The following is a 60,948-nucleotide window of genomic DNA, read 5'->3' on the forward strand; positions in this document are numbered from 1 at the left end:
CCCTCCAGGAGACAAGGGGTGGTGTGTATACAATTTCCAGATAAGAACAAAATCGTGGAAATTGTACTCAAACAGGAGCTGCACTGTTAGTTAGATGTGATATCTGAAAAATATGACAGCCATCACAATCTGCTCAAGTAGCACTCACGGTAAAGGTGCAGTTTTATCAACATTGGTTAACTTGTTGTGTATTAGAAAACCAGCAAGGAGATAAATTGATGGATTAAAAGATAAACTATCCGTAGGCAGACAAACAGATGAGCAGATAGCATTACAATCAAACGTACTTTACTCAGGCAGAAAGTTAATAACCAGCCCCAAGAAGTAACATGTCTGCTAGAAAAGCCTTCAACACAGAGTTTTCTGACCTTGCTTTTAATTTAATTCTTCTAGTGTCATGCTATTTATATTTAGGTATAACTCTCTAAAGTCTCTATGACATAGTTCCCATCTGTTAAATGAACCCTATGGTATCTTCTTATAATTTTTTAGAGTAGTACATAGTCATACAATGTATCTGTGAAGTTGTGAAGCATCTCAGTGCATTACCAAGGGACCCTGCTTGGGGGGGGGGGGCGCTCTTTGCTGGAAAGGGTAACAGGGCTATCTTTCTGGGAACAACTTAAATGTAGGCTGAGGGAGGGCCCATCCTCTAGATCATTTCTGGGTTTTATTTCCTATGGATCCTAATTTCCCTTTCCCATTGAGAAGAATCCTGACTGAGACCCATGCGATGGAGATGAAAAACAAGACTGCTCTCAAACTTCTGCCCTCAGAAATCCCATAGCATTTGGAGGAGATAGCCTGGGTCCCTGTGACAGCACAGGTTAAGATCTCCCTTGAAATGAACCCACCGACTGTTTTTGCATTGTATGAACCCCCTCCTCATGTTACCTTATTCTACACACAGCACAAAAAATAACAGATTTGGGGTTTTTGCCAGAAAGCAGGGAACTGAATTGATTCCTTCATTTCTTCTTCTTCTGTGCTTCATAAACTGGGAAGCCATACATGCACATATTTATCTAGCCTTTCTGGGGGGCAAGAAGAAACCAATTTTGGGTCGTTTTCTACAAGGGAGACAAACTTGAATTCAGATAACCTTTGGGATCGGTCACCTGCCTGCTCTCATGAAATGGACTTCTTAGAAGGCTTGCTGGCGTTCTCTCTTGGCTATCATTCTTCTACTAACAGCTAGCGTATGATTCAGAGCTGCCCCACACACACTGTGCCCTTGGGGTCTTTATCTTTCCCCTTCATTTGTTTCCTCACACCCCTCCACCCAATATTTCTTCTTCACACAGAGGTCATCCTACTTATAATTTCAAATGACTTTACTATAGTTACTATAGATAGATATTAGAGTGTAAACTAGACAGGTAAGTAATAATAGGCAAAAATCTCACTTCTCCTCTGAGCTTGGCATGGTTTGGCACCATAACCAGATTCCTAACAGGTTTTTCTAGATTTTATTCTCCATTCAACTTGCATGTTCTTGTAGTATGGCTGTTCTTATACTTATATTTCTTTTTGGTCCTGGGATAAAACTACTCACACCACAATTTGGACATTTTATTCCCCCCTGGAAACTTTGGGAGAGGATCTTTACAAACTAGATTCCTATGATCTTACATTAGGGGCAAGCCAACACAACAATCTATACATTAACTTTCCTACCACTCAAAAATATCCCTGAATTTATCTTTCTCTTTCTTGGAATGACCCACCCAGGACAAACACTAGAGAGATTTGTTCTTCTGCTTCCTTAATTTTATCATTTCTCCTTTCCTTCTCTAGCACTTAAAACATTTCTGAATTTCTCCGAACCCCACTTTGTGTATTTGCTTTTCTTGTCTCTGAATTTTCTTTTTCTTTTTGAAATGTTCCACATGGAGGTTCTATGTTTCTCTCCCCCAGAAGATTCTGACCCTTCAGTTACATTCACTACCAGTTCAGTGTACTAGTTAACATTTGGAACTTTACGTAATTCAAGTTAGGAACAAACCTAAATTCAAATCCCCACTGTAAGACTTACTGCCTATGTAATCTGAAGTCATTTCCCACTCACTCTGCACTCCAGTGGTTAGACCCCTGTGCTATGACACCAGTTGGATGACCTTGGGCCAGTGACGTAAAAATGCAAGTCTCACTGTCCTCAGTTGAGGATAGTACCTACCTTATAGCTGATACAAGGAATAAATACGATGATCAGTATGAAAGTGTTTAGCCCTGGCTGGTGTAGCTCAGTGGATTGAGCACAGGCCTGCGAACCAGAGGGATTGCGGTTCGATTCCCAGTCAGGGAACATGCCTGGGTTGCAGGCCGGTTCCCTGCAGGCCAACTCCCCGCAGGGGATACACAAAAGGCAACCATACATTGATGTTTCTCTCCCTCTCCCCTTCCCCTCTAAAGGTAAATAAATAAATTTTTTAAAAATATGAAAGTGTTTAGCACAATGGCTAAATAAACTAAGTACTCTATAAATATTAGTGGTTACCATCATTACTAATTCAAATTATGAAACTCATTTTGTATATACCAAGCTTTCCAACTTCACTTTGTTTTCAGTGCAAATGCTATGATTTCTTAAACCTAGACTTCATTAGTCCTTATTAGCCAGAGGCCATCTCTCATGGTCCACAAAAGTTTGGAGTAGAAATCTCGAGGAGCTGGAAGCACTGCGAGACGTTTTACGCAGTCAAAGCCATCTGAACATGTCTGAATCTGAGTTAAGGTGAGTCTTCACTTGTCCCACCTTTTCTCTATGCTACAGCTTGCTAACAGAGTAGCTGTCACCTGAGCACATCAAAACCTAAACATTAAGGTTATTATGATAAGTATGAGAGTTACAGCCACAGACCATCACTGAGCCAGAGATCTTCTATGAAACAACATGACGAAGACCGTGAGGAGGGGTCAACATACACACCAAGGGCTTCAGAATCCCAGGGTGGGGACATCAGTGCTTCGGTTGAGGCGGTGCTCAGGTGTCACTTCACTGACCTCCAGCTTGCTTCAGCAGAAGTGGCTGGCAACCCCCAGTGTCCCCTCCCTCCTCCATTGCTCCAAAGTTCATTCTTCCAGACAATGAGAACTCGCCCAAGAGATTATCTTCCTGGAGAGAAGTTGTTCCAGTTGCTACAAACTCTTGCTAGAAATTCCAAGACAGTTTACCAGGTACATTCTTATGATGATGTAAAGTATGTCAGAAGCATTCCAAGTATCAGTTATCATGCAAAAATGAGCTTAGCTTTTAGGTTTGTTTGTAGTGGTGCTGTTGGTGATGGTGGGACCCAACTCACGCCCCCCCAAAAAAGTAAAAGGAATACACACAGTAATACAAATTATTATTCCTTACAACAACTAAAATGTAAGTTCTGTAGAAAGTGGGAACTGGCACATCTCTGTTAAACTAAATTTTTTGTTCATTGAAAACCAAGATTATGCTGGCAAATAAAAAGTTCATTTTAAAATCAAAACAGTAATTGAAGTTACTACCTATAATGATGGCAGGTCTGGTAAAGATTTTCAAACGCTCACAGATTGTCAAAAAATACAAAAACAATATTATATCCCTGAACTTGAAGTGTTTGACTCAGTTTAGGGTCTCTCACTGGTTTCACTTTCTGAAATTCCTATCAAAGGTAAAAAAAAAATTCTGTATAGCTACTTTTAATGAAAGCCCAAATTGGTCAAAATACATAAAAAAAGTAAAGCAGCTTGCGTCCTATTTATTCCCACTATTGTAAATGAAGTTAAACCACAGAACTGCAGAGACTTTTGGGGTCTTTTTTTTCATTGAGGAGCCCAAGGTATTTTCCCTCTCTAATCCCAACGACCATGTTGACACATTTTTCCCTCTCTAATTCCACGTGTACTAAAACAAAGTGGTTACAAACAAAACCCTGAAATGTAATTTTCACTGCAATGAAATAATCTTGAAATTATTCTGCTTTTTCTACGGTTTTACCTGTTGTCCCACAGCGCAGGTTCCTGAGGGCCTCCCCCTTGGAATGACTCATTGTAGATGATAGCCTGAGTTGACCGAGGAATCCTTGATTTGGGGATTCGGATTCATGAAGCAATCTATATGCCAATCTGCTGCAGTAGTTGCTATTTATTTACAGTTTGGTAAAGAAGGTAGGTGAAGATGTTGCAGGCACACTTGCACACATGTTCCAAGTGCTTTGAAAAAGGCATGGGCAAGGGAGAGTATTATCAAAGTAAAATCAGGCAAGCATTTCAGATTTCAAGAGACAACTGAAAAAAGTATCTGTAAGATCCCCTGGGTTTGAGAGCAGTCTGTGTAGGTCTTCACGTCTCTGAGTGCCTGCTCATGGTGGGCCTTCCATCCTCGAATCTAAAAAAACATTGAGGTATTTTGAAGAGCCCAGGTGTGCCAAAGGTCAGAGGGACTGACATACAGACCCTGCCATAGGAAAGTGGGGTAAAGGTTCTGATAGAAACCCATTGCAAAGGGGGAGCCGATGGAGGTAAGGACGTTTCTGAATAATTAAAAAGTTAAGAATAAGCAAACTCAGTTACCACGGGGGGGGGGGGGAGGAGGTGGGGTGGGAAATTAAAAAGCAGTTGATGTGGTAATTAAGAATTTGGTGAGAGCCTAGGCAGGTCACCTCCTTTCTGAGATCAGAGCCCCATCAGAAATTCTTTCAAGTGTCCTTCTGCGTCGCCAAAGATGACAACAGCAAATCAATAAGTGCTTGAAATGAAAGGGGATGTTGGCGAGCCCCCAGGCTACAGATTTCCCGCCGCCGGCCTTTTCTGAACTCCTAGCGTGCCTTTGCACCGCCTCTCTTAAGAAGAGCTACCTTTTATTCCTATTCTCAGGACGAAGGTAAGTGCTCAGTTAGCATATCTATTAAATGTCGGCTCCAGTTCCAGCTCTCCGTTTGCGCGCAGAGCGCGCGGCCGCCGCTCCCCCAGCCACCCCGCGAGGCAGCGGGAGAGGGGAAGGCTGGCCAGACCGCCACGGCCGCACACCTCCGGGCTGGCCCAGCTGCTCCAGGATTTAGCGCTTCTGGGTTGGAGCTGGAAGGTCTCTGCCAGAGCAAAGGGCCTGAGCGACCGCGGCCAACGGAGCGCTCCTTCCACTTGGTTTATTTACAAACAAACACAAAATCCTTGACAGAGAAGGGCCAAGTGCTCCAAATTGGAAGCTGAGAATCACCAAAACTCCGTTCGCAGTTCCAGACATTGGTCTGTTACCCTTCCAATACTCATCCCTCCCTGAAGTGTCTTGATTGAACAATCTTTCCAGAGCCCAACATACCCAGGACTTTTTAATTAGGTAATTCATTAGTAAGTCAATACAGACATTTATATATTCTTTTAGCTCGTGTGGGTAAGTATTAATTTCAAAATGATTATAAGATACCGGAATAGGCAGCGCATAATAATTTTAATTTATATGCAAATCAATTGGTTCATCTTAAATGCCTTTAAAAAAACAATTATTGTATTGTAGCATCGGAAATTCGGATCAAACTGCCTGAAGAGACAATTCGGAAACAAGACCCAGACTGGCAAGAAAATTTAGAACAGCCAACAAATCAATAATGTTTGAGGCAGTTAAACATCTCCAGCCATTGGTATTTACATACTCGCTTGTTGTCAGATAAGGAGCTGGGGAAATTGCCTGCCAGGGCTGAGATCATAATCCAGAGTGAAGAAAGTAAATGGTAGCACGCAGCCCGTCGCGCGGGCTGTAAAACAACACTGTACCTTTTTCCCAAACCCTGACGCTGGGGTGAGAGAGGGCTGGCCAAGGTCACCCCGCACTTGTCCTCGGCCTTGCCCCGCTTTGATCAGAACATTTTATGTCCTCCCCGAGCTTCACAATTTGGTTCTTGTTCTAACAGTTCTGTCACTTGCTTCAAACTACCAGAGGGAAGGCTATAATTCAGAATCTCACTGAAAATTCTCTGATCCGTTCAGCCAGCACCGCTCTCCCTGGGCTGATTTGGGGGGCCGGTGTCCAGTTCCCTGTGTCTCGCACGCCTGAAGTCAGATAGCCGAAAAGACAGCAAGAAGGGCTAGGGGAAAGGGCTGTTATCTTTAGACTCGGTTCAAATTTTTGGAAAAGTGAAAAAGATGTACACATCTAAGGAAATTTTTAGGAGATATTCTAGAACACTTAGTTTCACCCAGGATTACCAGGAGAACCGACCGGAGTTATGTATGTCGAATTGCAACATCCTTGAAATCCACAGATACGGGAGGTCGGGGTCTCCCCACTCCGGCTCCCAATCCAGGCGGCCTGGCCCTCGAGGAGCTGGTGATACCTTTGATGCTGCAATCTTGTTTACAACTGCAGGGCAGAGAGTGTTTGCTCTGCCTGGACTCTCCCTCCACCCCTTTCCAATTTGGAGTAATCGGAATCTAAATACAAACGCCGCAGCCCGTCGCCAGGGCCCACTATTCCATTTCTGCTCTGACGGCGAAAAACCTGAAATCCACGTCTTACATCTGCTCGGCGGTTTGTAGCCCCCCAGCACCCTGCCTCTCCGCTGCATGCCTAATGTATTCCCCGGTGGTTCTGGGCATTAATTAGTTGTTTAATAGGAGTATGACTAAAAATGTAAAAGAAGGATTAGGAGCGTGAAACGTATGTCCAGCTCCTTCCACACACTCGAGGAGGGAATGAGAATCATTCTGTATCTTCTATTTCTCCAGGAGCCATTTGCATTTCCCACCAGCTGCTCACTTCAGCTGCACCAGCGCTGGGCGAGGCGAGGACCCAAAAGCTCGGAGCGGTGTCTGCGACCGCCGGACTGGGGTTAACCAGCCCCTGGCGGGCAAGACTCCAGACAGAAGGGGGGCGAGGGGACGTGAGCTTCCCGAAGCCCCTACATCCCAGTTCGGGTTTGCAGACATCTGAATCCAGAAGAGGGGCGGGGGGGCTGCACGCACAGATCTGCGCGGCTCCCCAGCGCAGCCCGGTGCTCTTTTCCCTTGTCTCTCAGGGCCTCTGAATCTTCCTGGGTCTGATGTTCTCACTCTTTCCCCACTTTTCCGTGACATCTCCACCAGATGAAGACGAGGCCAGCAGGTGAAGACGAGGCCGTACCCTTCGAGTGTTTCCTAATATATATAAAATGAAAAGGAAAGGGGAGGAAAGACATTAACCTATTACTCAGGAGGGGTGGGAGAAATCCTTGATGGAGATGAGAGAGTCTCTCCCGGACAACATTTGCTGGTACGTTATGACTTCAGAGTTCAGTTGCAAGACTCGTTCATTAAATTTGATTCTCTTGCCTCAGGAAGATTTCAGAAATCGTGAATAAAAAATTACCAGAGGCGGAGGGAAATAAAAATAAAACAGCACGTGGGCATTTCCCCCTCACGTCTCTTTCTTCAAATGAAACTGTCTTTAATTTTCACCCGGTAAAGAGAGAAAGTTCGAGTTTTCACGGATGTTATGTGAAGGTTAGTAATGGCTTTAAAATGTAAAGACCTCTGCTCAGCTCTCTTCATGGCTGAAGAGGCTAACCCTTTCCATAAAATGAGTCCATCTGTCGACTGTTAGCTATTTCAAAGTGAAGGGATTTAACATTCAAAACAAATTGAGCGAGTTTGTTTGCCTGTTTTTACTGCTAACTCAAATGAATTCAAAACACGGAGTAATTCAAGAAAACACGTAACCTGTTCCAGACAGCCCCCAAATGCAGGAACCCCCCCACACACCTGTGTAGCGACCTGTGTTATTTTAAACTACGTGTTTTAATGTACATATTTCACACGCCTTCTCCCAACAAGTCATTTTTATTTTCTTAAAATTGGTACGTTAATTTGGGAAAAGCAATACCACTTTTAGAGAGAACTTTATTCTCTATCGAGGGCCAAAAGGGAGGGCTTTTTAACGGCGGGCCTGGCTGAGTTTTGTTCCTATGTAGGAACTGATATTGGTGGGAAAAGCCACGTGAGAGCTATGGCTGTTTCCCGACACTTTCCAAAAACGTGCGTTAACAGGGTGCCCTTGAGACTGGAAGAACTTTGTCCAGTACGCCTAGAACGAGCCTTCGCACCTGGTTCTCCAGGCGAATCACATTTATAGTCCTTCCATCCAAGGGCAGGACAGAGCATAAGTATCCAGCTCGCTACCGAAACACATACCCTTGCTCTAGTCTGGAAATCGAAAAACCAGGGTTCAGAGGTAAGGCACACTTTTGGGGTGAAAATGACCTCTCTAACGCCCCATGTCCCTCGACTTTTAAGAGAAAATGTGGATCTAAGGGGAGCGTCTCTTCCCATTCCCACCAGCGTCCCATGCAATTTAATACCGTGCTCGACAGGAACCTTAACCTCGTCATTTTAAAAAATGAGATGTCCGTGACCTGGGGTGAACTCTTGAGTGTAGGTACAGCAGAGGAAATTCTAGACTCTATGAGGGCCTGAGCCTTGCCCAGCGCAATCTCTTCGAGTACGCTGGTCAGTGTGCGTCAGTGCCCAATTGCGCGCGGACCCTGGGCGCCGCGTACCTGCCCCCTTTGCCCTGACCTCGGGCGCCTGTGCCTAGCACTCAGCGCTGTGCCTGGCAGTCCGGCCTTCCCCGGGTGACTAGTCTCACTCGCTCGCCTTCAACTGTGCCCGTTCATCCACCTTTCCATGCTTCTCCTCAGCCATCCTCTCTCACCCCCAACCCGTCGGCCTTCACCCCAGCCTCCAGTCCGGGCCTCACACCCACCCCACCCCCGCCCGCACGCACCCCCCCACCCCCCGCAGCCCCTGGTTGCAGGGTTTCCCTCGACCCTGCAGGCCTGAAAGCACATTCAAACTCACACCCTACGGCCTCCTCTCAAACAATCCCTTGCACACTGTCCTTTGTTCCATTTCTTGGGTGACTTTCCCTGCCACTTCCTCCCCATCCGTTCGGGTTTACTCCCCAGGAGCACCTTTCGGTCTCCCCGACGCCCTGGCCCTCCCTGTCTGAGTTCTTCGAGCTCCCGGTTTGGCGCAGATTCCTTTTCCTCCTCCCCCGCCCCCCACCCCATCCTCCCTCCGTGTCCTCCTTTCCACAGTGGGAGTGCGCGCGCCTGCTGCTCGTCTGCTCCTATCTAAGCGCCCTGCCCGACTCCCTCTCCTCCCTTCCTTCTCCGGAGCTCCTCCTCGGGCTCCCGACTCCTCGGCTCGCCGGCCCGCGTCCACCTCCCTCCCCTGTCTGGCTTCTTCGAGTCCCTGCTGGCTCCCCCCGCTCTCGCCAGCGCTGTGCTGGTTCCTGTCCGGCCTCCCGCAGCCGAGCTCGGCCGCCCGCCCGCCGGCCCGCCCGCCACTGTGCAGTGGAGTTTGGTGGAATCTCTGCTGACGTCACGTCACTCCCCACACGGAGTCAGAGCGGAGGGAACAGAGAGGGATGAGAGCGAGGGAGGAGAGAGAGAGTGAGAGACTGAGCGAGAAAGCTGGAGCGCAGCAAAAAGAAACTGCCAGTGACGACTAGATTCCGGAGGCGCCCCCGCAGACTCCCGCAGAACTTGGCACCCTCGGGAGCCCCGCAATCCCCTAGGCGCGGCTTTCGGGAGCTGGCGGTGCAGCCCGCGCCTGGCTCGCTGCAAATCTCCCCGGAAAGCTGTGGGACGCGGAGGCAGCAGCTCTCTCCCGGCAGCGGGTAAGTGGAGGCCCTCTGTCCCTCGAGGATGTGAGATAATGTGAGTTTAGAAATTTGTTCCACTTTGTAGAATCTTCACTGTGGGTGATTTGTAACTCTCGGGGATGCCTCCCTCCCCCGGCCCCCGAGGTAAGGCAGTTGGCAAACGGAACTTGCAAAGCACTGCTCCTTTTGCCCCGAGCCTCTGACTATCTGTGGGGCACTGGAGTCGAGCGGGAGGCGAGACCTTGGCTGGCAGGGAAAAAGAGGTATTTTCCCTGAAATCTCGGTGCCAACGAGACAGGGACATATCCTCTGGCTTCGGATTAGCATTCTCAAGATAAAGGGCCGGGACCAAAGTTTCAGCTACTGGAAGAATAGCCTCCTTTCCATTGTTACCAATTGGAAAAAAGATTCCATCTTAAGTGGCAGTTAGTGACCTCCCAGGCCCAAACGAATTACCTGAGAGCCAGGACTGGATGCCAAACTCACGCAATTACTTCGGATTATAAATCCTTTAAATTGATCACCAGTCAACTCCACTCTTGCACTCTGGAGATACATTTTTAATGGGTGTATGGAAGTGGACTGTTTTCCATATGTCAAATAAGAAAGAAAATGATTCTAAATCTGAAAAATATGATCCTCTTTTTATTCCGATTTAATGGCTTTAACTTTCCTCAGCTATTTAGAAATCAAACCATCATGGGGTGGTCCGGTTTTTACTCTTTTTTGTGTATTGTGTTTACTAAAGTAAACTAAATAGGAAAATCTTTTACTATTATAAATCGAAATAACAGAAATTCATACATTCTAAAATATTTTTATGAAAAAGTAGCCTCATTTAGATAGATTTCCTTGACTTCTTCTTAGGCCATTAATTAGAATTAAAGATGGGTTCAATATCATTTTGGAGGAAATTCATCTAAAACTCAAAGACCAGTTATGCCCAGGAAACAAAGCAATTAAGCCAAATAGACTGAGGATTTTTGTTAATGTAACATAAAATAATCATCCAGTGTTTCAATAATCAAACTTTCCCTAAAAATTAAATAGCTACTTTATTTAGGGAATGTTTCACTCAGTCTCAGCAAACCGCACTTGCGTTGTTCAGGTGCATTGTTTCCCAAGTAGGGCAGTTTGTCTCCGAGTGTCCCCAACGCATAGATATTAATTGGTCCACAGAAAGCTTAGCCTGGTAAAACAGAGAACTGCGTTATGCGGTGTTTTTGGTTCCTTAAAATAATTACCTACTGCGAATTAATTTACTGGCTAATCTCACCAATTTAGTTCACTTAAAACATATGTTCTTGTGCTGTTGATGTTTAAATTTTCCACTGAAGATTTTATTATAGGATATATCAACGTGAAAGAGAAGGGGCGAGAATGTGAAAGAATTTGGAATTATTAGCACTATGTTTTTCCTGCCATTTTTTCTTAGGACCATCATTAGAGATTATTTTTAAGCAAATGGTTTTATTTCTCAGAGTTTGCCTGCCTGCCTTGGCCATTGTGGCTCAGTGTAGCCATGTCGTGTTTTCAGCATGCTCTCAATCGAAAACTCAAGTTGGACAGAGCAGAATTGCCCGGCATACACATTCCAACCAGGACACGAGCTCTTGGGGTGAAACTTTCTATCAGGAAAAATTCCACATTTTAATTTGTGATTATAGCCGTCGAAGCCAGTCCCTAAATCCCGCGGCCAAATTTGTCTTTAAGACTTGTCTTGACAGGGCAAGTTGAAGGATCAACAGGCGGGAATGGGAACATTATTTTTTTTTAATGTTTGATTATCTTCCCTAGTTCTTTAGACTCTATTTATTTAGTAGGCCCCATCATTATATGAAGTTAAAATAAATAAATAAATAAATAAATAAATAAATACGGCAGGTTTCAGGGCTCATTTTGACTTCCAGATGAGTCCCTAGGTCCCAAGGACACGTAGGGAGAAAGCTAAAGAACACGTCTTGACCTTCTTTTCAATCTTTAGAGCAAAGTTCTTGAAGATTTGTTTTGTATCACTTTGGGCTTCAGAACTGAAGCTTGGGAGTGAGGGAGAATGTGTAGTAATTGGCTGACTTTAAATCTAGTGACCCGATCTTCTTCTTTTGTATATTTCATTCTTTTAAAAAGTAAAAACTGTTTGTAGTTACCATATGCAAGCTTCGGCCACTGGCTAATAATGCAGCCAGTTCAGACGTTTAAAAAAAAAGATGATCGAAATGATGATGACATGCAAATTTCCCCTGGAATTATCATAAGTAAACATTTGAAGTCTGGACTAATAAAATCCCATCTGTGTTACTTCATATCGAGTTAGTAGAAAGCTGTGATAATGAATTTTGTAATATCTCACGAACAGACATCTCAATCAGGGACTAATCCTGTGATTTTACAGCAGAATCTCTAAATCTGGAGCCGCCAAACTGCTACTTCTGGGCCCCTGGGCCCGAGAAGATCCGCACGGCCCCGCCTGCGTCCTCGCTGGCCAGTGGGAAAACCATTTGGCAGCCCTCGCCCTTAGATCCGGGCCGCTGCTCCAGGCAGCCCCTGCGCTAGTCAGCTACTTTGGCCAGTGGCCCTGGGTCCGGCTCCTTCGAGGAGAGGCGGAGGAGCCGGGAAAAGCAACTCAGGGCAGAGGCGGATCCGCAGCTACATGCCGGCCTTGGCCCCTCGGCCAACCTGGCAGCTACCTCGCCCGCTCTGGGCCCGGGACCCGAGCGCAGTGGGCCCTCCCGCACCCCGCGTGCCCTGGTTAGCTGGGAGCGAGGCGGGCGCCCAGATCCAGAGGTCCTGGGGAGCACCGGCCTCCTTTCGTTTCTTCTGTCTGGAAAGCAGCCACATCACTTCTACGCAAACGTAGAGTGTCCCTCACCACCCACTTTCTCCCTGCGTGCCTGTGGTAGAGAAGAGGGGCGCGTCAAACGTTTGGCTCGCTGCATTATGGCTGGGCATTTGAAAAGGATTAGGTTTGCCTGGGAGGACAAGGGGGAGACCTGGGGAAGCTAGTCTCTCGGAGTTGAGTCTCTATCCTTAGTGAGCAATCAACCCTCTGGGACGTTCGCCCGGCTCTCCTCGGGCTACACCGTTTCTCTCCTCTGCGATCTTAAATCATACTTTAGGGTAAATAAATGGTCGGGTGAGTATCTCCAGGGAGAAATGTGGCTAAATATGGAAAAGTGGTTCCTGATGGATGAGAGGCCCAAAGCTGACTTGTTCCTGGGGACCCCTAGGCAGAGAACCTCAGAGTCCCGTTCGTTCCAGAGTTACAGAAAATCGAGAGCAACTGCTATGAAGGATAGGAACTACTCGACTCTGACATTCTACAAATGTTTACTGAGTTCCAACTAACCGACCAGTACTGTGCTGAATAGTGGCCTCCGCTCACAGTTCTCCAGCATAAAAGGCCTCTCCCCTCCTCTCCAAAATTCGTATCTGCTAAGCTGACCCTGGCGTTCGGACGGGCTCTGAACCTCTGACAGACGCTCTGTGAGCAGTTCCGCAGCCCGAGTTCCCAGAACTTGGCACCTTTGCAGACCAGGAGCCTCCGGGCCGATTCATTGCGGCTCTTGAAGAAATTCGCCGCCTCCCGCCCCCGCCAACCCCCACCCCAGCTACGGGGGCGGGAGGAAGAAGTCGGGCAGTCAGAGGCGGTGAGAACCCAGCACGTAGCAGGCGCCTACCGGCCGGTGGTCACGCCGCCCCCACCAGGAAGCCCCCTATCCGCCCTGCGTTCTTGCGGACCTCGGTTTCACACAGCCCCCTCTTCTGTTTTCCAGATAACGGGGAATGGAGACCAACTGCCGCAAACTAGTGTCGGCGTGTGTGCAATTAGGTAAGAGTCGCTGGTCCTGCCCGGTCCCCCGACGGGAGCCCGAGCCACGCGAGGGCAGAGCGAGGGCACCCGCCCCGTAATGTGGGGCTCTTTTCGGAGGGCCAGGCAAGGGAAGGAAGGAAACCAGACCCCGAGCCGGGGGGAGCCGCGACCCGAAGCCCCCGGCCTACTTCCCCGAACGGGAGCTGCTGGCCGACCCGGGGCGCAGAAAGCGGACGCCCCCCCACCCCCACCCCGCGCCGGGTGGCCCGGAGGGTCCGCGAGATGAGCGTGTCCTCCGCTCTTCCTTCTAACTGGGCCTTTGCTCTTTGTCCCTCTTTCTCCTCCGTCCCGCTCCCCCCGCACCCCGCACGCCGGCTTCTGTCCGCGGCGGCACGTGGGGCTGACGCGCCCGGCCCAGGCGTGCAGCCGGCGGCCGTTGAAGGCCTCTTCTCCAAAGACTCCGAAATCAAAAAGGTCGAGTTCACGGACTCTCCCGAGAGCCGGAAAGAGGTGGCCAGCAGCAAGCTCTTCCCGCGGCAGCACCCCGGCGCCAATGGTAAGGCCGGGAGCGAAGCGCAGGCTGCGCGAGTCGGGCGCCGGCCGCCGGGCCCCTGGGCCTCGGGGCCGCAGGTGAGCGCGGGCGGGCGAGCCTCCGGACCGGCGCCCCCGCCCCTCGCCCCTCGGACCGAGACGCCTGGCCTCTGGGCGGGACGGGAAGCTGCCGTCCCCAGGACGTTCATTCCCTTCCCCAAGTCGTGCGGCCCTCCTGAGACCCAACACCTCTCCCTCTGGCTTTCTCACTCTCCCTGTGGCCTAATCTTCGCAAACCCCAGCCCGCACCGGTGCCACAAACCGGCGTGAAAAAGTTGTCCAACAGCGACCTCTGTCGCTCGCCAGGAACCACTGCAGGCGGCCCTGTCCAGGGCCCACCCTGTCCCCGCGGCTCTCAGCCGCGCCCCGCCCAGGCCCGTGGGTGTCCAGTTTGCCGCAGAAGGGGAGCAGGGGAGGCTTGTGTTGGCGGAGATGCTGGCCGGGAAGTTGGAGGAGCTGACAACAGCCCGCAGAGCCAGAGAGCAGCGAGTGTGCGTGGCAGCCAAGGGTGGGATTGAGTGTGGGCTCCTGTCGACGCGAACCTACCTGTTGTGCTGGTCGCAGGGCCTCGAGTTTTGGTGATGACGTTGCTCGACTGGCTGCTGTCACTCTGGACGACTCAAGGGGCAGTGCTGCTCATAGTCTGCAGGCTTGTGCAAAACTTAACGCTACTCCAATCCATTGCACAAGCTTTTGCTAAATTAAAACTTGTCCTTTGATGGGGGGGGGTGTGCATGTGTGTGACAGGACAAGATTTCCTTAACACACATGGAAAACCCAAATTTACTGTCTCTCTTTTCTCTGGGTCGTCCAGACTCCTTAATAAATAAGTGCCTAGCTTTAGGAGGTTGTTGATCTTTGATAGTGTAAGGAGATAAAGCGACCCGCCCCTCTAACCGTAGCCCCCCGCCCCCCGCCCCTAACCCCCTCTTCCCGGATTAAAAAGTAAGGATACAGATATAATGGGTGCCAGAGGAGGGCGAATTGGACCCTGGCCAAGTAAATAAACCAAATTGCCACGAAGAAAGCAAAGGCCCTGCATTCAGGCTTCCCAGTGAATCTGAGAAAGGTGGGGAAAAACATCATTTGTTGAAATAAAACGTCTAAAGTGGTCCGCAGCAGACCTTCCGCGACACTGCACAACATTGCGAGTCCTCCCGCGGGGCCAGTTAAATGCTCACTTGTCCAGGATTAACCCCATGGGGTTAAATGGGGCCATGAAGAGATAAGGTCGGGTGATTTCTGTCATTAAGATTGTGTTAAATTCTTCTTCTGTTTGATAATCGGTCGTAAAAATAAATTATTAGACCTGAGTATGTTTGGGATATGGTTAAAAATCAAGAGCAGCCATGACTCCTGGGGAAAATACTTCGCGCAGGTTCAGCCCTGGCTCCAGCCGGGCTGGAAGAGCTCCCCAGCCTGACTTCGCACGGGGCGGGCTGGCCGCCGCCCAACCAAGGAGGCCGACATTTCTCGCTGTGCTTGCAGTTGTAGAACCGCAAAATGTCTCCTCCTACCCCCACCCCCACACAAGGTCCTTTGACCCCAGGAATGTTGTGTGTGTGTGTGTACAGGTGGCCTCCAGGGGAGCTAGGGAGGCAGAGCCCCTTAGATGAGAAGCCTGGGGCGGATGGGGGCGTGCTAGCTGGGGAAGAAGGTGGCAGCCCGGGAGTCCGTCCTCCCACTGTCGCAGTTCTGGCAGACAGGGCTGGACCTTCGCTTTTAATAATTAGCAAACAAACAAAGAATTAGAGATAACTATTGCTTGCAAGCCCAGGTCATTTTAATGCACATGAAGGGCTCTTCCCCTGTTGTGCCAATAGTTTCTTTTCTACCTTTCATACCCCAAAAGAAGACCGCTACCCAAACATGTTTAATGTCACTAATGAAGAAGAGGCATGGGATAGGAAGAAATGCTAAAATTCTTGACTTTTTTAGCTGTTAGGGATCTGATAGACCCCCCAAAAATGTCACACAACGTGAGTGGGAAAATCTACAGTACCCTTGAAGGAAGGTTTCCAGTGTCCCTTTACTGAATATATGCAAATTTAACTTACGTAATAAGTTAATTTAACTTACGTAATAAGCAAACTCCTGGCCACAGCCCACTTTTAAAAGGAAGAGATTTTTCCGCCTCTGTTTTTTAATAGTTTTTATTTGCTTTTAAAAAGAATAAAGTGTTTACAATGACATGGGATTTTTCAAAAAAGCCCATATATTCTATTATTGGCACTACCCTCTCCTCACCCACTAAACCCCAGGTCCTTGTTGAAGACTGAAACTGTTCTCTGAGGAGGCACGGAGGAAAGACTTCTGGGAGGCCCGGGCCCAGCGTCCCTTCCGATCGAGTCCCAGTCCCCATGGTATCCATGGGTCTTCCCCACAGCCTTGCTCAAACCCCAAACAGAGATGGGGCACCCACTCAGCTGGAGGCCTCTTAAGCCAGAGCTTTGAGAGAGGGCGAGAAGAGGAATTGCTGGGCATGGCGAGAGAAGCAAGAAAAGGTTGGCAAGTTAAGGAGCACCCCCTAGAAGTAAGGAGCAGAGGCCGTTTGAGAACTTCACTCTAGAACAGAGGGCCTTGGCCTTTCCTTATCTGGGGTGTCCTTCAGAATTCCAAAAACCGGTGTTGACCTTCAGGAAAAGAGAGGACTGATCCCCCGTCAGTAAGCTTAATGTTTCAGGACGGTGGCTTTGGATTCTGGGCTGGAATCAGTCCAAGATGTACCCCCTCGGTCCTGGCACCTGGCTTCCTGACCAGACCTGGGCTGGGGCACCATTGCCCGCCCTCCCCCCAGGACGCCATTAATTTTTAAATAGCTTTGGCGCAGTGGCTGGGTTGAAAGTGTTTGACCTCTGCCTCTAGTGTTTGAAAACGTCCTTCTTTTGGGAGGGAAATGCCAAGTCTCCGTGCGACACACACTCTCTTACGGGGCAACAGCTCCGTCCCGGACTTGTTCAGAAGACCGGGGACAACCCCGCGGCCTCCCGGGCCGAAGATTCCCCAGCCATTCAATCAGCAAATGTTTGCCGAGCACATACTATGTGAGTTCCTGAGTACCACCTGAAAGCAAACAATCCTGGTTCCCTCCACCGTTATGAAGGGAATTTAATGATAGCAGGGGCACCAGCGACGGCAGCTCAGACCCGCGGCAGCAAAACGCACAATGGTGGCGCGCCAGGCGGTGTTTGGGGCGTCAGCACTGTCAGAAAAAAAGGGAGAGGGGCTGTTCGGGCGGGCAGAGGGCTGCCACTGCGGCTCGGGGACAGGCACGGGGACTGCCCAGGCGCCTGACGTCTGCGCAGAAGCAGCGACAGAGAGGAGCTGGGCCAGGAGAGATTTCCATTTTCTTTTGGGCTCCCTCCCCGAATCAGCTTGTTGGTACAAGCTGCCTGTCCGCTTTGTGTTGTCCCCTCGACCGCAGGCGGGGACAGTGGTCCCAAGGTGGCTCCTGAGTATGCCCGCCCTGCAGAGGCAGAGGTTACAGGTCGCGTTCTGGCTCCGGACTGGGTGTGCGCTCGAAGTTTGGTCGGGCCGGTGCGGCCCTTTCTCCGCGCCGCCCGCTGCTAATATATGCAACCGTTGCTAGCGAGGCCGGGGGTGGGTGGGGTAAGAAATGTATAACGAAAGCTTATTCGTGAGCAGGAATATACTAATGGAACACTCTGATGTCTTCTTAATCCTGTGTAAAAAGCTTTGTGGTCTTCCTAATATTGACTGAATGGGTAATTAATGGCTCTTCATCTAGCCGAATACCCTGTAATCCAAAGATAGGCAAAAGACAACAAGCCCAAGGTAGAGACAAAAGGCCCAACTGTGGCTACCACCCGCCACGTCCCCCTCCCATCACCACTAAAACCAGGGCTCCAAATGGGAGTGTTTCCTCTCTGGAGGAAAAAAGCAGGAGGGGTAGAATTTACGTACCTTTCCTGGGCTACGCTTCACACAGAACCTGGCCACCCGGCTCAGTCCTCCTCTCCTTGGTCTTTTCTCTACCAGTCACCCTCTCTCCGCTTCTTTCTTCTCTACTCCTCTAGGAAGTCGCCCTCATTATGACTCTTAACAGCACTTTTTTTTTCCCTCCAAAGTCTCTCTCTTTCATTTCGGGAGGTCGATTGATAACAGAGGACGGACACCCAGGTCCTCCAAAGGCTCGGGCGAAGGAGCAAGCTCCTTTCTGGTCCAGGGGGCATCTTTTTATAACCCAAGGCAGAGGGTCTGTGAGGACTAAGGTAGTTGGAAGAGAAAGGAATAGATCAGCAGGAGAGAGGGCCAGCGAAATACTGTGTTGTGTTAAAGAGTGATCAGGAGTGATGGCGTCAACTTCACTGAGGATCTGACGTGAAGACTGCCCAAGATTCTCCCAGCATGTTTTTCACAGGCTGACATTTTAATTCAAACCTTTAGAAGTAATATATTACTTGGGTTCCTACAATGAGCTGGGTTCCTTTTTTGTCATCTGACAGCTTTTAAAATATTATTTCACTAGGGAAATAAAAGCTTCATCTCAGATTATAGGTGGGTATTTTTGGATTTATGTGATTTATGGTCACCATGACAACTAATGCTGAATGTTAGCTACCAGCATGTCTGGGAACGGGGAAGACAGAAAGAAGATAGAGCAAAAGAAATAGAAAAGGGAGAGGACCATAAGCTGGAAAGGGAGAAAGAAGAAAATAGAAAGAGGAGATTTTAACCCAATTGTTGTTTTGATTTTTAAGTGACCTTAGTTAGTGCCTTCCCACTTCTCTCTCTCTCTCTGGACCTGATTTAATGTGTATCTTATTCCCACTTTCTCACTCCCTTACCCTAACAAACAATTTATACATTCTCTTTATTTTACTTTTTTTATGACTAATTGCATTACCAGATTAAATAAGCACCTAATAAACCCGTAGAGCTAGCTTGCTAGCAGGAAAAGGTGCCACAGCATGTGAGTTTGGTGGTCTCAGCACTGCCTGCTCCCTTGCCTCCTCTAAAACCTCGGTCTTTTCTTCACCAGCCTGTGTGCGCGCACCTACACCTGCCCCCTCAAACTCCCTTATCAAACTCCCTGCAAAACCCCCAGTAGAGTGTGTGGGGACAGATATATGGGGACCAATTGCATGGACCCAGAAAGGGGGAGCATTGCTCAGTACATTTATACCACTCCGTCCATTTTTCTTTTCTTTTTTCCTTTTTTTTTTTTACAAACTAACACTGTTTAATTCCATTTAAAGGATACCAGAAAAAAGTCACAGTGAAGCCTATAATTTCTGGGTCTAATTCGGGGGGGGGCAGGGGCAGAGAGAGGGCCCTTTCTAGCTTGATTTGGGTACAGAGGAAAGCCAGGCAAAGGAAGGAGGAGAGAAAAGGCCACTTCTTGGGCAGGTGCAAGGTCTCCTTCTGACCTCTGTGCCTCACACTACTGCTGGCACTCTGACACCGGTCGGGGGCCTCCAAGCGGGATCCCAGTGGGTCTCTTCCTCACGCTGGCCTGCACCAGAGCAAGACTCCCACCCTTCTAGGACCTGACAGCACAAGGGCACATCTAATTGAGCCCCGTTTCAGGTGAGCTTTAAGGGCCCTTTCCCCCCAAAATATTGTATTCTAATCTATACCCAGACCGCTGCAACTGAGAAGTGGACGGGACAGCCGATCCATTCTCACCGTGATGGCCAGAGGGGTTTTGCACAACTAACACTAAAGAGTGTGAAATTAAATAAGACCTTGAGACTTGTAATCGGTGGCAAATGCCAGCTCAAAACTCATCTGACCCCATGTCACACAGTTCCCTCTTCAAGGGTCATTATTTGAAACAATAATCAAGAAAATCCAATTGAGACAATACCAGATGTCTTTGGACTCAAAAACTTAAACCCACACTGGGCCTCCTGTTCTTCCCTCCGCGACCCCCAGGATCGTGCACCTCCCGGCTTGCTTAAACAGACCACAGGGTTTTTCCTACCTGAAAATGTCTATGAGGAAGGCTGAAATCATACTATCAATAATTTCTAGAGCAGTTAAAGAAATGGTGGGGGGAGGAGGAGGAAACAATAGTGCTGAACCAAAATGCGTGACTTCTTTCCTTCCAACTTCTTCCTTATTTATACCACCTGCACCCGTGTACCAACCCATGGGGTTTTTGTAAACTGAATCTCCAAAATTACCCATCACCACCACAATTTTCATTGAAACGTGTTTTCTAGTTCCCCACTACACGCGTGCTTTTCCCCATTTAGACTTTTCGTGGTGGTGTTCTCCTGTCACCCATGGAGTGGCTGTTGTTGGGCCTGGGGAGTATGTTACCCAAACTCAGAGTTTGTAACGTGATTAATCGATTAGGAGAGAGTTGACACTCTAACTGAAAAAAAAAGTGAAGCAATGCCTCACTGGCTCCGTTGTTTTGAGAGGTGGGGTTGGGGGTGCGTGTATGACATTGTTTACGTGTACGTCTAGAGACTGACGGGCACTCACCGATGCAGTTGTGTTTGTGCTCTAACCAGAGTGCTCCACTTGACTTTGCAATGGATCGGCATAATCTAAGATTTCTCGACCTTTTAGGCTTTTAGATCGCCCAAAGATGAGCAGCGTGTCCAATCCTTCCCACACTTTGGCACTGTGAGATGCTGTCACTCGCCCTGGAGTTTTCATCCACTTTGGAGGATGGTTTGGGTCCCTTGCAGTTTGTATTTGTCCTGAAGGAAGTTCTATTGGTCAAGCAGAGCCAACTCAGCTTACCTCAAAATTCTGGGGGTTTAATGAGAGATGTGCTTAGAAATCTACATGGCTCTGTGGAGGTCCTCGGCCCTCCCATGCAAGGAGTTTTGGGAAAAAACGCCCTGGGCTTGCCCCCCAAACTAAATGCTCACTATGGTGGAGAGTCGTTCATTCTTTGACGTGACGGAGTTTCTTTGTGGAATGAGGCTTCAGGGACGTGACACTGTGGGAATCGCAGCTATGCTGAGGTTTAAAAGGAGAAACTAGAATATGATTAGTAAACACATTGGGCAGAAAAGAGCTGGATTCATATTGACTTAGTTATAGGTCATCAGCTGGCAGTGCAATGGGAGGAAATATTTACTTTACACATATACTTTATGATCTTGGGGGAATTAGAGGAAATTCAATAAGAAAATGGCTAGAAACATCTAAAACCCTTATTTAAAAGACTTAAGCAAATTAAAGTCTTATCAGATTAAAACCCACTACAAATGTGAGAGCATTGTCTTCAGTGAGACGCTGTGGGGTCTGAGCAGATTCTCCTCCAAATCTCGGGGATAAAATGCGTCATTTAAGCACCAGATAATGAACAGAATGTAAATTAATTTAACCTTCTTTACCAACAGGCTGCTGGTATGATATGTATAATTTAGTGATAAGATGGCAGGACCTAATATAATGGGATGTATGTGTCTCAGCCAATGCAGACCTGTCACACGGGGATGTGACCTGCTTTTAGTAGGTGTGTGTGCATGCCTGGAATGGGGGTGAACTGAATAAAAGGTTAACATCAGAAATGCTGATTTAAAGCTTGCTATGAAGAAAGTTATCCCTTCTAGCTAGATGCTTTTTAAAGTGGGATGATATCTGTGAAGGGAGACTGAAGAACAATTCTCACTTCATTCCACCAACCGCCCTCAAGCATGTTTAGAATGGGGGAGGAGTTGCAACAGGATTTTGGGTGGTAGCAGGGCAAACGAAAGACGCATAGGTTGCAAACATTTTTCTCGTCTGTTTCATCCACTCTGCCCCAGACTGAATAAGTTTCCCAATCTTGTGACCAAGGACAAAGAGGGTTTCCTGAAGATACCTTATACTAGTGTTGCAAATCATTGACTGTAATGTCAAACAAATACACAGTCAGGGATGATAACACTAACTCCACAATAAAGCAATCGTCAATGCAGAGCCCTGGGGAGATTACTTTGTGTTCTCCTGCTGACCTAAGCCAGAGGACAAAGGGACTAAAATAATTTTAAATGATATGTTTGTATTTCTTTTTAAAATTTCATTGGAAATGAAATTTCTTTGGAAATAGTGCTGCAAAGAGTTGGATGTCCCCAGAGGTGCTTTATTTCCTTTGCTTATGTAAATGAATAAGGTTTTGCTTTTCCCAGCTGAGTGTTCTCCTAAGCTTTGCCCTTCACTCGCACCCTACCGCTTCTGCCTGCTTGGACTTTAACAATTCAAGACAGCCTTGAGCTTCCTAGGGGGGAAAAAAAAAAGACTTAAAAATTATCCTTGAAATTGGTTATTTGGCAACATTCTTAATTGTACAGAAACTCATTAAAGCATATTTTATATATAATTAGCTCAAGGCTGTTGATTCTACAAGCTTTATGGATTTCAATCTGATTGATAATAAAGTAAACAAGAGAGTCAAATTTAAAGCTCGTGTCTCTCTCTCGGGTTAGGACGAGCTTAATGCAGTGTACAAGGAATTTGAAAGCTCTAGGATATGTGTCTTAATCAACGTTAAGTAGAATGGATAAGCTTTCAGCATTTTGAAAATGCTAGGTTAGGGTTTCTATTCTATTGTGTGTTTTCTGTCTGGGGACTAATAAGCATTACAGAGAACGTGATCTGAGGCGACTTTTTATTCTTGTATAAATCCAGAGTGAACCACCAAACAGTTGTTCGTTTCAAGTCAAGGTAATTTTCTTTTGACGGGTCCATTTGCTTCTCGGTTTCTCATTTATTAGCCTGACTTCTCGGGGCTCTGTCTTTTTTTGCAATTAAAATAAAGGTTCTTCAGAGTAGCGCAGCATTCACCTGACAGGCTGTCTGGAAAATTTAAGATGGGAGAGGTGATTTGTTGGTGTTTTAAAATATTTTTGGTTTTAAGTAGCTTGTCTCCTTTCCACGTAGGAGAAAAAACACCTCTGGATTGGAAAGGGATGTGGTGAGACCCAAAAGAAAGGGTTGGGGGTGAGGCAGTGCCTCTCTGATCGGTGTACTACCAGCTCCTTTCGCCCGAGCTTCTGCCCAAACCCATCCTTCCACCTCCCCGCCGGAACAAAAAGCCGCTCGTCTTCAGCCGGTTGGAGCCAGCGGGTGTAGACTCCGCGGGCGCTGCGAGGCACCGGCTCAGCTTCGCAGAGCTGATAGGTGCAGGCAGCGCAGTCCCGCCGCCGCGGCTCGGGGCTTCGTGATTGGGTCGGAGTCACGTCACTCCGCACGCGGGTCCGGGAGGAGGCGGAGGCGGGAAGGTTGGGGAGGGCTGTGTCCCTGTGACGTCGCCTGCCCAGGAAGCCCGCCTCTGGTTTTAAGATGTTAAGCCAACAGGGAAGCGCGGAGCCGCAGTGCTGGTCCGTCGCTGGCCCAGGTGCCAAGAGCTGCGCCGAGGCGAGGCCGAGCGCTGGCTGGACGATCCGTGGGACTGCGCGTGTGTGCGCCGCGCGGGGTGCGACCGGAGGCTCGCGCGCCGCCATCGCCGCCGCCGGGATTTAATATCAACTACCTGTCCCTGTCACTCTTGACACTTCGCTGTCAGGGCTGCGCGCGGGGCGGGGTGGGGGGGGGGGGCGGGCAGAGCGCGCTCTGCGTTAGCTTTCCTTATTGGAGGGGCTCTTGGGGAGGGAGGGGGAAGAAAGGGGTCTTTGCCCACTCTCCTTTCGCTTTGGAACTTGCAAGCCTGCTCCCCAAAGACGATCGGAGCTGTACCCTCCTGCCCACATTGCCATGGCTCCGTCTGCCCGCTGACTTTCGGCCGCTGGAACCTTTCGCTTAAGCCTTCCAAAGGAGACGAGGCGGCGCGGCTGGAGGACTCGGCGGGGGCTGTGTTCCCTGGCTCTGCCCGCCGCCGACAGCGCGGGGAACCTCCGCGCCTAGGGCGCAGCGCGGCCCAGGATTCGTAGGGCGGCGCGCTCCTTCGTCCATGAACTGCATGAAAGGCCCGCTGCACTGGGAGCACCGAGCAGCAGGGACCAAGCGGTTGGCCACCTCCTCGTCCTCCTTCTGTCATCATCCCCAGACACTGGCTATGGCTTCGGTCCTAGCTCCTGGTCAGACCCGCTCGCTGGACTCTTCCAAGCACAGGCTGGAGGTGCACACCATCTCTGACACCTCCAGCCCCGAGGCCGCAGGTAAGGAGCCGCGCGGCCCCGAGGTACCCCCACCCAGGCGCCCCGCGTCGCTCGACCCCTCTGGCCCTCAAGGAAGTCGGCCCCAGGAGGGGAAGGCTTGGTGGGAGTGGTCGTTCCGCTTGATGCCTGCAGAATTTCCGTCGCTTTCGCTCTACCTCCACCGCCCAGCTGGGGTGGTTAGAACGGCGAGGGCCATTCTGCTGCCCTCCCTATTCCTACTCCGGCCTCCCTTCTGTTTTGGGGGTCACAAAAATCCCAGCATCTACATCGGAGGACGTTCAGAGGCCGCTCCCCATCTCCCACCCGGGCTCAGTTCTCCTGTCGACTTTCAGCTCCCGACCAGCTCCGCTTGTTAGCAAACTATTTCTGAAACTATGCCTCAGAAGAAGAGGATGTCTCTTTAAAGAGCGGAGGAACTTGGGTGCCAGACCGAATCCCAAAGTCCACTTTCCTAGCCTCGCGAAACCGCATGGGAAGCCGAGCTCTCTTCGAGGGGGGCCTGTACGACGCGCTTGGGTGCGTTTCTCGGGAGATTCGGTGTGTCTGCGCAGAGGCGTATGCATTATGCTCGAAAGTACAGGCTATAAAAACTGAATGTGCCGCCGTCGCAGACAGATAAACATGTAAATAAAACGTACAGCGCCGGGGAAGGGGAGGAGATGGGGCGCGCACACCCACACTCAACGTCTGCACCCCCAGACGCAGCGCTCAGCGCCACGCCGGCTGTCGCGCTCTCACTCCTCCTTGCTGGCCGCCCAGCTACTCCCGTCCAGTGCCTCCTGGTCCTGTTGGAGTTCGCGGGTTGCCTCTGGGCATGCTGACGGGAGCCTGTGTGTGTTTCGTTCTCAGAGAAAGATAAGGGCCAGCAGGGAAAGAATGAGGACGTGGGAGCCGAAGACCCATCCAAAAAGAAGCGGCAGCGGCGGCAGCGGACTCATTTCACCAGCCAGCAGCTGCAGGAACTGGAGGCCACTTTCCAGAGGAACCGCTACCCGGACATGTCCACGCGAGAAGAAATCGCAGTGTGGACCAACCTTACGGAAGCCCGAGTCCGGGTAGGAGCCCGCGTGGAGTCCGAGAGGGCTAGGCGGGAGGGCGTTGTAGAGATGCAGGCCATGTAGACCGGGAGGGAGTCTGGAAGGCGGCGCCTCGCGGGAGGGCGCGGGTGGGGCGCCTCGGCGCAGGCGGGAGGCCTCTCGGCGGGCCCGGCCGCGAGGTTACAGCTCCCCCTTCCGAGGCCGCCGCGGCCCAGGACAGGGCCCCGGAGCCGCACCGCTCAACGCTGCGCCACCCAGCGCCCTCCCAAACTGGGCCGCGTGGCATTTCCTTGCACAGGGTATTGTGTTCCCGGCTTGCAGTCACCAGGCGAACGCTAATTAAATCCCTTCCAAGCCAGAAGCCGAGAACAGGCTCCAACCTGTGCGCCTGTAACAAGGAAACCCCGCCAGAAACACGCGAGAGCTGGCCCTCCCTGGGGAACTTTCGCGCCCGGCCCGGCGCGGCCCTTTCTCTGCTGGTCTCGCGCTTCTCGCTGGGTCTTTGCGGGGGTTCGGCCGTTCGGTTCTCTGACACCCCACGCCCTGGTTTGGTGTACCCGGGAGCCATTTTAACACACAACTACCATCCTGCTAGTCTTCTTAGAAAGAAAAGGAAAAAGACTTTTCGGTTTGGTTTATTTATCTTTTCTCAGGAGATTGTTACACCCTTCCTCCCAACTGTAATAGTTTTATCAAAGAAAGAGCTTACCTTTGTAGCAAATCTGTACTTTATGGATTGGCAAAAATGAACTTAAATCAGTTACCCAGTAGCAATATCCTGTTTTACGCTGGTCCGCGGAAAACTCCAAAGTTGTTAGGATTTTGGAAACAGAAAACACTCATGGGACCTAGAGGCTTTGCTGGAGGGCGGGGGGATAAATAAATAAAAATGCTCTGGATAGAGCCCCCAGCCAGAACAGAGAAAGCAGAAAGAAGAAAACATAGCAGGGATGATGAAAAGAATCGAGGTCCAAATGCACTCGCAGAGCAGAGGGAAGGAACACGCTCTCTGGGTGGCGATTGTGCAAGGTATGAGGCTTCGCTGGTGGTGAAAGAGCCGGACCGAAGTTGGAAGTGGTTTTAGTTTAACTGCTCGGAGCCAGAGCTCCAGCCCGCCGGCGTGGTTTTTCGAAAGGTCAGTCTTTCATTAGACCTCCTGCGCCACAGGAGAACGGGCCTCTCACGTACTCTACTCGCCGGGGCAAAGTTTAGACAGCGGAGGGTAGAAATGGCAAGTAATTAAAATAAAAACACAATCAGTGGGTTCTGTCGAATCCTTCGGAAAAGCCCTCCCCCAGTCTTCTGGATTCTCTTCATTACGCCCCAAGTCCCCCGCCGCGGCCCGCGCTGGGCTCTCACTCCCTCCCGCAACCTTCTTCCAGGCCCCCCGGCTGCTCCAGCCAAGTGGGAGTGAGGCGTGCTTTTTATAGCAGTCCGGTGCAGAGAGGAAGGGGCATACAAAGGAAAAAGAGAATGAAAGAGAAAAAAGCGGATTAGTCGGCTGGGCCCGACTGAGAAGTGTAATGTGAAACATCCACCGGTGTCAACTCGGAAATCTCTGACCAGGCCTTGCTCCAATACACAAAAGCCACCGTCTGGGGTGACCAGCGGTCCCGATGTGGATTGAGAGCGGGGTTGCGGCGGGGCCATTGGACGCGGGTGGGGGCTGGCTGAGCTGGGTGGCCGCCTGCAAAGCCAAGCCCCTCGACTGGGCCCAGCGGGAGGGCCTGGAGGCGCAGACCTGGCTTGGGAGGGACAGAGGGTGAGAAGAAGGGTGAGCAGAGGAAGGGGGAGGCTGCAGAGCGACCCTTTCTGGGTTCAGAGGTTTTCGAGCCAAGTTCCTTAAGTTTAATGAACTCTCGAGGAAGTGGACTTCTCCTTTTTACTTGGTTATTTTGGTGAAGAAGGGGATCTATGCCTGGCGTGTTGAAGGGAGGGCGCGAGTTCCCTGGATTGGCAGAGGGCAGTGGAGATCCCGCTGAGGAGGGAGGAGCTGTCTGGGAGAGAGCGGGCTCTGGTGCCCTCTCAGCCCTGGTCCTCACAATTGAGTCTGTGGCTTTGGAATGAAAACAAGCTTGCAAGGTGGCCAGGGAGGAGTTGGTTGGAAAGCCCGCTGACCCACGTTTATTTTTGCAGTAAGTGTTTTTGGATCCCGAGGGGCCAGGGTTACCGAGCAAGCTGCGGCAGGCCACGAGGCGTTTGGCTAGGGTTTGTGGCGAAGCTCAGAGCCCGGGCTCGCAGGCCTGAGCCACCCAGCCGCCCTCGTTTGGTTGGACCTCCGGACTGGTGCCTGCGGGAGAGCTCCGGCAGCTTGGGGCGCGGGACCTCGCGTTGGTGGGGAAAACGGTGGTGACTTGGGCGTGTGTGTCAGAGAGGAGTCGGCCGCCGGTGCCCTCCGGGATCAAGGTTTTACTTATATCCGATCTGTGGCGTCTGTTTGCTCCCTGCCCTCCACCTCAGGTTTGGTTCAAGAATCGCCGGGCCAAATGGAGAAAGCGGGAGCGTAACCAGCAGGCCGAGCTGTGCAAGAACGGCTTCGGGCCGCAGTTCAACGGGCTCATGCAGCCCTACGACGACATGTACCCGGGCTATTCGTACAACAACTGGGCCGCCAAGGGCCTAACGTCGGCCTCCCTGTCCACCAAGAGCTTCCCTTTCTTCAACTCTATGAACGTTAACCCCCTGTCCTCTCAGAGCATGTTCTCCCCGCCTAACTCCATCTCCTCCATGAGCATGTCGTCCAGCATGGTGCCCTCGGCGGTGACCGGCGTCCCGGGCTCCAGCCTCAACAGCCTGAATAACTTGAACAACCTGAGCAGCCCATCGCTGAATTCCGCGGTGCCGACGCCCGCCTGTCCTTACGCGCCGCCGACTCCTCCATACGTTTATAGGGACACGTGTAACTCGAGCCTGGCCAGCCTGAGACTGAAAGCAAAGCAGCACTCCAGCTTCGGCTATGCCAGCGTGCAGAACCCGGCGTCCAACCTGAGCGCTTGCCAGTATGCCGTGGACCGGCCGGTGTGAGCCGAGCCCGCAGCACCGGGATCCTGGGACCGTGCGGGACGGGGCTGCTCTGCCCTTAAAAGACTGGGGATTACGCTAGAAGGTCGTGGGCGCTAAAGAAAGGGACGGAAAGAGAAGATAGAGAAAAGGAAACCACTAAATTAAAGAGGGAGCTCCCTTGATTTCAAAGGAATTTCCTCAGTGTCTGACATCCTTCACTAAAAGTATTTCCAATAGTTGCAAGGACACACACACAAATGTTTGACTGGATATGACATTTTAACATTACTATAAGCTTGTTATTTTTTAAGTTTAGCATTGTTAACATTAAAATGACTGAAAGGGTGTATATATATCGAAATGTCAAATTAATTTTATAAAAAGCAGTTGTTAGTAATATCACAACAGTGTTTTTAAAGGTTAGGCTTTAAAATAAAGCATGTTATACAGAAGCGATTAGAATTTTTCGCTTTCAAGCAAAGGAATGTATATACTAAATACCACACTGTATGTTTCTAACATTATTATTATTATTAAAAATGTGTGAATATCAGTTTTAGAATAGTTTCTCTGGTGGATGCAATAATGTTTCTGAAACTGCTATGTACAACCTACCCTGTGTATAACATTTCGTACAATATTATTGTTTTACTTTTCAGCAAATATGAAAAAGATGTGTTTTATTTCATGGGAGTAAAATATACTGCATACAGATTGGTCTGGATTATTTCTGCCCTCCTCTTTCCCTTGGCCAGGCCGTCTCAGCCACAGCCCACTAAACCAGCCAGTTCCCTCCGCCTGCCTACTCAAAACTGCGAGGCAGCGGTACTTCTTTAAGTTTGGTGGAAATTCACTATGGCCATTCATCAGAAACAAACAAAAAAGGCACGCCCAGGAAGAAAGAGCTGCGGAGTCTAGTCTTGTCCTTCAGATCTTTCTTTGGCTGAAACCCAGAGAGTTTCATTATTGCTGGTAAATAAGAGAGAGAGAGGAAAGGAGAAATTTAGAAAGTGCACCAGCGTGGAATTACTGTCATCTACTCCTGGGGGAGGGGGGGGACGCTGCACCCCTGGTAAATTGTCCTGGAGAAGTAGGTAGTGGGTATGTGTACATGCACAGTTCACATACATTCCTCTAAGAGGAATACAGCTGTAATAAGTTAACAAGGCAACACCTCTGGTTCAAAATATTTAGTCTTCCACGTTTATCTTTCAGGCTCAAGTAGAGAGATTCTTCATGTTCTATTGCGTTGCTATTTCCAAATCCTTCCGAGACATTAGAAGAAACAAAGACAGTTTCTAGTAACTAGAGCCCCTTGGTTTCTCAAAGAGCCCAGGGGTTGAGAGGTTAGAGTGGAGTTTCCTGAGTCTTGTCGAGCAATATGTCGTTGAGACAAAGGTCATGCTCCCCGTGTTTTGTTTTAAATAATATTGACCCATTAATTCTAAACCTGCTTGTTCCTGAAATTATACAGGATTATAGTTTGCAAACTGCGGGACAATGATTCAAATCAAGATGAATTGCAGCCTTGGCCCTCCCACCCCCTGACTTCTAAATGGGGGATGAGGGTCCATGTGAGAGTTGGAAAGAACTTTAAACCGGCGCTTGTCCTTTGTTGGTGGTTGTCAGGCTATTTTTTAATGTGGAATTTCCTTTCCTAACAACTAGTAGCAAATACGAGTTAGTCCCAAAGAACCCATGGCTGTGGCGCTGGGAGGGTTGGTGGGGGAGAAAGAGTTCTGAGATCTTTTGCTCTTCTGGTCGAAGCCTCCCCGAATCCCCAAGTGGGTGAGGACGAACCCCACCCTGGTGGGGCCGGGAGTGAAAAGTAGCCGTCGGTTCTGTGGGGCGGAGAAAACCTGTGTTTTTGCGCTTAGGTGTCTTTTATCTGACCGAAACTTTACCCACAAGCTTTTGGAACGCGCAGACACTGAGTCTGTTGTGCAAGAAACTGCTGCTGCCATTTAAAGAGATCACAGATAACGTCCCCGATTTAAGATCTGTGCTCAATGCACATTAACTTTCTTTCTTTCCTTTTTAAGCTGTGCCTCCAACCTGTGAAGAGATCACGCGGCAGTGGGGGCAGATAAAAGCCCTTTGGACGCGGGTCACCTCCGTCCTTGTTGTTCACTTGAGAGCACTGGAGAGGAAAACGGTCCCCAACCGCGGACTTTGGCTTCTGGAGCGGCGGGGCCGGTGTGGGGGAGGGGAGGGGCAGCGGGGTTAGGGGGAGAGGGTGTGGGTCCGGGGGCTGGAAGCGCTGGGGAGACCCATTGGATGGCTTTGCCTCTCTTGCGGGTCCTACAGTGACTTGGGTGCGCTCGGGGACAGGAGGTGGATCTCGGCCTAGTTTGCTTGCTGGGGTAGAACTTTATTTCAAGGGGATCAATCAATCTGCCGGAGACAAAAATGGAAGTCGAGGTTTGGGGAGAGTTGGCACTTCCCAGACCTGAGTGGCGCGGGCACGGGGGCGGAGACTGGGCGCTGCTGAGAGGCCCTTCTCCCACTGCAGCTCCTTGCCCCCGACTTCCATCAGCAGCATCTCCACCCTCCTCACCCCTTCCTCCTCCGCTGCCCCGCTCGCCGCCCACCCTGTCTGCACCTCTCCCCTCCCAGTGAGAAAGCCTAGTTCCCGAGCTGGTGGAGTCGGTCCCCTCGCTGCTCCCGCTCCCACGACGTCCCCCTCCAGGCGGTGCTACTGCCACCAGCTCGGTTCCACTCAATCGATTTTCGCTGCATGTCAACACTTATCGCCGGTGAGTGCGAGGGTGATTTTTCTCCTTCTCTAGGTCTCTTAATGATTTCTGAGCTAGTTGTGTATTAAAGTGCTTAAACGAATCTTTAGGTAATCTATAGCATGAACACCACCCTCCTCCGCTGGAGATCGACGATGGCCATCCCGGGGTCGGCGGGCAGCCCAGGCCCCGCCGGCCCGTGCCTTCCTCGGCCACCCCCGAGCGCCCAGGGGCTGGGGCCCGGGCAGGAACCCGCAGGACGGGTCTCGGTCTGCCGGGCTTCCCTCCCCCCACCACCTGTGACTCTTATCCTGTCTCCTGCCAGTCCTCGGTTTTTAAACTTTTTAAAATGTCTAAGGCCCCAAACTCTTCCCCTAATTCAAATTGGTGAAGGCCTGAGGAAAGGTGTGTAGAGCTCACGTCGGTCTCAATTTTCTCCCAGTTCCTAATGTGAGTTTGTCTACAACTTGGTTAGACATTTAATCTCCACCGCCCCCCCCCCCCCCGCGCAAGCTGGGTAGCTAGGGCCGAGCACGCGGCCTGATTAGGAGGCAAATCCTCCCCCTCCGTCTCCCAGCTTGGCGGTTTTTTTTTTTTCAGTCCCACCCCCACCCTCGTCCTGAGAGGTGCTGAAACCCGGGGGTCTGTAGGAGTGTAACCACCACCACCATCACAAAACTAATGGGGGAAAAATAAAAAGCGTCTTAAAAGTCCCAATACTCCTCGAAAGCCCCATAAATTAACCCTATAAAGATGGCGAGCTCTTTTAAGGCGAGTCTATAAAAACCTGGCTCGATCTGGAAGGAGGACACCCTCCCCGCCTCCCCCGTCTCCAGGGCGTCCAAACAAAGGTCTGTCCTGCAATCCACATCCTACTCCGCGGGTGCCCACGTCGCTGTCGCCCAGCTGCTCGGCCGCAGCCTGCCCGGACAACGCAGGGAGTCTCCGGCTCCAGGGTTGATTTTTTTCTTTCTTTCTTTCTTTTTTTTTTTCGGAGAGGAGGATGGGATGGGGGGTGGGGGTGGAGAGAAGGAGAGAGGAGGGGATGTAATCAGATCAGAGGCCTTTATGAATATAGAGTCCCTACTGATTGACATAAAGCCCTGCGGGCTGCAGTTGATAGAAGCTCACAGGGAAGAAGACAACGTGGCTGACTGACACAGGACAGGCCCTAGTAAAGGGGAAAAAATGATTGTAGCAGATTTTTCAGAAAGAATTTTTTTTAAAAACTATCCTTTCTCCTCAGCTTTCCTAATGTGAGAATTGTATTATAACTGAACTTGAGAAAATGATGATTGAGGATGAGGTTTAAAGTAAAAAAACAATGAGTTAAGTGGAAACACTACTGTAAACATATAAACTAATTTACCTTTCCTGGTTTTAGCAGGAAAAAAAAAACAGGATAATTTTACTCTAACCTTAAAAGTTTACTTATCACCCTTGTCCCACCAACCCTCCAAGAAGAGTGACCTTCTCCTTATCGTTGACAGTCCATCAGAAAAGACAGAAATCAGAATTTAGTATGTTTGGAATGCATTATTTCCTTCACTTCTGTGCTGAGTATTGTAATGTAGCTGCTGCTTTCAGATTCTGTTTGTGGATTACAGAAGGCCTGCAAGAAATAAAAATCCCATTAAATATTTAATTCTACTTAATTACCTCTTTTTTAAAAAATCTTTGCTATTCTTGTAACCACAGTGCGTTAGCAACTCAGTGGCAGTTGTGGAGAGCAGAATTTGTGGCTTAAGTTACTCAGCCAAAAAATAGATAAAAGAACTATCTAAATTCCTTTTTTAAAACATTTTTCAAGTTTTAATGCATACATAGTGTAGGTGTTTATTTTGGGGGTGTCCTGTGGATGGCTGCCTGTTTGTTCCTCCTTCAGAAGGGCTAAGAGCAGTTCACACTCACTAGGCCTTCCTGGAGCAGGGTGTGTGTCTGCGCTCCCTGACTTTGATGGATCTTTCCAGACCTGGTTCTCCTATTCTTATTGGGGGGGGGGGGGAGTGGTATCCTTCTTCCCTTGCTTTCTCTGACTCTTTCTTCCCCTATCTTCTCATGGTACCATAATCTTTATCCCCCCCCAATAGCCCCCCACGCCCCCCCCCCCGCCCCCTTTCTATCGACTTGGAAGATGGCCCGCTGCTGCTGGAACCTGCTGTACTCCGACTGCTAGGCTTGGGTAGTTAGTTCCTTAAAGCCCAAGACGCCCTGGACCGATGGTTCTTTCGTCCACGCGAAGGAAAGCCTTTCTGCCTCTGCCTTACAACTTGCAGCACTGCACCCCCACCCCGCCGCCAGTCCTTGCCAGAAACCTTTATCCTCCTCGCTCCAGGGGGAGGAGACCTAATATCGTCCGTGCTGCCCCTGGAAAGGCAGTGGGGCAGCATATGAATGTGACTTGGAGCCCCAAATAGCTGCTGGCGACCCAGGTCCTGAGCGCTTCCCCCGTTCTGTTTGTGCCAACAGCCTCAGCTCTGCTCCTCCGAGTGGACATCTGGGCGGGGCCGCTGCACCCAGTGGAAGTTTGATGACACCTCGGCCCTCCGAGATGGACCGCGGGGACTTCTCCTGTCACTTCACACATTCCCCTGTGTTCGGTCGACTTCCAGTGTCTCTGACCGATTCCCCCTCTGCACAGGAGCCCAGGGTGGGAGGACGGAGTAGGGCCAGGGGGTACTGAAGTGCACGGAGTGGAGCCCCTGCAGGTCTGCCCTTAAGTGCCAAGGAGCGGGCTTGGCCTATCAGAGCAGAAGGTCACTTGGTTAGAAAATAATATCAAACAAAAGGAAGTAAAATACAGACCCTCTTCTGTGAGCGCTGGGTCTGGGAAGATAGTCACTCGCCTGACTTCAGTGCCTTTAGCCCCCGCTTAAAACCGGTGAAATGGTAGGAGCCATTTCTTATCTGATGAGGCAGGGTCTTGTTTATTTCCCTGACGGGGTGGGGGGCGTGCAGAGCATTCCGCCTGCGAATGCTAGACTGCAACTCCCGGCACAAATCTCCCCAGCTCAGAACCTCCTTTCCTTGTGCAGCCCGCCGGGCAGTTAACCGCTCAACACTAGAGACCAGCTGTTTGGAGGGCTAGCTAGGTCCTTTGCGACCCATGGATGCGGTAGGGCCACGTAGCTCAGCTCTTAGAAGGACTCAGGTGTTGCTGCTCCACCTGAAGGTGCCCCCCAGGGCTCCTTCAGCTTGGGCCTCGCTGGCCGCCCGAACCTGGGCTCCGGCACAGCTTGGTCCTGCTGTGGTCGGAACAGCTGCTTTATCCTAAAGTTCATCTTTTGGCTGCAGACCTGGGTTAAGGGTGGTGGCAAGAGCTGCCGCCTCGCAGTGTCCTGACCATATTTTCAGAGGGCCACCCACGCACCTCCGGAGACCCTTCTCGGGTCAGGCACTCGTGTGGGCACGTCCCTCCGGACAACAAAACCGAAATCTAATCCGCAGCTGCCACCGCCCCTCCCCTCCTCCGGGCCCTCAGATCCCGGCTTGCGTTCCAGCCCGGAGCCCCCAGCGACCGAGGAAAACCTATCGCTGGGGCGGCGCAGAGGGCCCTCGGTGGGGCTTGGGCAAAGTGCAGCCCCAGCACGCCCTCCCGCTGCCCCCGCACGCGCCGCTCCGGGCCTGGACGTCCGTCGTCCTCGTGGGCGGTCTGGCCCAGCGATGCGAGGCCTTCCGACTGAGCCCGCCTGGACGCGTGCTGGGCCCTGGCGCGTGCTGGGCCCAGGCCCTCGCTAAGGAGTCTCCTTCCCGTCCTTTCTCACCCTTTCTCCACCTTCTGCGCCTTCGCTCCTGAGCGGCCATATACCTTGAATGGGTCACCCCTGCCTGGCTTCCCAGGAGCTGCCTCTCGAAGCCTGGGGTTGAACATTAACCAGCCATAGCTATGGAGTGGGGTAAAACGTTACATATAAAAATGAATCATCTATCCGTCCCTGGGAGAGAGGCCCTATAGCGAGCTCTGCGCCCAGAGATGCCCCGGACTGGTCCCCGGCCAAGCGCCTGGCTCAATGCACCGACCCCTCTGGCAGCTACTTCTCAGGGGCCCTGCAACCCCCTGTGGCTGAGGTCTGATGCGGGCGGGAGGGATAGGGGCCATCCAACCAGCCTTTCTCCCTGGGTAGCAAGAAGTTAAGGCCTTTAAAACACAAGCGAAGTTCCTTTCATTTCACACTTGAGATGCACAGAAAAGTGTCTGGAACAGTTTTCGTCTCCTACAAAGGTTAGCAGGGAAGTTTCAAGGGAAGAGGCTGCCAACAGGCTGGAAAACCCAGGCTGAGTAGTGGACTCCAGGGATCGGCTGTTAGTCCGGGCGCCCGCACTAAGGGTGGACGCTGGGAGGCAGGCCTGGGAGAAGGGGGAGGGAGTGGAGACCGAGGGAAGGCGCGCTGTGGGCGATGCCACTGGCGCTGGACGGCAGCTCGGCTGGCGCTGGACCTGGCCAGGCGGGGAGCTGAGGCCACGGGCGGGACGTGGCTCCGATTGCACCTCACCCCGTACTCGCCTGGGCCCTGCTTCTTTCTGACCCTGACCTGTTTGTTTCTTTAGACACAAGCAACAGAAAGTAACAGTTATACTTCGGCACTGACTATGTGCTAGACTCACGTGCCCAGGGTCAAATATGCAGAACTCACAAGAAGATTACAGAGCTGGAGAAAGAATTCAGGACAGTGCGCTCCTTGAGTTCTTGTGTTCTTACCTAGTGGCAGCAACTCGTGGTGCTCCGCAAATCCCTGAATAGAAAAGTGATTCCACTTCTGTATCTGTCTTTCTTTCTCCGTCTTCTCCTCGCCCCCCCCCCCATTCAAGAAAAGAAATAAAATGAATGTAAGCCAGAGAAAGATGCGATATCACATCGGGTATTTCCAGCTGATACGCAGAACAATTGCACCTCTTGAGCAGATTGGCTTATTTCTATGCAAAACAGATACTATACTCAAAATGCAGTGTCTGGCTCCTAATAAACCTCTCAGTACGTGTTTTTTGAAGAGGTAACACCCCTCCACTGGACACCCCTTGGACCTCCCTCTCACCGGTTCATTGAAGCAGCATAAATTTTACTGAGAAAATTCACCCAAATCTCTGTAGTTAGGGGTATGACTAGCTGGCGGAGGTGGTGAGTTTTTCTGATATAAACTCTGCATCATTAAGCCCACTGCTTCTCCTTCACAGCCTGTATAGTGATGATGAGAATTTCTGGCAAAGGTTGGAGGGTTACCTCAGAAACATGTGGGCAACCAGGTTTTGCAGAGACTCAGAACGCATCAAGGATGTGGTGAGGACCATGTATGTGTGTTAGTTGGACACCAAGCACTTCCAGGAGAAATGGCTTTGAGTTTAAGACGCGGTTACGGCATGTTCATCTTTTCATGTAGTATTACTGTGCTAACTTCAGTGCACACAAATTTGATGTCATCCTCGTAGACAAATACAGCCCAGGTTTGGCATCACCCAACTTTTTGTTACCTTACTTCCCTAAGAAAAAAAAAAGAATTAACTCAAATGTTTTACCAGCTACCTCCTGAGAGAAATTAACACATCAAAACGACTAAATAAATACAAAGGTATGAATCACAGTCGGTTGCCCTCCAGTGACTTGGAGACACAAAGAAACAGGGGTGGGGAAAGGATATTTACTTTTAAAGTTGTGCGTAGTTGGGGGAAGGGGTGTTATAAAGGGTACTGCAGCACTCCTTCTGTCTTCGCTCCACCAAATTACCATGTTATCTGACACCCTCAATCTATTTGTGTCCAGGTTAACAGACAGTTTGACCAAGAGGTCACCAACTAGAGGGCTTGGGTGATTGCAAACAAGTTTGACAAGAAAGGAATCAGCGTGGGGTGCCACCATGGAGGAGGAGCGAAGATGAGATCAGATCACAGTGGCTGGTGCAACCTGGCAACCCCACGTCCCTGTTGGATCCTGCATCCACATACAATGCCTTGCCAGAGAGCAGGGCACTAAGAAGAGCCGTCAGTTGCCCTGGCTGGTGTAGCTCAGTGGATTGAGTGCTGGATTGAGCTCTAGTCTTTGAACTCAAAGGTCACTGGTTCGGTCCCCAGTCAGGGCACATGCCTGGGATACAGGCCGGGGCCCCAGATGGGGATGTGCAACAGGTAACCTATCAATGTTTCTCTCCCTCTCTTCCTTCCTTCCCCTCTCCCTAAAAGGAAATAAATAACATCTTTAAAAAAAAGAGCTGTCAACAGAATTGGGAGAAATCACATCTCTCTCCACATCCCTTTCTTTTCATTTTACATCCTGCCTCTTTTTCCCCCCCTTTTCTTTTTTTTTAAGGATTTTATTTATTTATCTTTAGAGGGGAAGGGAAGGAGAGAGGGAGAGAAACATCAATGTATGGTTGCCTCTGGTGTGTCCCCTGCTGGGAACTGGCCTGCAACCCAGGCATGTGCCCTGACTGGGAATCAAACCGCGATTGCCTGGTTTGCAGGCCCACGCGCCACTGAGCTACACCAGCCAGGGCTATCCCTCCTTTTCTTTTGATCCTTCCACCACCTCAGTACACTCTCCCCAGAATCCTGCCTGCTCCTGCATTATCCTCTACTTGTCATTGGATAAAAAGTTGTTTTTATCCAATCAGGGCTCTACCTGTAAACTACCTGTGTTTGTATTTACAAATATGGAATGCTGTATGAATCATAAAGGTGTGAGGGCCAATAAATAAAGCATGCAATATCAGAACCTATCTCTTCATTTGTTTAAATATTTTATTTATTTATTTTTAGAGAGAGGGGAAGGAAAGGAGAAAGAGAGGGAGAGAAACATCAGTGTGTGGTTGCCCCTTGCGTGCCCCCTGCTGGGGACCTGGCCCGCAACCCAGGCATGTGCCCTGACTGGGAATCGAACCGGCAACCCTTTGGTTCACAGGCCCACACTCAATCCACTCAGCCACACCAGCCAGGGCAGAACTTATCTTTTCATAGCAACAGAGGGGCTGTGCAAGTTCTTCAGTAAAGTCCCACTGCATACTAGGCATCCTAGAAGTGTCAGTGAGCACACTCTTTTCACCCCAACCAACATTGCCCTTGATATTATGATCACCAAAGTGGTAAATCTCAGTTCAGTTTACAACTCTCAACTTAGAATCTCTCCCTCCACATGAAACTACCACCTGTGGACCTGCACACATGGTCAAAACATTATGCTCAAAGAGAACACAGATACAGTGTTGTGTAGAGGTGATATGCTATGTCTTTCCCTATAAAGGTGCTGGTTTTGCTTGGGCTATATCCAATTGTTATTGGCTCAATAAGATTTTATGGTGATCGCCCTGGCTGGCGTAGCTCAGTGGATTGAGTGCGGGCCTGCGAACCAGACGATCGAGGTTCGATTCCCAGCCAGGGCACATGCCTGGGTTGCAGGCTGGTTCCTTGCAGGCTAACTACCAGCAGGGGACGCACGAAAGGCAACCATACATTGATGTTTCTCTCCCTCTCTCCTTCCCCTCTAAAGATAAATAAATAAATAAAATCTTTAAAAAAAAATCTTATCAAAGATTTTATGGTGATCTTTCTTTCCTTTATGGTTGGAAAACACAATCATTGTCATCCTGCAAGTCTTTCAAATTAGAATATGGTGGAAAGATGTCTTCCTCCACAGAAGAGCTGCCCAATTTCCGCTTCCTTTCCATCCTTTCCCTTTCTAACTTCTTTCAATGTCTTTTTTTAAAGAAGTAATCCTAAATCTCACAACTCTCTCACTTTTTACTTTTTGAATTTCAATTCTGGACACTCATTGTTCTTCCCACTGAGAACTACCTTTGTCTATATCACCCCTTCAGTAATTATCATGTGGATGTTTTAATGAGTTAAGATTTGGGAGGTTATTTTCCTTTCAGCTTTTGTGGGAACCTGGCACAATACCTGAGAAACAATAGGTGCTCCATACATGCCGTTGATCAAACAGAATAATTGAAAACTTTGCTAACAAAGAAACACATTTGAAAGATGTTGATTGAATTGATGTGAATTAACTCTCAGATTCATTCTATCTTTTTCTGAACAAATCAAACATATACAGGAGTTCTGTAGCAGGAATTTTATCTTAACCTTTTATTACCACCACGACCATCTCTACTATGTCAGAGCACTTTTAGGATGACGAATCACACCATTCATCATTTTTAGGGTGATGGTCAGGATGATAAGATACTGAACAAATTTTAATGTATCACAACATATGTATATTAAAATAAGGGTTTAAAAATACAGGATGAGGCATAAGTAAGTTTATAGTCCACAGTGGAAAATAATACAATAAATAATTAATAAAGAATAATGCATGGATTGAGTGCGGGCCTGTGAACCACACGATCGCGGTTCGATTCCCAGTCAGGGCACATGCCTGGGTTGCAGGCCAGTTTCCGGTTCCAGTTCCCGGTTCCCGGCAGCGGACGCATGAGAGGCAACCATTCATTGATATATTTCTCTCCCTCTCTCCTTCCCTTCCCCTCTAAAGATAAATAAATAAAATCTTTAAAAAAAAGAATAATGCAAAAATGAACTATGTGTTTCACCTACTCACCTCTGTAAAGCTACTTTTGCCCCATCTTGTCTCTAGCCTGGGCGAAGGGTGTGGTCAGGGAGGCAGAGAAAGGAGACGTGCGTGGGAGGGAGAGGATGGGGAGACACCCATGAAACAGAAGTTTGCAGCCTACAGGTATCAGAACCAAGGATCATTTTAGTAGCTAAAGATTATGATCTCCAATCCCCACAATTATTTTATGCTTTGAAAAATATGCTATTCATATCCACATTGAGAAAAATTACTATTTATAATATGCAGTAAAATATAGTGCATCAAGATATACTATGGAGAAAGTTGATTTTCATTTTTGTAGAGATATGAAAATTTGAGAGGTTAAGAAAATACTAGTCAACTTAAAAACAACAACAAAAAGTATTAACCCAATCAGACTTTGATTAAATCCACAGACCAAACACATCATAGGTATTTTTATTTCTGTTAACTGCTGACCAATAAGCCTCAAACATTTTTGGTTGATTTACTTGTGGCACAATATTCCTTAGATCACTCGCTTCATGGCCTCGCCCACTCCCACTGTCCAGCTGCTGCTACAAGCACCTGTCATCAGAAACAACAGGGAATGTGGGCGAATAATAATTCTTCTTATATACCATAAAAATGTTTTGCCTTATTATTCTAAAAAGCTAACAAACAAATACATACACAAACAAACAAGTAAATGTGGGGCTGGAGTAGGGGCGAGTTAGAATGAAGTGAGTTTTGCTAGGCTGGGCTTCCCAAGAGCCCAGACTCTGCTGAAGAATCACTAAGCGTGGTTTGGCTGTTTCTTAGAAGGAACTTCAGAGAGAGTTAAATGGCTGGGGATTCCAAATATCAAAGGGGAGAATAACTGCAAACTTACAAAATGTGATAGAGTGGACAAAATATCTTTGATTGGCTTAGGGACTACAATTGTGACTTTAAAAAATTATCTACACAGCCCTGGCTGGTGTAGCTCAGTGGATTGAGCGCGGGCCTGCAAATCACATGATCACGGTTTGATTCCCAGTCAGAGCACATTTCTGGGTTGCAGGCCAGTTCCCAGCAGGGGACTCATGAGAGGCAACCATACATTGATATTTCTCTCCTTCCCTCCTTCCCTTCCCCTCTAAAGATAAATAAATAAATAAATCTAAAGAAAAAAAATTATCTACACACCCATAAAGTGATGGGCCAGTATTATTTTCACAACACTCTTAATATCCTTTTATCATCATATTTTGACTTTCTTTCATGTGTAAGCTTTTCTAAATGCAAGGTTGGGCAAAAGTAGATTTATCATTGTGAGTATACAAACAGAGCTTATTCTTTCTTTATTGTTTATTAATTATTGTATTCTTTTCACACAAACCACCGTAAACTTACTGTTGCCCCACCCCACATAACTATGGAGTGATGCAGAAGACAATTTGCCGAGTGCTTTTTATGAGCCAGGCACAGAGCTAAGTACTTTCCATATATTGTCCCCATCAGTTCTCACAACAACCTTATAAAGTAGATGCTACTGTTTCCTTATTTGACTGATGAGAACACTGATGCTCAGAAGCAGCCTGCCGCAGGCCGCCTAGTCCATGAGTAGCAGAGTCAGGCCTACACTAGGACTCAATTCAGGCACAATCTGACAAGAGGTTTGTTCTCCCAGCCACTAAACGGATACCACTGTGGAAGAGTTGCTCATCTTCTATAACATTTTCTGTTGCTACCATTCATAAAATAAAAGAAGAATGTATTAAAAGTGCTACGAAAATAATATTGTCTAGTGCGTGTGTGAGATGAGTAGTGTTTGAGAAAATGATCGTGGTGGCTGATCCAAGGGCCGAGTACTCTTTCGTGTGTGTTTCAAGACATGTTTTTTAGACTAATGCACTAGACTTAACTTCTTATGATATTTTAAAATATGGCATTTTAGAAATGATAGGAAAAGGGCAAACTCTTGCCCTATTAAAGAAAGAATATACACGGAGAGACACACACACACGTATGTTTATCAGCTGGCATATGGTCAAGCACCTTCCTCGGTCTCGTACAACAGGACCTACTCCTTATTTCTTCACTCTTCCCACCCCCACTGTCCCTTTCAAGGCTAGGTCTTCATCTGCGCCTAGACATCCTCACCCTGGAAAAGGCTGTCCTGACACCTTGACATTGACCAGGTGGAGGTGCCACTGCTGCGAGCTTCTGTTGCCATATCAAAGCATCCAACACACTCTTACGAACTGAACACTTTTGAAGACTGTTGGCCAGTTGTTTTGTGAAATGTTTCTCAATTTGTGTGAATGAGTATGTATGTGGCATTTTCACATGATTAGATTCAGATTATGTGTCTTCTATGATATTCAGTAATATCACAGAGGTGAAGCTGTGTTCTTAGACACACAATGTCCAGTTGTATAATGTTTGGGGATACTAAATTAATTACTTTACTGAGTAATTAATTTATTTAATAAATTAAATTAGTGGCTTCTGCTAGCTTCTCTAGTGAATTATTACACTTCTGCCCGCTTCATTAGCATTTCCCAAGCAGCTGCGTGGTGAGGCACTGAAGCCTCCTGCCAAAAGCCATGTGAGTGAGGAAGGTTGGGAGTGGGCTCGCCAGCTCTCCTGCCGCCCAGGCCGGAAGCTGGACCGCAGCCCAAGCTGCGCCGAGATTCCTGCATGAGAAAAAAGTGTTTACTGTTTTAGATGCTATGTTCTGGAGTACTTTGTTACATTGCAGTACACTATATATTATTTCCCATCTTCCAAAAGTTTTTGTCCCTCGTTCTCTGTTATAGTCTCTCCCCTTCTTTGCTCTCAGGGATTTGTTCTGTATTTTCCCTCTTAACTTCTATTTTAAGAACAGTCTGGGGAAAATAAGGATAAATGAATGTATTAAACTGACATATTTTTTTAACCACAAGACCAAGAAGTGAGCCTTTAGCGCAGATTTTTTTAAAGATTTTATTTATTTATCTTTAGAGGGGAAGAGAAGGAGAGAAGGAAATATCAATGTATGGTTGCCTCTTGTGAGTCCCCTGCTGGGAGCTGGCCTGCAACCCAGACATGTGCCCTGACTGGGAATCGAACTGCCATCATGTGGGTTGCAGGCCTGTGCTCAATCCACTGAGCTACACCAGCCAGAGCACAAGAGATTTACTTTAAATTAAAATAAGGACACAGACTGAAAGTGAAAGGATTGAAAAAGATATTTTATGCCAATAGAAATGAAAAGAAAGTTGGGGTAGCAATACTCATATTAGACAAAATAGACTTTAAACTTAAGAATATAAAAAGACACAAAGAAGGACACCACATAATGATATAAGAATCAGCCCAAGAAGAAGGTGTAGCAAATGTAAATATGTACTCAAGCATATAAAGCAAGTATTAATGGACACAAGGGCTATTAGATTGGTAGTTAGGAACTTTAATACCCCACTCACCTCGTGGATAATTAATAAGAAAATTATGGCTTTAAATACCATATTAAAACAAATTGACTTAATAAACATTTATAGGACTTTCAATCCCAAACTGTAAAGTACACATTTTTCTCAACTGCACATGGAATATTTTTTTAGGACAGATGACATAGTAAACCACAAAACAAGCCTCAGTAAATTCAAGAATGAAATTATATCAAGCATAGTTTATGACCACAATGGCATGAAACTAGAAATCAAATCCATAAAGAAAATGAGAACAGGACTTCCAGCCAAGATGGAGGAATAGGTAAACACACTGTGCCTCCTTGCACAAGCAAAATTAAGAACAGCAAAAATTTAGAAACAAAAAAGCAACCAGAACTGACAGAAAATTAAACTATACAGAAGTCCAACAACCATTCATCCAGACCAATAAGAGGGACAGAGTCAGCGGCCAGGAGAGAGGTGTCAAGGCAGGGAAAAGTGGTGGCCGGTGGACCAGCGTGTGCAGGCAGTGGCTAGCAGACCCCGGGCACAGGGAGGCAACAAGCAGACCCAGTGAGGCAGGCAAGGCAGCTGGCTGACCTCAGTCACACATTCTTGCACAGATAAACCAGGTGAAAAACCGGAGCAAGACAGACTGCGCAACCAAGGGCCCCAGCACCAGGAAATAAAACCTAAAAGCATTGATTGAAAAACCTTGTGGGGGTTGTGGTGCTAAGAGAGACTCCCAGCCTCAAGGGAATTTGTTGGAGAGACCCATAGGGTCCTAGGATGTACACAAGCCCACCCACACAGGGATCAGCACCAGGAGGGCCCAATTCGCTTGTGGGAAGTAGCAGAAAGGACTGAAATCCAAGAGAGAGTGGAGCAAAGGCCATTGTTCCCTCTCTGACCCTGTCCCCACATACAGTGTCAAAACCCAGTGTGTTGGGAACCGATCTGCCTGGTTTCAGGAGCTGTAACTGTCCCCCAACTAAGTCTGAGTGAGCAACCTCTGGGCTGCAAGACGCTTGGAAACAAAGCTTATCTCTGGCAGCAGCGCTGCTTCTGCTTCATCCCCTGCCCCCAAGGCTTGGTTGGTTAGTCAGAGATGAGTAAGACTCCCTCAGAGAGGCGGCAACCTAAGCAAGACATGATCACTTGGGAGGTCCTCAATGAAGGATTTAGGGAACTGCAGTAAAGAGGGAGTGATGGACCCACACCCCCCAGCTATTCTGACATAGCCTGAGTTCCCATTTCCATCTGGGAGAAGCGCTTCCTGGCTCTAATCTACTTAAGTCTAAAAACCTATGATGGGGAAGGCGGTGCAGCTCTTTGCTGGCTAGAGCAGGTTCCGGGGTGATTGGGCATAAGAAAGAGTTCCTAAAGTCCTGTGAAGCCTGCTTTTCGAAGAGTACTTTCATTTATATGATAAGGGTCCAAGCAGAAAATGAGTATGTCTCCCAAAGTTTTTGCAGCCCCCTTACCTGACAGACACTGACTCAGATTAAGCCCTCAGATCTCTTTGAAATGTTATCTATTGTTTGATCCTTGCCACCTGACATTCATGAGCTTTACCTGTATTCCTATGTGTTCTGAACTTAATAAAAGCCATTGAAGAAGAGGTTCTTGGTCTTTCTCCTCTGAGAAATTGACCACTCCTCCTCCCCAAGCAGATCATGTCTTAGTAGTTTCATTTTCATCCATGGCAGACAGGGGGAATGCAGGCAAAGTTGGCCCCACACCACTACTGGGCTGCCCCACCTTGGTGAACACCTAGGCTCCACCCCTCACTACATAACAGGCATGACCAGACCAAAAAAAAAAAGGCTCAAATGGAAGAACAGATCAAAGCCCTAGAGCCAATACTTTTAAGCAAACAAGAGATACCCAACCCATCAGATGCACAGTTCAAAATATTGGTGATCAGGATGCTCACAGACTTGGTTGATTTTGGTCACAAATTAGATGAAAAAATGAAGGCCACACTAAGTGAAATGAAGAAAAATGCACAGGGAAATGACAGGAAATAAACTGGAACTCAAATCAATGGAGTGGACCAGAAGGAAGAAACAAACAACCAAACAGAAAAGAATGAAGAACCAAGAATTTAAAAAAATGAGGAGAGGCTTAGGAATCTCCGGGACATCTTTAAACATTCCAACATCCGAATTATAAGGGTACCAGAAGGGGAAGAGGAACAGCAACAAGTGGAAAGCTTATTTGAACAAATAATAACAGAACTTTCCCAATCTGGCAAAGGCAATAGACTTCCAGGAAATCCAGGAAGCTCAGAGAGTCCCAAAGAAGATGGACCCAAGAAGGAACACACCAAGGCACATCATAATTATACTACCTAAGATTAAAATGAAGGAGAGAATCCTAGAAGCAGCAAGAGATAAGGGGACAGTCACCTACAAAGGAGTTCCCATCAGACTGTCAGTTGATTTCTCAAAAGAGACCTTGCAGGCAAGAAGGGGCTGGAAAGAAGTATTCCAAGTCATGAAAGGCAAGGACCTACATCCAAGATTGCTCTATCCAGCAAAGCTTTCATTTAGAATGGAAGGGTAGATAAAATGCTTCTCAGATAAGGTCAAGTTCAGGAGTTCATCATCACCAAGCCCTTATTATATGAAATGTTAAAGAAACTTATCTAAGAAAAAGAAGATAAAAATATGAACAGTGAAAGGCAAACTCACAGTTATTAACAATCACACCTAAAACACCTAAAGCAAACTAAGCAGACAGGTAGAACAGGAAGAGAACCACAGAAATGGAGATCACATGGTGGGTTAGCAATAGGGAAGTGTGAGGAGGAGAGACGGGGAAAAGGTACAGAGAATAAGTATCATAGACAGTACTTAGAAAACAGACAGGGGGAGGGTAAGAATAGTATAGTAAATGTAGGAGCCAAAGAACTTTTGACACATGGACATGAACTAAAGGGGGGAATGTGGGTGGAAGGGGATGTGCAGGGTGGAGGGGAATGAAGGGGGGGAATGGGGCAACTGTAATAGCATAATCAATAAAATATATTTTTAAATGAGAACAAAACATACACAAATATGTGGAAATTTAACAACATTCTATTAAACAACCAATGCATCAAAGAGGAAATTACTCAAGAAAATTCTAAAAAACTACCTTGAGATAAATCAAAATGAGAACACATTTATTTACGGGATACAGCAAAGTAAGTTCTAAGAAAGTTCATAGCTACTTCTTCAGGCCTACCTTAAGAAGTAGGAAAAATTTCAAACGAACAATCTGACTTTGCACCTAAAGGAACTAGACAACAAAGAACAAAGAAAACCAGAAGTACTGTAAAAGGAAGGAAGGAATAAAGATCAGAGTGGAAATAAATGAAATAGAGACTTAAAAAGTAATAGAGAAGATTGATGAAACTAAAAGCTGTTTCTTCTTTTTCTTTTATTGTTTATTCTGTTACAGTTTCCCCACTTTTTCCCCCTTAACACCTCCACCCAGCCTGCCCCATCTTCTATAATTATTCCCTTCACTGCTCTCCATGTCCATGGGTTCTTCATATATGTTCTTTGACTAACCCTTTCACCTCCTCCCAATCAGTCTTCACCTTCCACCCTCCACTCTTACAGTTATCGGTCAATTCCATGATTCCATGCCTCTGGTTCTATTTTGCTCATTATTTATTTTGTTCATTAGATTCGTAGAAGTGATATATGGTGTTTGTCTTTCACCAACTGGCTTGCTTCACTTCTTAGCATAATAGTCTCCAGTTCCATCCATGCTGTCTCAAAAGGTAGGAATTCTTTTTTCCCTACTGCTGCATAGTATTCCATTACATAGATTTACCACAGTATTTTTTTAAAATCTATTTATCTACTGATGGGCACTTAGGCTGTTTCCAAATCTTCATTATTGTGAATAGCTCTGCTGTGAACATTGGGGTGTGTAAATTCTATTGAATTGTTGTTTCAGGATTCTTAGAGTGTATGCCCTCTAGTGGAATTGCTGGGTCAAAAGGCAGTTCCATTTTCAATTGTTTGAAGGAATTCCATACTGTTTTCCACAGTGGCTGCACCAATCTGCATTTCCGTTAACAGTGCGCTAGAGTTCCCGTTTCTCTACACCCTCATCAGCACTTGCTGTTTGTTGATTTTTTTTATGATGGCCATTTTGGCAGGTGTGTGGTGGTATCTCATTGTGGTTTCAATTTGCATGTTTCTGATGGTTAGTAATGCTGAGCATCTTTTCACATGTCTATGGTCCATCTGTATGTCCTCCTTTGAAAAGTGTCTGTTCAGGTCGCTTGCCCCTTTTTTAATTGTTTCATTTGTCTTTCTGATGTTCAGTCATATTAGTTCTTCCTGTATTTTAGAGATTAAACCCTTGTCTGATGTATCGTTGGCAAATATGCTCTCCCATACAGTTGGTTCCTTTTTTAGTTTGATGATGGTTTCTTTAGCTGTGCAAAAGCTTTTTAGTTTGATGTTCCATTTGTTTATTTTTTCCTTGCCCTAGGAGATATATTGGCAAAAATATTGCTACTCAAGGTATCTGAAATTTTACTGCCTATGTTTTCCACCAGGAATCTTATAGTATCATTACTTATATTGGGGGCTTATTTATTTTTTTAATCATTTTTTATTAATGTTTGAATATAGTCATCTCCATCGCTTTCCTCTGCCCCACCCATGCCCACCTCTCACCCTAAATCCTGACCCCCTTTGGCTTTGTCCATGGGTCCTTTACCCATATTCATCAATGACCCTTCACCTCTGTCACCCATTATTCCCCTCCCCCTTCTCCTCTGGTTACTGTCAGTCTGTTCTTAATTTCAACATTTCTGGTTATATTTGCTTGCTTGTTTGATTTGTTAATTAGGATCCACTTATAGGTGAGTTCATATGGTATTTCCCTTTTACCATATGAACTGGCTTATTTTACTTAGCATAGTGCTTTCCAGTTCCATTCATGCTGACTTGAAGGGTAGGAGCTCCTTCTTTCTTTCTGCTGTGTTGTGTTCCACTGTGTAAATGTTCCACAGTTTTTTTCTTCCACTCATTTACTGATGTTCATGATGTTTTCTTTTTTTTTTTAGTTCAATTCTTTTTTTTAAAGATTTTATTTATTTATTTATCTTTAGAGGGGAAGGAGAGAGGGAGAGAAACATCAATGTATGGTTGCCTTTTGTGCATCCCCTGCTGGTAGTTAGCTTGCAAGGAACTGGCCTGCAACCCAGGCATGTGCCCTGACTGGGAATCGAACCGCGATCGTCTGGTTCGCAGGCCCGCGCTCAATCCACTGAGCTACGCCAGCCAGGGCCATGATGTTTTCTTTACCTGTGCAGAAGCTTTTAAAAAATAATTATTTATTTTAATTATTGTTCAAGTACAGTTTTCTGTCTCTTACTCCCATCCCAGCTCACCGCCCCCATCCCCGGTGCTCCCCACCTCCTTCCCATTTCTACCCCCCTTGGTAGAAGCTTTTTATTTTAGTTTTTTAAATCCATTTTGAGTTTATTCTGGTGTGTGGTATAAAATGGTAGTCTAGTTTCATTTTTTCTCATGTACCAGTCCAATTTTTCCAACACTGTTTATTGAGGAGACTGTCTTTTCTTCATTGTATGCTCCTACCGCCTTTCTCAAATATTAATTGACCATAAAGTTATGGGTCTATTTCTGGGCTCTCTATCCTGTTCTGTGTCTGTTCTTATGCCAGTACCAAACCACTTTGATTACAGTGGCCTTGTAGCATAGTTTGATATGAGGTATTGGGATCCCTCCAACTTTGTTCTTCTTTCTCAAGATTACTGAAGCTATTGGGGATCTTTTTTTGGTTCCATATAAATTTTTGGAATATTTGTTCTAGATCTGTGAAATACTCCATTAGTACCTTAATAAGAATTGCATTGAATCTATAAATTACTTTGGGTAGTATGGACATTTTAATGATGTTAATTCTTCCAATCCATGATCACTTCCACTTATCTGTGTCTTCCTTAATTTCTTTCTTCAGCATCCTATAGTTTTCTGAGTACAAGTCTTTTATCTACTTGGGTAAATTTATTCCTAGGTACTTTATTTTTCTCGTTGCTAGAGCAAATGGGGTTGTTTTCTTAGTTTTTCATTCGGATAGTTCATTACTGGTGTGTAAAAATGCCATTGATTTCTGAATATTTGTATCCTGCTACTTTGCCAAATTCACTTACAAGGTCAAGTACTTTTATGGTGGAGCCTATAGGATTTTCTACATACAGTATCATGTCATGTGCAAATAATGACACCTTTTCTTTCTCTTTTCCAATTTGAATGCCTTTTATTTCTTCTTCTTGTCTGATTGTTGTAGCTCGAACTTCTAGTGCTATGTCAAAAAAGAGTGGTGAAAGCAGACACCCTGTCTTGTTCCTGATCTTAAGGAAAATGCTTTCAGTTTTTGCCCACTGAGTATGATGTTGGCAGTAGGTTTTTTGCATACAGTCTTTATTATCTTGAGGTATGCCCCCTCTATTCCCATTTTGCTGAGGGTTTTTTTTATATCATAAACAGATGCTGGATTTTATCAAATGCTTTTTCTACATCTATTAACATGTTCACATGATCTTTGTCTTTCATTTTTTATGTAATGTATATTGTTTATGGATTTGTAGATATTGTACCATCCTTGCATCCCTGGAGCAATTCCCACTTGATCACAGTGTATGATCTTTTTATGTATTGCTGGATATGGTTTGCTACTATTTTGTTAAGGATTTTAGCATCTATGTTCATCAGAGATATTGGCCTGTAATTTTCTTTCTTTGTTGTGTCTTTACTTGTCTTTGGAATTAGGATAATATCAGCCTTGTAGAAAGAGTTTGGAAGTCTTCTCTCTTTTTGAAATTTATTGAATAGTTTAGGAAGTATAGGTGTTAGTTCTTCTTTGAATGATTGGTAAAATTTGCCTGTGAAGCCATATGGTCCAGGGCTTTTTTGTGCCAGTAGTTTTTTGATTACTGCTTTAATTTCACTAGTTGTGAGCAGTCCACTGAGGTTTTCTGCTTCTTCCTGATCCAGTTTTGGAAGATTGTGTGTTTCTAGAAATTCATCCATTTCACCCAGGTTGTCCAATTTCTTGGCATATAGCTGTTTGTAGTAATGTCTTACAATCTTTTGCATTTCTGTGGTATTGGTTGTTACTTCTCCTCTTTCATTTCCAATTTTATTTATTTGAGTATTTCCTCTTTTTTTCTCAATAAGTCTGATTAAAGGTTTGTCAATTTTGCTTGTTTTTTTTTTCAAAGAACGAGCTCCTGGATTCATTGGTCTTTTGAACTGTTTCCTTGGTCTCTATGTTGTTTTTTTCTGCTCTAGTCTTGATTACTTCCTCCCTTCTATGTGCTCTGGGCTATGTTTGTTGTTGTTCTTATATTTCTTTTAAGTGTAAGGTTAGGTTTTTTATCTGAGGTTTTGCCATCTTCTTCAGGTAGACCTATGATGCTATGAAGGATTGCTTTTGCTGTGTCCTGTAGCTAAGAGCTGCTTCTTTAAAACGATAAATAAAATGTACAAGCCTCTAGCAAGGGTCATGGAAAAAAAGAGAGAGAGCTCAAATAAATGAAATCAGAAATGAAAGACGAGAGAGTACAACTGACACCACAGAAATCCAAAGGACAATTAAAGAATACTATGGACAATTGTATGCTAATAAATTGGACAATTGAGAAAAAATAGATAATTTTCTAGAAATGTACAACCTTTCACAACTAAACCAGAATGAAACAGAAAATCTGAACAACCTGATTACTAGCAATGAAACTGAAACAGTAACCAAACAACTTCCAACAAACAAAAGCACAGGACCAGATGGCTTCACAGGTAAATTCTCTCGAATGTTTAAAGCAGAATTATTACCTATCTTCTAAAACTATTTCAAAACATTGAAAAGGAAGGAAGTCTTCCAAATGCATTCTACATGGCCACCATTACTCTGATACTAAATCAGACAAAGACACTAGAGTGTGAGGGGTGGGAGAGAGAGAAAAGAGAGTGAGAGGGAGAGGATTGAGTTAGAAGTACAGGGCAATATTCCGATGCCATAATTCTCAACAAAACACTAAAATACTGGTAAACTAAATTCAACAGTACATTGAAAAGAGTATACAGACTTCCGGGCAAGGAGGAAGGTGTAGATGGAAATACTATACCTCCTTACACAACCAAATTTAAGGACAACAGAGATTTAGAAACAAAAACACAACTAGAATAGACAGAAAATTGAACTGTACCAAAGTCTGACAGCAACGAACCACTCATCCTGACCCATAAGAGGGGAGGGGTCCAGTGGAGAGGGGTCCCAGCAAGAAAAGGTGGTGGTTAGTGGACCTGGGCAGGTGTAAGGATGAAAACCCAACAAGGCTCACAAGGTGGCTGGCTGACCTCAGACACATATTCCCGCACAGATAAACCAGTCAGGTTTAAAAACGGTCAGTGAGACAGACTGCTCAACCTAGGGCCCCAGCACTGGGAAATAAAGCCTAAAAGCACTGATTGGAAAAACTTTCAGGGGTTGAGGTGCTGAGAGAGGCTCCCAGCCTCACAGGAGAGTTCATTGGAGAGACCCACAGGATACTAGAATGTACATAAGCCCACACACCCAGGAACCAGCACCAGAAGGCCCAATTTGCTTGTGGGAAGCGGCAGAGGGAACCAAAATTAGAGAGAGAGAGAGGAATAAGTGCCATCACTCCCTCTGACCCCGCCCCCACATACAGCGTCACAAACCAGCGACTTTTTGTGACTTGGGTTGGCCCACCCTGGTGAACTCCTAGGCTCCACCCCTCATACATGACAGGTGTGAACAGACCAAAAATTTATGGCTCAAGCAGAAGAACAGCTCAAAGCCCCAGAGCCAATACTTTTAAGCAAACAAGAGATACCCAACCTATCAGATGCACAGTTCAAACCACTAGTGATCAGAATGCTCACAGACTAGATGTAAAAATGGTCACAAATCAGATGTAAAAATGAAGGCTACACTAAGTGAAATGAAGCAAAATACACAGGGAACCAATACTGATAGGAAAAAACTGGGACTAAAATCAATGGAGTGGACCAGAAGGAAGAAACAAACAACCAAACAGAAAAGAATGAAGAAACAAGAATTTTTTAAAAATGAGGAGAGGCTTAGGAACCTCCAGGACATCTTTAAACATTCAAACACCTGAAGTATAGGGGTACCGGAAGGAGAAGAGGAAGAGCAAAAAGTGGAAAAGTCATTTGAACAGATAATAAAGGAGAACTTCCTCATTCTGGCAAAGGAAATAGACTTCCAGGAAATCCAGGAAGCTCAGAGAGTCCACAGAATTGGACTCAAGGAGGAACACACCAAGGCACATCATAATTACATTAGCCAAGATTAAAATGAAGGAGAGAATTCTAGAAGCAGCAAGAGATAAGGGGACAGTCACCTACAAAGAAGTTCCCATCAGACTGTTAGTTGATTTCTCAAAAGAGACCTTACAGGCAAGAAGGGGCTGGAAAGAAGTAATCCAGGTCATGTGAGGCAGGGACCTCCATCCAAGATTGCTCTATCCAGCAAAGCTTTCATTTAGAATGGAAGGGTAGATAAAGTGCTTCTCAGATAAGGTCAAGTTCAAGGAGTTAATCATCACCAAGCTTTTATTATATGAAATGTTAAAGGAATTTATCTAAGAAAAAGAAGATAAAAAACATGAACAGTAAAATGACAGCAAACTCACAATTATTAACAACCACACCTAAAACAAAAACAAAAGCAAACTAAGCAAACAACTAGAACAGGAAGAGAACCACAGAAATGGAGATCACATGGGGGGTTAGCAAAAGGGAGTGGGAGGAGGAGAGGGGGGAAAAGGTACAGAGAATTAGTAGCATAGATGGTGGGTAGAAAATAGACAGGGGGAGGGTAGTAATATATGGGAAATACAGAAGCTAAAGAACTTTAAGTATGACACATGGACATGAACTAAAGGGGGGAATGTGGGTGGGAGAGGGTGTGCAGGGTGGAGGGGAGTGAAGGGGGAATGAGACAACTATAATAGCATATTCAATAAAATACATTTAGAAATAATTTAAAAAATGAAAAATTAAAAAGAAAACAATCCCATTTAAAACTGCATCAAAATGGCCCTGGCTGATGTAGCTCAGTGGATTGAGTGTGGGCCTGCGAACCACACGGGCACATGCCTGGGTTGCAGGCCAGTTCCCAGCAAGGGACTCACAAGAGGCAACCATACGTTGATATTTCTCTCTCTCTCTCCTTCCCTTCCCCTCTAAGATAAATAAATAAAATCTTTTAAAAAAAACTGCATCAAAATGAATAAGTAAATCAAAGATGTGAAATACCTGTACTTAAAACTGTAAGACACTGAAGAAAGAAATTGTAAAGTATACATATAAATGAAAGGATATACTGTGCTCATGGGTTGAAAGGATTAACATCATAATGACCGTAATGTCCAAAGCAATCTATAGATTCAATTCAATCCCTATCAGAATGCTAATGGCATTTTCAGAATTAGATTTAATAATCCTAACATTTATATGGAATCACAAAAGAACATGAATGGCCAAAGCAATCTTGAAAAAGAAAAACAAAGCTGGAGTTATGTGCCCTGATTTCAAACTATATTACAAAGCTGTAATAATCACAACAGTATGGAGTGGCACAAAAACAGACACACAAATCAACGGAACAGAGTAGAGAGCCTAGAAATAAAGCTTCACATATATGGTCAATTAACCTGTAACAAAGGAGGCAAGAATATACAATAGAGTAATGACAATTTATTCAACTGGACAGATACATGCAAAAGAAAAATGAAACTGGGCCACTCCTTTATATCATATGCAAGAATTAACACAAAATGGATTAAAAACTTAAACATAAGACCTAAAATCATAAAGCTTCTAGAAGAAAACATAAATAGTGAACTATTTCACATTAGTCCTAGTAGTATCTTTTTGGATATGTCCCCTCAAGCAAGGGAAACGAAAATAAATAAACAAACAGATAGGACTTTATCAAACTGAAAAGCTTCTGTACAGGAAACTACTGACAAAACAGAAATACAACCTATTGAATGGGAGAATACATTATCAAATGATATAACTGATAAAGATTAATACTCAAAATATATAAGGACCTCATACAAGTCAATAACAAACAAAAAGTCCAATAAAAATGAGCAAAGGACATGATACATTTCTCCAAAGAAGACATATAGAATGCCAAAAGATATATATGAAGAAATGCTCAATATCATTCATAACCACCAGGGAAATGCAAATCAAAACCATAATCAGATACTACCTCACACCAATCAGAATGGCCATCATTAAAAAGTCAACAAATAATATATGCTGGTGAGGATGTGGAGAACAGGGAACCCTGTGCACTGCTGGTGGGAACCCTGTGCACTGCACCTCAGATTGGTGCAGCCACTGTGGAAAACAGTATGGAGATTCTTCAAAAAACTAAAAAAAGCTCTATCTATATTTCACAGTGATTCTACTTCTGAGCATTATCTGAAGGAAACAAAAACACTAACCTGAAAAGACATATGCACTTTAATGTTTATTGCAGTATTATTTACAATAGCCAAGCTATGAAAGCAACATAGGAGGGGTGTGTGTGTGTGTGTGTGAGTGTGTACACACATGCGCGCCCATGGAATATTACCCAGCAATAAAAAAGGATGAAAATTTGCCATTTGTGGCAACATGAATGGACCTAAAGGGTATTATGCTAAGGGAAATATATCAGACAAAGAAAGACAAATACTATATGGTTTCATTTAAATGTGGAATCTAAAAACAAAGGAAAACAAAAACTGAGTTATTGAAACAGAAATTATCTGAAGGTTGCCGGAGGGAAAGGTGGTGGGGGAATGGGTGAAAAATGTGAGAGGGAAAATAGTCAATATTGTGGTAAGTTTGCACAGTGACTGATGATTACTGAGCTTACTGACTGGTGATCACATTTATAAATGTCAAATCACTATATTATACCCCTGAACTAATATAATAATGTATACCAACTATACCAAGTGTGTCCATCTATACCAAGTTTAAATTTTTTTTAAGGTGTCCCTTCCCCACCTCCATAAATAGGTTTCTCCTCCGGGGAGAGCAGAAGAAAGTGTATTTGGAGTCATGACTTGAGATAACCTTTGGGATCATAAGAGCCTTCAGTGTAAGTAAAAAAATATCTTCTGGTGGACTTCTGCTAACACTGCTTGGGAAGTACTGGGGGGGCAGTGAAGGGGAGTTGTGTACACACACACACACACACACACAACTGTTAAGCTTTTTTGCCAACACAATATTTACTGAAGGCACTTTCACAAACATCTGTCCTGCATTAGTTGAAGAAGCTAAATTTTCAGACTGTTCCTAATTACAGATAAATAATACCTTTAAGATAAAAGATGTTAAATATTAGTCTTTATGGAATAGGAGCAAAAACTGTTATCCTGCTCACCTTTCTTTGCCTTTTTCAGGTCTAACAATATTTGGATGTCTCTTTTGTTTTCATAATAAAAAATTTATAGCAAGAAATTTGAAATAAGATCTCAAATGCAATGGCTATTTTGGTACTACTCTTTGAATGACTTGTTTTTAAAGATATTTTGAGAAAAATTACAAAACATGAATGAAAAACCCAAACCAAACTGCAGTTGAATAGCATGACTTGCCTTGAAATCCTAGCTTTACTCATACAAGCTTGTGTCTTCCAAAGAGGTGAACTGAAACCAGTAAGTCCAAATCTATATAAACAGACTTCAGTTCGGGATGGTTGTGGTGTGAAAGGCAGTAACGCCACCTTTCATTGTCACTTTGAAACTTGGACAACTAGTGTTTGTCCAGTGATTTCTCATGTGTTTTTTTTTTTTTACTCCCTCAGTCTTCCTCAGGGAAAATGGTTACGACAGCTTAGAGCTCTCTTCTAAAGACATTTCCACACTGGCAAAGGCACCAACTTTTCATTTTCACAGTGGGTGGTCTGACACAGAAATTCCCCAGTGGCTGAGAATCTGGAGTCTGGCTGGGCCTCCATTAGCTACAGTATTTACACATTTTTATATGTAATTTAAGATGTGAACTGTTAGAATTAAAAATAGGTAATTAGATTTTTCCATTAGAAAATTGTGAGGAATTTCCAGCATATTCTGTAGACTTAAGACTATGAATTTATGTCAAAAGTTAAATTTCCTCTTGTTCACTTTAAAATATATACATTATATCTTGATTTCTCACTTTGCTCTTCCATTTTAACCTATCTTCTATACTCTTCTAACATTTTTCTTAATTGTTAACTATGCATGTATATTTAAAATGTAATTCATCATGGTTTTTTGTTTTCTAAATAATGTTTATTTAATCAAAAGTTATTGAACATTGTTATAAGTCTGTCTAGAAACAATATGAGATAAAAAATAATAACCTACTAAGGTAAGTGTTCTGTACCTACCACCTCATTTAATTATGATAACAGTCTTGGCTACTAAGAAGTCAAGTTGATGCTAACTTATGGTTTGCAAGGCAGCCAAAAGCTTGCCCCAGAGTTTTCGTTTTGCAACTGTATCAGCTAATCCACACCATTAGAAGACCTGACATGGATTCAGATATTGACAATAAAATGTCCCTAAATGTTATTCGATTATTCAACTTCTTCCTAATCAATATAAATCAAAATTTGATTAGATAGAAGGAGATTGAAAAAGATTCCTGTTTTGGAACACTGGGGGAAGACTGTGGTAGGTTGCCAGTACAAGCAAGAGGAATTGGGTACCGAGAAGCTTGGGGGAGAGGCATTCATAATCTGTCAATAAGTTATTAATTTATGCACCAATTAAAAAATATTTGTTAAGGATGTACTGTGTATAGAGCATCTTGCTAAGTCCAATGGGGAAAACAACAATGATAAAAACCTTGTTTCTATTCTTTTTAAAAAACAATTTACTTATTTTTTTTAGAGAAAGGGGAAGGAAGGGAGAAAGAGAGGGAGGGAAACTTTGATGTGAGAAAAACTTCAATGTGAGAGAAACATCAATGGTTGCCTCTAGCACACACCTGGACCAGGGACCAAACCCACAACCTGGACATGTGCCCTGACCGGGGAATCAAGCTGTAGACCTTTTGGTTTGCGGGACAATGCCCAACAGACTAAGCCATACAGGTCAGGGCTCTACTCTTAAGGAATTTAGTATGCAGAGGATAAGGGATTTAGCTTACCTCATAATTTTACCAAAGGTTGGTATTTTGTGTACAGCCCTAGCAATTAAGTTACATGTTTCAGGTTTCCAAATTAGAATATTTTAGGTACTGTAATCTTTAGCGTTCATTTATTGAGTGGTTTGCCAGTCTAATCAATCAGTCTTTCAAAATACATTAAGATTTCCTGATGAAGTGGGAGCTTTCCATTGTTTAGCATACTATATTATTAAGGAGCATGAGAGAATGGGACCCCTGTTGATATTTGACAGAGAATGGACTTAACTCAAGTGTCATTTTATAATGGTGCAGGTGAGGATATATGTACTTACTTTATCAACTTTAGAGGTATAGATAGGTCTAGAGATGCAAATGTTCAGCAACATCTTTATCAATGAATTGGATTTTTAAAATCCACAACTTAGCATATTTACCAGTAATTCAAAGCTGGGAAGTGTTGATATGACAGTATTAAAACTCAAAAATATCTGAATGTATTTAAATACAGAATTGAAACACAATTATAATTTAATGATAAATGTAGAGAATTTCTAGGTTTAAAAAAATCAATAAATGCCAAAAAAGATGAAGCTAATTTAATAAACCTCCTAAAACTAAATTATCAGGGAGTTTAGGGACTGTGCTAGCCAGACTTCATGATCTTCCCAATAATTCTTGTAAGTTCCTATATTCACATATTCTTGCTGTCTCCTCCCATAATAAGGTTGACCTATGTTGCTTATAGGGCATTGTGGAAATGATGGTATGTGGCTTCCAAGACTAGGGCGTAAAAGATATCGCAGCTTCCTCCTTGCTTTCCTCTGGATCACTCTCTCTGGAGGTCACTCACGCAGCCCTGAGAAGAGGTCCACGTGGTGAGGAACTGAGGCTGCCGGCCAACAGTCAGCATGCACTTTCCAGCCATGTGAAGGGGCATCTCTGTAGCCAAATGTATAGCTCCAGTCACCCTTTTTGATGAATATAACCTCAGTCAGTGTCTTGAACCCAACCTCCTAAAAGACCCCGAACCAGACTTCATAGCTAAGCTGTTCCCAAACGCATGACTCACAGAAGCTGAAATGGTAAATGTTTATTTTGTTTGGAGCCACTAGGTTTCACAGTGATTTGCTACACATTAATAGATAATACATCTAGAAGGAGGTTGCTGCCATAACAAATCCAAAAAATATAGGAGAGGCACTGGAATTAGGCAGTGGCAGAAACTGAAAGACATCAGAGTGTTGGTGGTAGCTGAAAATGTCTTGGAAACACTATTATTATAAGCCTGATGGTTTCTGAGGAGGTGATTATGAGGAAAATGTTATTGGAAATTGGAGGAAAGGCAGATAATTTTAATACAGTGTCCAAAATTGAGCAACACTGTCAGCTGCAGTAATGTGCGAACTAGAAAATAGGTCTAATAAAATGGATCTATTTTGTAACAAAGAATGGATCTAACGAAGACATTCTTCACTCAGAATGTTGAAAGTGCTGCTTGGTTTCTTCTTGCTATTTACAGTAAAATGTGAGAGAGAGGAAGATAAGCTAAAGAATGAATTGTTAACCCAAAAGGAGCCAAGACTTGTGAGTCTTGAAATTTGCGAGCCTCTCAAGATGGGGGAAAATGTGAAAACAAAGAAATGGCTTCTGGGCAAAGGTCAAATTCATGCACTGCCAGACAATCATGATATAAAAATAAAGCTCTTTGGCTGTATGGCTGTAAAATCATTTGCTGAAACTTTAGGAAGATCTAGTGTTGTGACTCCGAGAGCCAGTCAGCCAATAGGGAGGGCTTCTAGGAAGCTGAAGGGTACTGTCACCCAGTAATCTCAGCAGGAACCCTAAGTAGAAAAGGGCTTATCACAAACAGATTAATAGGTGTGGCTTTTTCATAATGTAGTAAATCCCAGTAAAGTTCAGAGGTAACCCACAGAGTTTTTAAGAGTATTTCATTGTAAGAAACATTAGCAGTTGGACTAAAAGGAACAAAGATAGAACAAAAGGAAAAGGGGTCTTTAGACCTGAAAATTTCTACAAGCAGGAACCAGATTGAGAAAACTACAGCTGCAAACCTAGGCTGCCTTTCATGACGAAATAAGTTGACTCAGAAGACTGAACCAAGAGCTTAAAGGTAACAGCCAAGAGACATGGAAAATCATTCCCAGGAAGCAGTAAGAATAAATTCTAGTGAAAGCACTTCCAGTATTCACCTAGCTGGATTACAGAATTACTGCGGGCGAGTGACTCCAGGAGACAGCTTTCTTCCAGGCAAAAACTCCAGTGGCCCAGGATCAGCATTGTGCTCTCTCTCCTTTTTTAAAGTACATATTGTTGATTATGATATTATAGTTGTCCCATTTTTTCCATTGCTCCCCTTCCCTCCAGGATTCCTGAACCCCTAAGTTCATGTCCATAAGTTGTGCATGTAAGTTCTTTGATTTCTCCATTTCCTACTGTTCTTAACAGACCCTCGTCTATTTTGTACCTATGAATTGTGCTTCCTAATCCCTGAACCTTTTCTACAGGTTATCCCCCTTCCCCTTCCCCTTCCCCACTGATAACCCTCCATGTGATCTTCATTTCTATGATTCTGTTCCTGTTCTGTTTGCTTAATTTGGGTTTTTTTGATGATTGTTGTGGGTTTGTTCTCACTTTACTGCTTGTAGATTTGATTGTCTTCTTTTTTCTTAGATAAGTCCCTTTAACATTTCATATAATAAGCACTTGGTGATGACGAACTCCTTTAGCTTTACTTCGTCTGGGAAGCACTTTGTCTCCCCTTCAATTACAAATGATGGCTTTGAGGGATGGAGTAACTCAGGGTGCAGGTCTTTGCTTTTCATCACTTTGAATACTTCTTACCAGTTACTTCTTGCCAGCAAAGTTTCCTTTGAGAAATAAACTGATAGTCTTACAGGAACTCCTTTGCAGGTAACTGTTTCCTTTTCTCTTGCTGCTTTTAAGATTCTCTCTTTATCTTTAACCTTTGGCATTTTAATTATGATGTGTGTTGGTGTGGCTCTCTTTGGGTCCAACTTGCTTGGGACTCCCTGTGCTCCCTGGACTTGCATGTCTATTTCCTTCACCAAATTAAGGGATTTTTCTTTAATTAATTTTTCAAGTAAGTTTTCAATTTCTTGCTCTTCCTCTTCTTCTGGTATCCCTATGATCTGGATGTTGGCATATTTGGAGATGTCCCAGAGTCTTCTTATTCTCTCCTTGTTTTTTGAATTCTTGTTCCTACATTCTGTTCTGGTAGATTGTTTATTTCCTCCTTATGTTCCAAGTCATTGATTTGAACCCTCGCTTTCTTCCCTTCATTATTGGTTCCCTATGAATCATTCTTTATTTTACTTACTGTAGCCTTCACTTCTTCCGTTATGTGTTTGCTATACTCATTGCGATCTCTAAGCATCCTTATCACCAGCGTTTTGGACTCTGCATCAATAAGTTGGCTATCTCCTCATTGCTTAGTTCTCTTTCTGAAGTTTTGATCTGTTCTTTTCATGTGAGCCACATTTCTTCATCTCCTCAATTTTTCAGCTTCCCTATGTTTGTTTCTGTGTATTGGATAGAGCTGCTTGATGCCCTCTTGGCATGCCTGTTCTGTTATAAGGGGCTGAGCCTTCGGTATTTGCCAGGGTTGGGTAGCCCACTCGGCTGCACTGCGGTGCTGTATGTAGAGGAGTGGTCTGAGAGGGAACAATGCTGCTTGCTCAGCTCCATCCCCATTTCCAGTCAATTCCCCACTTTATATATGCAACAGGTGCCCTTCTACCTGCCTCTCTGAGAGTGGGTGCCAAATCCCAGAGTGGGTGGGTTTGCATATGTTTTATGGCCATGCAGGTCTTTTAAACACTCTCCTGAGAGACTGGCAGTTTCTTCTGGTGCCTCAACCCTCACTGGTTTTTACAACTAGAAGTTATGTGGCTTTATTTTCTTAGTGCTGG

At 45.9% G+C, this 60,948-nt stretch overlaps 1 protein-coding gene and 1 long non-coding RNA gene across 4 annotated transcripts; both read left to right on the top strand.

The window, feature by feature from the left end:
* Positions 1 to 9,284: 9,284 nt before the first annotated feature.
* PITX2 (paired like homeodomain 2) lies at positions 9,285 to 28,828 on the top strand. Of its 3 annotated transcripts, XM_037031935.1 has the most exons (5): positions 9,285 to 9,622; positions 13,381 to 13,436; positions 13,837 to 13,974; positions 24,926 to 25,131; positions 27,574 to 28,828. In XM_037031935.1, exons 2-5 carry the CDS (start codon positions 13,391 to 13,393, stop codon positions 28,135 to 28,137), a joined length of 954 nt encoding a protein of 317 aa, XP_036887830.1. In that variant the 5' UTR covers positions 9,285 to 9,622; positions 13,381 to 13,390; the 3' UTR covers positions 28,138 to 28,828. The 3 variants fall into 3 exon arrangements, with proteins under 3 accessions (XP_036887830.1, XP_036887831.1, XP_036887829.1); XM_037031936.1 differs by lacking the exon at positions 13,837 to 13,974 and having other exon boundaries at positions 9,288 to 9,622; XM_037031934.1 differs by lacking the exons at positions 9,285 to 9,622; positions 13,381 to 13,436; positions 13,837 to 13,974 and adding an exon at positions 23,590 to 24,076.
* Positions 28,829 to 30,375: 1,547 nt separating this feature from the next.
* LOC118977110 (uncharacterized) lies at positions 30,376 to 36,861 on the top strand. The gene is made up of 3 exons (XR_005064460.1): positions 30,376 to 30,872; positions 36,024 to 36,126; positions 36,607 to 36,861. It is a non-coding gene; the product is annotated as an uncharacterized LOC118977110 (long non-coding RNA).
* The last annotated feature ends 24,087 nt before the right edge of the window (positions 36,862 to 60,948 follow it).

Source organism: Sturnira hondurensis, unplaced genomic scaffold (assembly GCF_014824575.4).
Source record: "Sturnira hondurensis isolate 20B ecotype Veracruz unplaced genomic scaffold, ASM1482457v3 Scaffold0021214, whole genome shotgun sequence".
NCBI lineage: Eukaryota > Metazoa > Chordata > Mammalia > Chiroptera > Phyllostomidae > Sturnira > Sturnira hondurensis.

What these genes read in the sequence shown, in the direction of transcription:
- PITX2 (XM_037031934.1), top strand. Translation starts at nt 23,869, where the DNA reads ATGAACTGCATGAAAGGCCCGCTGCACTGGGAGCACCGAGCAGCAGGG. An exon ending in CTCCAGCCCCGAGGCCGCAG is followed by an intron (nt 24,077 to 24,925) that starts GTAAGGAGCCGC and finishes TTTCGTTCTCAG; the next exon opens with AGAAAGATAAGGGCCAGCAG. An exon ending in TTACGGAAGCCCGAGTCCGG is followed by an intron (nt 25,132 to 27,573) that starts GTAGGAGCCCGC and finishes CCTCCACCTCAG; the next exon opens with GTTTGGTTCAAGAATCGCCG.